This window comes from Adiantum capillus-veneris, chromosome 16, assembly GCF_014529385.1.
Source record: "Adiantum capillus-veneris isolate H3 chromosome 16, ASM1452938v2, whole genome shotgun sequence".
Taxonomy (NCBI): domain Eukaryota; kingdom Viridiplantae; phylum Streptophyta; class Polypodiopsida; order Polypodiales; family Pteridaceae; genus Adiantum; species Adiantum capillus-veneris.
The window spans coordinates 83,687,367-83,759,455 of record NC_140946.1 but is presented as its reverse complement, the minus strand read 5'-3'; the positions used below and the strand labels follow the sequence as shown (position 1 = coordinate 83,759,455).

Below are 72,089 nucleotides of genomic sequence, written 5' to 3'. Positions count from 1 at the left end.
GGTAGACGAAGCACAAGTCAATTGGAATGCAATTCGCACTGTGTTCAATGGTAGTAAAGACAATGTTCTATAAGATTGAGAGTAGTATTGCCTTTTTCATTGGAAGCAAAGCACGGTGGTGCACACAACAAAGTACATTGTTTCTTTATCTCAAGAAACTTGCAAATATATGTGCGAAAAGTGGCATTTAGCCTCCTCTAGAGAGACAATGGCATCAGAGGCTTGTCTCTTTTGTCAATGGTGGCATAATGTGCATTGCATGGATAGGAACCTCCCCGCAATGGACTCCTCGTTGAGTTGGTGGGAGGTGTGTATTGTACATTGAGAGAGCATCATGACATTAGTGGAGAGAAGTAGTGATAGAGCAAACACTCCAAGAACAAACTTGGGTGAGAGTAAGCATGGGAGCTGGCTTGTAGCAGAGGGTTAAGTTCATTATATGATGCATGTACTTCAGATATGCAACTAATGCAGTACTACAAAGCACAAAGGAAATTTTTTACTCTTAAGGTAAACATATTGGAAAGGATCCTTCATTGGAGAGACCCAAGGAGAGAGTTTTCCCTAGTCCAATGCAAGTGATAAGAGACGTAGTCAATGAGGCTACATCTAGAACACCCATGTATAGAGCTTACACACCTCTTTAAGGAGACAAAGAAACCATTCTTTTTCCTTCTTTATAATTCAAAGTAAAGTAATATTGCTTACAAACATTGGCCTCATAAAATAACTGTAGCGGCAAAGATTTGAGAAAATTAGAATGATGAGCTTATAAATGAAGCAAGGAAAGAGAACCTCCTAGCAAGGGAAAAAAATATCCCGATAGTCCAAGTGTGTGTGCGCACATACATAACTGCCATAATATGGTAACAATGTTTGTTTTTCTCAATCTTGAGTTTTCACCATCATATATTTCATTCTAAAAAGAATAGGCCTAGAATGAATATCAAAAAGATGTTTCTAGGGAATGGGAGGTAGAAACTACTAGTTACCTTTTTGTGTTGATAAGGGACATTGTCAGGCCTAAGGTAGGACTAGGGGGGCTAGGCCCCCCCACCTTATCTATGCATGCATGGTCCAGGGGACTCCTAAAATAGGGACCAAGGGTCTATATAGGGATAAGGCTAGGTAGATGCATGTATTTCATGGACTCTCTCTCTCTCTCTCTCTCTCTCTCTCTCTCCCCCCCCCCCCCCCCCCCCCCCCCCCCCCCCCCCCCCCCCCCCCCCCCCCCACACACACACACACACACACACACACACACTAGTATAATGGTTATAACTCACTTTCCTCCCCCCCCCCCCCCCCCCCATTTTGCATAGTAGTGATACCTTTTTGCTATGCCACTAAACCCACCTTATAATGGGGCAATACCCCCGCATAAACAAAGCGTGAAAGAATAGTGTTATCATCATACGCGGTAGGCGGCCCCTGTCTACTCTCTATCGCCCTCCCCAAGTGATGGCACTCGTAGGTTCGCGCAGTTGAGGGCGGCCGAATGCATTCATCCTACCTGCTTTGGAAGCGTGCACACCAACCTATATAAACCGAGGTGAGGGCATACCACCCTAGCCCTCACTTAGCCTTGGATTAGGTTTTTTTCTGCTAATTCTCATTACTATCTGAACTTGCTAAAGAAATGGAGCTCGCAGCTCAAGCAACACAGGTGTTATGTTTTACCTTACTACCAATTCCGGCTTTGGTTTGTTTTTTGTTGTAATGCTATGCATGGTTGATAAAGATTGGAGCCGTCTGTTTTATACATTGTATATTGGTCATGATCATAAGAAGAAAAAACTGTTGCGCCATGGCATGGATAACTTAGGTCTTGAGACCTCGATTTGCATTCAAAATAGGGATGGTCTCTATTGAATACTTTCACGGACGGAGCGTAGTTTGCTGCAGGTGGTTGTACTTGGCTCTGTACTAGCCGCTGAGGGTTGCTTTTTACACTATATAATGATCCTTTTTAAACAACCTGTTGTACAATCGCATGATTGCCTGGGGTCTTGAGACCTCGTTTTGCATTTTGGTAGCGGTTTCTGTTGAAACACTGGCACGGACCGAGTTTTTTTCTTGCAAATAGTTATAGGCTTTGTGCTAGCCGCTGAGGGTTGTTGTTTTCACTAATGGTATCATATCTACCTGGCATATTGCCGCTGCAGGTGTGTCGGGTAATGGGTTGCCCTGTACTAGCCGCTGAGGGCTGTGTTTTTTTACACTATATAATAATTTTTCTAAAAACAAACTGTTGAGCCATCGCATGGTTGGCTTGGGTCTTGAGACCTTGTTTTGCATTTGGTGGCGGTTTTTGTTGAACACAGGCACGGACTGAGTGTTTCTAGCAGGAGGTTATAGGCTTTGTGCTAGCCGCTAAGGGTTGTTGTTTTCACTAACTGGTTATCATATCTACCTAGTATATTGCCGATGTAGGTGTGTTAGCTAATGGGTTGCTCTGTTCGTAACCACTGCAAAAATCTCTTGGGTATTCATTTAAAAAAAAAAGGGGGGGGGGGGGGGGGGGGCATGACTGGCAGGTTTGGAAACTATTGGTCTTTCTCTTTGATAAAATGTTGCCACACTTGGGCTTATGTACAATATCACCATTGGGATTTCATATGAGATGAAGGATTGGGGTGTTTTTAAGTACCTATAGCTGTTGAAACATTAAGGCATCATACTCAAACAAGGCAGGACACTACTGTTCTGTATGGGATACTAATAACTTGGGATTCTGAAGGTAAGTATATGGATGTTACTTTTGGCTTTGGCATAACTACCAAGCTATGGCTCGTGATCTATGAGTCCACTTGGTATAGGTGGATTTTTCGATACTCTGTTGATTGGTCATACTATCATGTTAATTGTTGTAAAAAGGGAGATTATTCATTACCCTCTTCTGGTACCATTGGTTCATGAACAAAAGATTGGGCATCTTACATAGTGAAAGTCGTTCTTGACCTCTCTTTGTGTAAAGGAATGCCAATGACACCTTGAGATTGTTACGCCTGAAGGTAAGTATATGGTTACTACTGCAAAGCATAGCTACCAAGCTATGGTTAAATAAGTAAATCTCACGATGGTTAATTTTTCTAAAAGAAAAACTCTTGATATATGGATTCTTTGTGGGATTCACAGCTCAGTATAAAAGGTAGAAGGTAACACTCATTTTGATGTAATAAGTAAAGACTGCTAACATACAAGTTCTAATAAATAACCTAGCTTGTCTAACGTAATTAAAATCTGTAAGATGGACATGGATAACAACTGATAGGGTCCATTGATACCTGTAAAACACATCCAAGGCTAACTGAGTTGTTGTCTTGTTTAGATGGATGCAGGTAAGGACTCTATCCTATCTTGGAGTGTTTTCTTTTCTTCGGCAAGCAACCGTACTTTAATGAAGCACTCACTGAGGACCAGGGAAGTTCTTTTACTGCTGGTCTAACTGAAAGAGGATCTCTTTCCTACAATCATTGTACCTAAATAATTCGAATACTGAGTTATTTTTGTACTTATCTATTCATTGTTCGTTGGCGAGCTGTCTTTTGAATGTAAAAATTCAATTATGTCTTATTAGTTAAGATTTAAACAGCTACACACACATCCTATACGTAAGGTTTTTCCTTTCTGAGGGAAACCAGGATGCTGGCTTGGGAAATTGTCTTAAGAATTGAGCTCTAATGTGGACCCATAGTCTGTAAATCCTTTATTGGCAGACTGGTGTTAGGTGGCCCCTTTTAGACTCTTTTTTTGGTTCCTGCTCACGGCTACCATAGTCTCTGACTTTGCCGGTTGAAGGTTTGCAGGACCAAGTATACATTACAATTTGAACACTTTGATAATTTTATGTCACCTCTGTTTCAAGATTGCTCACGCTATAGAATGACATCTCGCATGAGTACTAATCACAACCTTGAGAATCATGCAAAGATTCTCGAGCAGAGTAAGCTTTACCTTAAAGACCATAAACCAAAGAATGCCTGGGCAACTAGAACTAGACCTTTCCTTTCTAGGAAGGACAAATTATGTATTACATACTATGGCAAGAAAATGTAAACCTGACCTCACTGTTTTTGCAGACTCTTGCTCTCTCTCAAGGATTGGAACTAGCCCCGGAGCCCCTCTTTGTGGTCTCTTCTCTTGTCCTCAGATGTATTAGCAACTTGGATGCTTCACAACTTATTTATGAATCGGCACTTGCCTCTGATAAAAAACTATCTGTCTTGCATATGTTGTCATTTAATGACTGGGTTAAGATTGTGGCTACCTTGGACAAAGACTCCATAGAAGGAGTTAATTTGTTGTCCCGATTTATTGCCCAACTCCCTGTCCTATCTTCACAGTATCAGCAAGAGCTTGCCCTGTTCTCCTCCTCTGGCGCTGAGTTGTCTAACTTCCTTAGAAAATTATGTGGGCTTAACCCCTCGTTTGTCTACACACCAAATGCCCCCTCCATCCCTCAAACTGGTGGCATCTTCTGTTGAAATAGTGCAGCACTGGAAGTAGTGAAAGAATTTCAAAATAATCTTTGCTCCCTCAATGATTCTAACCTCCTTGAGATGGTACCAAAAATCTCTAAAGTTTTTCCTGTCTTACCAGTAAGACAAATAGAAATTGAGTCCCTTGGAGTTGACCATCAACTGTGGGTTCTTCCTAACAAAGCTTTCTTGGCTCCAATTCTTAGTGAAACCTGGGTGTACCTTGATAACTTTCTTGCCTCGACTGTGGAAGACTGAAAACTCAATATTCTTAAAGGTGGACAGTCCTGGACAAAGGGGAGCTCATTAAAGCACCCTTCAACCTCCATCTCATCGACCACTCCAATCCCCCTTCAAATGCAGGATTATACATACGCACTAAGGATAACATGGAATTTGCTAAGAGTAACGCGGATTTCTACACTAAGTCCATCTGGAATATCTTCCGTCCCTATGTGAAATGTGCCTGTAGATTTCTTGACCCCAAAGCTTCCTGTGAATCAAGCATCATGTGGTTTGATCATGCAATATGGTTTATCCTCAACCATCTGGATCTATTATTCCTAGAGAATCTAGTCGAATTTCATCTGTCCCTCATCTGCTCCTGGTTAGGTGGACAAGCTAAGCAGATTATGATTGCACAAATTGCCTTTAATATCTTTCGTGGTCTTATGCATGATATTCTGAAAGAGCTAAAAGCAGATGAACCCGGTCTATACCTCACCACTTATGCTAACTTTAAAGGGGTCAAGCTCATCACTAGTCTTCTTAAACCTTGTATTGAAGATGATGATTCTCCTACTCTAAAAAGAGCTAACTCCTTGATTACTCCCAACTCTTTCACCTCTTTCTTAACACCTAGCTCTTCGTTTAATTGAGGAAAAACTCGTAGCTTTACAAGAGGAAGAGGTAGGGTTCCTGCCATCAGAAAATTTCCTGAAGTCTAACCCATGAATGTATTGCAGGTCTCTACAAACCCTTGTGGAAGAAGAATTCTATCTACATACACTGTCTCTTTCACAATGTACTCCTCGATTGGATTCAACCAAAAAATCTTTTTTGTGAGTGCTTTGACTTACTTTTTGGGAATCATAAACTGCTTGACAATATTCTCATAGGATGGAAATATCATCATCCTAGAAAAGGATTAGTATTAAATAATGACTTTCTTCGGCAAGAAGCAATTCCTCAATGTAAATGCGTTCATTTTGCCACATTCTGCAGGAATTGGTAACCATGTCTACACCTAGGATCTTAGCATTATTGATAATGCCATAATACATAAGCTATTGGCCAAAGGGCTCAATCATATACCTAACTTTCCAAAAAACCCCTACCTTGCCCTAGCAGCTTTACTTAGCTGCCTCAGCCCTCCTCCAGAAGATCAGAAGGCCGGAGACAAGCAAGAAGAACACCAAGATGAAGAGCAAGAGCACAGGACAGAACCTGAACACAAAGAAGAAGCCAAGCCTGCATCTGAACAAAAAAAGCTCGAGGAAGCATACTATGCATTTTTGGACCTGCTAGCTGCAGGCTATTCAAAGGAAGAATCCGCCACACTCGCATTCGACTTGGCAAGGACACGAAGTGAAGAACAACTGCCAGGCATCCGGCTAGTTGAACTTAAGGAGATTGCTACCGACACGGTAGACCTACACCCGCCCTCGAATGATTGGGATGTGGTGATGACAATGCTAGCTGGAATAAGGGCACAATCTGTGGCATCAGACGAAGAGTTGATAACTCTAAGAGCCACCGAAGTAAAGACCAAAATGGAAAGAGATCTACTGCAGGCAAAAAGCCAAGGACACAAAGAAAGAGAAGCTGACCTCTAGGCCACCTCTAGGCCAGCCTAGCCACTGCTCTACAAAATTGCCAAACAAAGGAAGAAGCAAATGAGGCAGCGACAAAGAAATTGCAAGCAGCTCAAGAAGAGTGCCTGCAACTTAGCAAGTCATTGCGAGATGCAGAAAAAGAAAGGGATAATCTGACACTCCAGCTAGCAGAAGAAACAAAAGAAGTAGAGGCCTTGAGGAATGCTAAGGAGAAGGCGGAAATAGAACAAGAAGCAAGCCTGGATGAAGTCCTTGAGCTCAAGGACCAATTAAAAGTCAAAGATCAAACCATCCAGAGACTGAGAGCAACACCTGTGCGAGTTAGAGCTACAAGCTCAACTCAAATTATTTCGGAGAGTCAAACGTATGAAGAGCAAATGCAAGAACTCCAAAAGTAGTTGACTCTCGAGAAGAAGCAGAGGGTGATCATGGCTGAAGGTTCTATTGCAATGCAAACCAGATTGGAGGACAGCCAAAAGGCCCTACAAGAAGAATTGACGAGCATAAAGATAAAGCTCGAGGAGGCCGAAAAAGTAAATGCTGAACTCAATGACCTCCTCGTGACTATGGGCGGCGAAGCAGAAGCGGAGAAGCACACACTCCTCACGCAAATAGAGGAGTTGAAAAGCCGACAACAAGCAGAACCAGAGAGCTCAGGACCAGCTGCCAATGAGGGGATTGACCTCGACAATGTGTCGGATCCTGTGGACACACCCATGCCAGAGGAAAGCATAGTAGGCTCCTCTCAAGAGCCCCAGGATCTAACACAAGAAGAAGAGGAAAAATTGCGAAAAGCGATAGAGGCAGAGCTCAGAGAGAGCACCAAAGAGGCCTTGGAATGGGAACAGAGAGTTTTCAAATCAATGACAATTCAGAAAATCGACGCCAGCAATCTCAGGCGTGAATGGCTACAACCCTCTCTCCCATATCCATTGCTTAAATATGAAGCGGCAACAATAAACCAGCGGATCAGAGAAGAACCAACGGTCCCTCTCTACAACGCAGACACCTCGAGGCCAGAAGGAGTAAGGCTGATAGTAGATTCTCAACCAAAGTGGAGGAAAGCTTGGCTTACCAAGTACCCGCAGTACCTAATACACTTCGTAGAGGCACCTAAACACATCAGGGACAATCTCAGCTTCTGCCCTCTACCAAGGGTTAGGATGTGGAAAGCACACAAAATCTTACAGAGAAGCCAACCCACTTGGCTGAACTACCCAAAGCTGCCAGGCGTGAAGGCAGGTGAGAGAATAAGTGTACAATACATGGTGAAAACCCTAACGGGCGCCATAAAGTTGTTTAGTGGCTCACCTGACCTTACATGCATCATGATAAGAAAGATCTACAGAACCATCCTAGCAGCGTTTGAAACCTTCAAGCCAGGACAGGTGAGTGACAGCATATTCTTCTTCCAGGACACATACAGATGTGCGTATGATATGTCAGGTCAACCTTCCAAGGAGGTGATACATGCATTATATCAAAGAATCATGTTTCTCCCATCTTATCACCTCCAGGCGTTTGAAGAAGCTTTCTACACGGGGTTCTTTACCATGCATACAGACATCTTTGGGCCAACAATGCTGAATCTACATGCACGGTACGAATCGCTGCTAAAGATGTGGGAGACCATAAGGTGAAGCAAAAAGATCAAGGCCATGTCGGGGACAACATGAACAAGGAAGGGGGGGATGTTAGAAGCTGGACACACCACGGCATCTAACTACTCGACGGATTATTATTTTTTGTAATTAGTCATTCATTGAGGAAAACCCGGTTTTTCACCTTGTAAATATTGGGACTTACAGAAGTTTCCAGATTGTATCCCAGTTTTGATAGTTAGAAGGAGTAGATGGATGATTTTGGAACTTTAGGGTTTGAGAAGTTGTAAGGTATATATATCACTTTTTGACCTTCATGAAGCACCTTTTGTCATTTTAAAACAAGTTTAAGTTTGTGAAAGAGCGTACTGTGTACGGGAGAGAGAGTGTGAGCTTTGTCTTGACGCTACGTGTGCTACGGTGGTCGGAATCGAGTGCGGAGAAGTACAGCGTGTTGCCCCCGACTAGAGCTACGAGCCGATACCAACATTGTGCGCATACGGTCCGGCTTCGGGAGATTCTTCTACGAGCTTCATCGGTTGTTTGGGTGAGCATACGTTGTCTGATTTTGCATTGTAGCATATCCACACGTTCACATTGAGTAGAACCATACATTAGGCACTTCAGATTTCGGAAACGAAGACCTGCAGATTTCGGCCAGACATCCTACGTGTTTCTGCACCGGGTGTTTTGGGTCGTGACTTTGGTTCACAGACCTTAGGGAGAGTGGCCTATAGGTATTCGTAGGGTCTCCTTCAAGTTCTCTGGTGTTTCGGAAGTGTTTGATAGGTGTTCGGCTCTAGCAAGCGTTGTAGGAAGCATCCTCTTTTGTTCTCTTGAAGACTGTGACTTAGACAATTGGTAGGGGCCTCTGTAGGAACTAGTTAGGAGTCGGTCGAGTGCAAGTTGACACCTTATGCTTGCTTCCACGCACCTGCGGGTCAAGCTTCGTCCTTAGCTGACATTACTTGTTAGGTGAGTTCTCGCTGTGCTGACGTCCGTCGCCGCGTATCCGTCTAACAATCACCAAAGATATTACTCTTTGCCTTGACCTTATTCTCACAGAATTTGAGCATATTTGTGCAGATAAGCAGAGAATCTCTCAGGATTTCCTAAATATCCAATATAATCCCTTCTGCTTAACTAAAAACGCTACAGAAGTCACACATAACCTTCCTCAACATTGAAGGAGTACGAGCGGAACTGCGACGCGAGAGAGAGTGCGAAAAGAAGAGCACGACGATATGGTGAACTCACTCTACTGTAATGTGTAGAGCATAGTGAGTTCTTATTAGGTTTTTACAAAAGAACATGTGTACGTACCTGGCGGCTCGCCCACTTACCTGGGCGACCACATTGGGCTTTATACCCCAACAACCTCCCACTTAAAGTCCAATGTGGTACTTTAAATGTGAGAGAAGCTACTATACAAGCTAATATACAAGAGATGTAGAGAAGTGATGTACTACCCTACACCTAACTGCTTGCGAAAATGCGCAAAGCTCTCTGAGGGAAGTCCTTTTGTAAGTAGATCAGCAGGATTTTCTGTGGTGTGAACTTTGATAAGCTGAAGTTGCTTATCCTCGAGCATTTCCCTGATTAAATGATACTTCACATCCACATGCTTTGTCTTTGAGTGATAAACTGGATTGCGAGCCAATTGTATAGCACTTTGACTATCACAATATAACATAGGCATCTCTTCTTTGATTCCCAAATCTGTTACTAGTCGATTAAGCCAAATTGATTCTTTGCATGCCTCTGATGCTGCAACATATTCAGCCTCTATAGTAGACTGAGTAACACAATCTTGTAATCTAGAACGCCATGATACTGCTCCACCAGCCAATGTAAAGACATACCCTGACGTAGACCTTCGGTTGTCTAAGTCACCTGCATAATCCGAGTCTGTAAAACCCTTTACACTTAGCTCCTGACTCCCATAGCATATACGCATACTCTTTGTAGCTTTCAGGTATCTCAATATTCCTTTCACTGCCTCCCAATGTTTCTTGCCTGGGTTTGACATGTATCGACTTACTACTCCCACTGCAAATGCAATGTCTGGGCGAGTAGCAATCATTGCATACATCAAACTACCCACTGTAGACGCATATGGAATCTTATCCATTTCAGCCTGTTCTTTCTCAGACACAGGACAATCTTGTTTGCTAAGTTTCACATATGGTGGCAATGGAACACGCAGTGCCTTGCCCTTCTCCATATTGAAATGTTGCAAAACCTTGTCAATATACTCTGTTTGAGATAACCAAATCAACTTCTTTGATCTGTCTCTCTCAATGCGCATACCAAGTATATGACTTGCCTCACCCATGTCTTTCATGTCAAACGATTTTGCCATCTTTGACTTCAAAGCTGAAATTTCTTCCAAGTGCTTGCCAACAATCAACATGTCATCCACATACAAAATAAGGATCAACCAACTACCATCCTTAGCCTTCTTTGTATATAGACAGTGATCAAACTCACTACGTTTGTAGCCTTGAGAAAGCATAAACTTGTGGAATTTATGGTACCATGCCCTCGGTGATTGTTTTAAGCCATAAAGACTCTTTAACAACTGCCATACCCAATCTTCCTTGCCTTTCCCAGCAAACCCTTCTGGGTGCTGCATGTAAATTTCCACATGTAAATCACCATGCAAGAACGCTGTCTTGACATCCATTTGGTGCAACACCAAATCTAATATGGCAACCAATGCAAGAAAGCATCTCAATGTAGTCATCTTGACCACCGGAGAGAAGACTTCATCAAAGTCAATGCCTTGTCCTTGCTTAAAGCCCTTGGCAACAAGCCTTGCTTTGTACTTTGGCTGACTATCATGAGCGGTGATCTTATACCTGTAAACCCATTTACAAGGTAGAGCCTTTTTGCCCTGTAATAATTTAACTAGCTTCCATGTCTTGTTTTTATGCAGAGCTGTCATCTCTGACTGCATGACCAATTTCCAATTCCTGGAGTCCTTCATTTGCACTGCTTCCTTGTAACATGAAGGCTCATTGCAATCAGTCAACATGACATAGTTCATAGATGGAACAAACCTATCAGGAGGTCGCGTGACACGTCCAGATCTACGCACAATAGGTGGCTCAGGCTCAGCCACAACCTGTGGTTCCACTCTATCCTGTCCTTGCTCCTCTTGAGCCCTGACATTTTGTCTTGCACGTGCAGGTCCATCTTCTTGGAAGACAACTCTTCTAATCCCCTCAACCCTCTCTGGTTTAGAATGATATTTGGATTCATTAAAGTGAACATCATTGCTGCGGAAAACCTTTCTGGATTCAGGATCCCAAAGTCTGTACCCCATCTCACCAGAATTACCATAGCCTAGAAAGATGCACTTTCTACTCTTTGGCTCAAGTTTGTTCCTAAATTCCTTTGGAACGTGAGTATATGCCTCACAGCCAAAGACTCTTAGATGTTTGTATGAGAGCCTTTTGCCTGACCATACCATCTCTGGCACTGAATCCTTCTGCAAAACCTTGCTAGGAGATCTATTTACAAGATGAACAGCTGTTGATACAGCTTCAGCCCAAAACCCATTTGGCAGTTGTGCATTAGACAACATACTTCTGACCTTCTCTTGTATGGTCCTATTCATCCTCTCAGCAACACCATTTTGAGGAGGATTGTAAGGAGTAGTAAGTTCACGTTTTATACCTTTTGACTCACAAAAGCCATGAAAGGACTTTGAAACATACTCTCCACCATTGTCAGTGCGTAAGCATTTAAGCTTCTTGCCACTCTGATTCTCCACAAGTGTCACAAACGTTTTGAAAACACTAAACGCTTCATCCTTGTGCTTGAGAAAGTAAACCCATACTTTCCTCGAGTAATCATATATAAATTTCATAAAGTAAGAAGCTCCCCCTAGAGATAGGTTAGGCATAGGTCCACACAAATCACTATGAACAAGTGCCAACTGTGTATCTCTTCTATTGCTTCTATGCTTATGTGGCTGCTGTGTTTGCTTACCATACAGACAATGTTCACAGAATTCAAAATCATTAAATGAAAAGCCACGCAAATAACCAGAACGAGACAAGATTTCCATTCCCTTCTTGGACATATGTCCTAACCGGCTATGCCACAAAGAAACGTTCGGCTGCTCGGTTACATTGATTACATTTTTAGAGACATTTGATACATAAATCATGTAAAGTCCTCCAGACTTTACTCCATGTGCTACTGTCATAGAACCCTTGGATATCTTCCACATGTTCTGTCCAAAAGTGGTGACGTAGCCAGCATCATCAAGTAAACCTGTACTGATCAGGCTCTTTGTAATTGCGGGAACATGTGTCACATTCTTCAGCGTGAAAGAAGAGCCATTCTGAAACTTCAATTGAACATCTCCAACACCTAAGATCTCACATGTCTGCCCATTGCCTAGCCGAACATGATCTTTAGTGGTCACATAAGAGGTAAACCACTCCTTGTTTGGAGACACATGAAGTGATGCCCTTGAGTCTATAATCCAGTCACTCAGTGCATTTCTATTAGATGCTGTAAGAAGAGCTGAGTCCATTGTATTCTTCAAGAAGTAGATGTCTCCTGACAGTGTTTGTCACATTTATTTCTTGAATCTTCACTGAGGACTTGTTCTTCTCACCATGGTCTTCAGCTTTCTCTTTGCCTTTTTTTGCTTTCCATTCTCTACAGTCTCTTTTCATGTGACCCTTCTTGCCACAATGGTAGCATTCTATGTCACTCTTGCCTTTAGCACTGCGGGACTTGCTACGAGACTGATTCCTCTTTCCACCTTTGTACTTTTCTTTGGTCCTTCCCCTGACAACTAAGGCTATTCCTTTTCCTTTGTCCATTGTCTTTCTATTGGTTTCTTCAGTAAGCAGACTTCCTTCTACACCTGCTATGTTCAAACCATCTGGAGGTGCAGAATTACTCAAAGCTGTGCGAAAAGTGTCCCAACTTTCTGGCAATGTGATCAATTGGAAACATAGCTCTAACAGGTTCATCAAACTTGACACCTTGAGCTGACAACTGACTATAGATTGTGTGGAATTCATTCAGATGATTGGACATAGGTGTCCCTTCTTTCATCTTCAAGTCAACAAGCTTCTTAAGCTAGTATACCTGTGAAGCTACACTCCGCTTCTCATAAAGATCACTCAGCTTTAACCATGCTTGATAAGCCGACATCTCGTCTGCTACATTGAAGTAAACGCTTTCTGCCAAAGTCAGCATAATGGTAGAAAGTGCTAATTCATCCATTTCGCTCCATTCATCTTCGTCCATATCTTCTGGTTTTATCCCCTCGAGCTTTATAGGTTTTATCTGCTTCTTTTGTACCAACACGTGCCAAATTTGCTTCTTCCACAATGGGAATTTGGTTCCATCCAGCTTCTTGATATTGTAAAGAGCAGTGTCCTGTGATCCAGCCATAGCTACGCTTCACAGTAGTTTACTTTTCTTGGAAAAATTCGTGAGAGTTTCCCCTGTAAACTGACCTCTAAACCAATATCAACCTGTCAAATGAACCAAGAAAGCTTCAGATTCTGCAGAAATTTTGGCAGAGTCTCCTTTGTAAAATGGCTCTGGTGTACTAAAAAAACAGAACAAAAAAAAGCTCAAAAAACACTATCTCTTTGACACTGTAAGCTATGGGTAAACCTGTCCTGCACCTGTACTGTCTCTGACTGTCCTGTCACTATCCTCTAAGCATAGACTGTGACAATGCCTCAACGGCAGTAAAGCAAAGATGCAATCCCAACTGTCTAACTCATAGTCAATACATCCTAGCTGCCTATCTAAGGGTGCTCGAGGGATCGCTCCAAGACCTATATCACCGAAAGGATCTCAACATTCGAGAATCCCCCAGCTCAATAAAACCTCACTCGACCCTCAACAAAGGCTGCAGTAAATCTGACAGTACATAGACTTCCCACAAAGTCATACATCCACAAATTTCCCACTATATGCTGTAACCGCTGTGACGGTTGTTTGTTGCGTGACTCACAGCCAGCAAACCCTCAACAGACATACATCATCTCTGACAATACATCCCATGTGGAAGTACCTGCAATGTCAGGATGAAATCTGGAATATCAAGCAGCAAACACAAGCTACCTGATGAACTAGTGGATGTCGCCTACAGTCTGTGTGTAGATGCGCCCGTGTCGTATGTGACACGCCTCCAAGAACTGTGAGCCGTCCTTCGATGTGTAGACAGCCACAAATCAACACTCTGGGAGTGTCGATATCCTCAGCACCTGCAGTCGTAGGCCAAAAACCCCAAACTTGCAGAGTTGGATCTGCACCCGTCGAGACCACGTAGTCGAAATGGCCTGCGCAGACCTTTGTCGAAGCCGAACGGTGGCCGAGATGACCTCAGAATGAAATTCTGACAACACCGAGCCCTTTGGGTGTACCCACGAGATTTGGGGCCGTGTCTTCGCCTGTCGAATTTCACTCCAATCTGAGTTGGTGACTCTAGCCTCCTGCAGTGCTGCCCCGAGCCTCGATCTGAGCTCTGATACCACTTGAAGGAGTACGAGCGGAAGTGCGACGCGAGAGAGAGTGCGAGAAGAAGAGCACGACGATATGGTGAACTCGCTCTACTGTAATGTGTAGAGCATAGTGAGTTCTTATTAGGTTTTTACAAAAGAATATGTGTACATACCTGGCGGCCCGCCCACTTACCTGGGCGACCACATTGGGCTTTATACCCCAACAAACATATCTTCCACATCTTGACCGCTGATATTACACAATGCTACGAAAACATTCCACTTAATGGGGATCTCGACCTTAAGGCTGTTTTGGCCAAGGTTATTAATTTAGCCTTTGCCAATGCTAAAAATAGAAAATATCGTTTCATTTCCCTATCCAAGAAACCTAGATGGATTCAAGCATCTCACTGGAGACACCCTCTACACTTCAATGAATCCAAAACTTTGCTCCTATATTTCTTGGCTGTTGAATAATTGTACTATTATTTCAGGTGTCTGCTGCTTTATCCAATGCCTTGGCATCCCTATGGGTTTCTCTTGCTTACCACTTATGTGCAATATTTACCTTGCTTTCTTTGAATACAGATGGTCTCTTAAGAACATGGAAACTGGCCATAAAAAACTTCCACTATTTAATCATACTTTTAGATACATGGATGACTTGCTTAGTATTAACAATAGGGAGTTCTCTAATGAGATTGGTCTAATTTACCCTCACTGCCTAAAAATTGAGTTCTCTAATGAGATTGGTCTAATTTACCCTCACTGCCTAAAAATTGAGCCCACTTCCCTCCCAGAATCCTCGTCAATTTTTGGGGTTTTTGCAAATCTGTCCAATTTCTTAATCTTTCAATGTCCCTTCACTCCCCGTCTACATGTGGATATGACCTTAGGTTTATATGGAGAAAGGATCTTCTTAAGCTACCCCTCATAGAATTCATTAAAAGAAATAGCAATAGGCCATACAAAGCCTCTATTTTCTCCTGTATTGGCTGTCTTTACTTAATCTGCTACTCTTCATCTACCCCTTCCTTGGCTTGGGAAGAGATATCTGTACTAGTTAAAAAATACTGTTATAACGGATTTAATCAGAATCAGATCCAAAACATCATCATACAAGCTCTCATTTGGCATAACTGGCCTGGACTATTGTTTCAAAAAGAGAATCTCATCTCTCTTATAAGGTAGTAGGCCCATACACAATGGGCCTACTACTGACCCATTGTGTGTGGTGCCTGGGTTAGGGCGGGTACACACACACACACACACACACACACACACACACACACTAGTATACTGGTTATAACTCACTTTCCTCCCCCCCTTGGTTCTTTCCCCCCCCCCCCTTCCCATTTTGCATAATAGTGATAACTTTTTGCTATGCCACTAAAACCCACCTTATAATGGCGCAATACCCCCGCTTAAACAAAGCGTGAAAGGATAGTGTTATCATCATACGGGGTAGGCGGCCCTTGTCTACTCTCTATCACCCTCCCCAGGTGATGGCACTCGCAGGCTCGTGCAGTTGAGGGCGGCCGAATGCATTCATCCTACCTGCTCTGGAAGCGTGCACACCATCCTATATAAACTGAGGTGAGGGCATACCCCCCTGGCCCTCACTTAGCCTTGGATTAGGTTTTTTTCTGCTTATTCTCATCACTGTTTGAACTTGCTAAAGAAATGGAGCTTGCAACTAAAGCAACACAAGTGTTATGTTTTACCTTACTACCAATTTCGGTTTTGGTTTGTTTTTTGTTGTAATGCTATGCATGGTTGATAAAGATTAGAGCCGTCTGTTTTATACATTGTATATTGGTCATGATCATAAGAAGAACAAACTGTTGCACCATGGCATGGATGACTTAGATCTTCAGACCTCGATTTGCATTAAAAATAGGGATGGTCTTTGTTGAATACTTGCACGGACGAAGCGTAGTTTGCTGCAGGTGGTTGTACTTGGCTCTGTACTAGCCGCTGAGGGTTGCTTTTTACACTATATAATGATCCTTTTTAAACAAACTGTTGTGCAATCGCATGATTGGCTGGGGTCTCGAGACCTCGTTTTGCATTTTGGTAGCGGTTTCTGTTGAAACACTGGCACGGACCGAGTTTTTTTCTTGCAAATAGTTATAGGCTCCGTGCTAGCCGCTGAGGGTTGTTGTTTTCACTAATGGGTGTCATATCTACCTGGCATATCGTCGCCTGCACGTGTGTCAGGTAATGGGTTGCCCTGTACTAGCAGTTGAGGACTGTGTTTTTTTACACTATATAATAATTTTTTTAAAAACAAATTGTTGAGCCATCGCATGGTTGGCTTGGGTCTTGAGACCTTGTTTTGCATTTGGTGGCGGTTTTTGTTGAACACAGGCACGGACTGAGTGTTTCTAGGAGGAGGTTATAGGCTCTGTGCTAGCCGCTAAGGGTTGTTGTTTTCACTAACTGGTTATCATATCTACCTAGTATATTGCCGATGCAGGTGTGTTAGCTAATGGGTTGCTCTGTTCGTAACCACTGCAAAAATCTCTTGGGTATTCATTTAAAAAAAAGCGGGGGGGGGGGGGGGGGGGGGGGGGGGGGGGGGGGGGCATGACTGGCAGGTTTGGAAACTATTGGTCTTTCTCTTTGATAAAATGTTGCCACACTTGGGCTTATGTACAATATCACCATTGGGATTTCATATGAGATGAAGGATTGGGGTGTTTTTAAGTACCTATAGCTGTTGAAACATTAAGGCATCATACTCAAACAAGGCCGGACACTACTGTTCTGTATGGAATACTAATAACTTGGGATTCTGAAGGTAAGTATATGGCTGTTACTTTTGGCTTTGGCATAACTACCAAGCTATGGCTCGTGATCTATGAGTCCACTTGGTATAGGTGGAGTTTTCGATACTCTGTTGATTGGTCATACTATCATGTTAATTGTTGTAAAAAGGGAGATTATTCATTACCCTCTTCTGGTACCATTGGTTCATGAACAAAAGATTGGGCATCTTACATAGTTAAAGTCGTTCTTGACCTCTCTTTGTGTAAAGGAATGCCAATGACACCTTGAGATTGTTACGCCTGAAGGTAAGTATATGGTTACTACTGCAAAGCATAGCTACCAAGCTATGGTTAAATAAGTAAATCTCACGATGGTTAATTTTTCTAAAAGAAAAACTCTTGATATATGGGTTCTTGGTGGGCTTCACAGCTCAGTATAAAAGGTAGAAGGTAACACTCATTTTGATGTAATAAGTAAAGACTGCTAACATACAAGTTCTAATAAATAACCTAGCTTGTCTAAAGTAATTAAAATCTGTAAGATGGACATGGATAACAACTGATAGGGTCCATTGATACCTGTAAAACACATCCAAGGCTAACTGAATTGTTGTCTTATTTGGATGGATGCACGTAAGAACTCTATCCTATCTTGGAGGGTTTTCATTTCTTTGGCAAGCAACCTTATTTTAATGAAACACTCACTAAGGACCAGGGAAGTTCTTTTACTAGTGGTCTAACTGAAAGAGGATCTCTTTCCTACAATCATTGTACCTAAATAATTCCAATACTGAGTTATTTTTGTACTTATCTATTCATTTTTCCTTGGCTAGCTGTCTTTTGAATGTAAAAATTCAATTATGTCTTATTAGTTAAGATTTAAACAGCTACACACACAAGGTTCTCCATAATGAGCTCATGGCCGTGGGAAAGGTCCCCTACACATAATCAAGGGCAAGGGTGACAAGTACAAATCAACAGGATTTTTGGCTTGAAGGGAGCACAAGGCCTGCCTCTACAACTTTTGCAATTGCACAAACTCGGAAGGAGGCACCGACATGGAGCTCACGGTTTCTCTCCTCTTCTCTTTGCTACGTTACCACGCCATGTTTTTTCTTCCCTTGTTTTCATATGGGGAGCACCTTTAAGCGCCCTACAGTGACGAAGGGTCACCACAAGGGCCCCTTCTCACATCCCATGCAAGTCGCACAAGGCAATCGAGTCGAGAAGACTCATAATAAAGGTAAGTGTTCAAATTTTAAAGTTAATTCTTGCAATTTTTCATGTTGGCAAAAATTACTAAGCTTTCTTTCCATCGAAGTTGGTCGAATTTGAGCTACACTTTCATTCCCATTGTCTTTGAGCTTTGTCATCTTGGGGTTGGAAGCTATGGCATGCAACGTCCATGCATGATGTCATGGAAGCTTTTCAATGCTTGTGCAATTCAACCCATGTTGCATCAAGGCACAAGCAAGGCTTGTGAAAATCACGATAACAAATTTCAAAAAATCCTCTTATTTGAAAGAGCACAATTCCTTGAGTCAATCAAGCAAGGCTTGTGCACAAAATGTTGCTATCAAATTCTTGTACAAGCACGGATTGGCAAAGGCTACTGGAGGCATTGCAAGGCCATGTAAGCCTAGCATGCGGAGGTGTTGTCCCAAACTTGCTTAGATGTAGCCATGTGTGATGCGACGGCCACCGACACTCTCTGGCACGGCTAATGTCTCTCTCATGCATATGATGCATATCAGAACTGGCATGACCAACTATTTGCTATAGTTCAAGAAGCCAGCATGAGTCTCTCTCTTCCAATCTCGGAGTTTTGGGTTTTGAATTTTCACTAGAGGCATGGCTCCTATGCAAGCTTTTCTTAGCTAGACACAGTCGGAAGAGGCCATGACATAAAAATAATAACGTGAGATCTGAGGTAAGTTTATAATGCTACAATTGCGGTATGATTTGTAGGATACCTGCAACAAGGCACCATTGAACAATGTAAGGTATATTTTGTGAGTGTAATTAAGATATACATCAATTGCACGTACTTTTATGGTTCTAAATATGATTACAACTCGACAAGATTGATTACTTGTAGATAATCAGCAAGGTCTATTTTATATTTCCATGGCATGTGCATATCGAAGGAAGCATCCATTGGCTTTGAGCAATGAAGCCCGATCAAGTTTTATTTTTAACATGTCATCATTATAGCATATCGCATAGTAGCTTCCAAAGTTTGAGATATGCTATAACCATATGAACTTGGGGGGGGACTTTGCAGTGTACGTGGATGGTATCTCACTGGGCGCTAGCATGCACCAAGCGAAGGGGGCTTGCATGGTGCATATGACAACTCTCAATCTATCAATCCATGGCTATGAGCTAGATTCAAGGAAGAACCAGCAAAATCAGACTGAAATTCACTCTCATTGGGCCACAAATGGACACCAATGTTACATAATTTCTGGTTGTTCTCATTTGTTCATGTTTTTAACCTTTGATTTTAAAGGATCTCTTGTCATGCAAAGCAAAGTGCTTTGAAGGCCATTCTAAAAAGCAAGGCTTCTACCCCATGCCAAGGTACTGTACTTGGACTTAGGATCAAGGGCAATGGCACTTTGATTTGGGGAATGAGCACTATTTGAAAATCTCAATTTTAGTTCTTGGACAATGCAAGGCAGTTGAATGCATCCATTGAGACCATCATGTTACGGTAAGCCCAACTTGTGGCACCATATGAGAAATCCCTCTAGCCACATAGGAAAGATGATATGATGACATGGTCCAATAGCAAGAGGGTGCAATCTCTCTAGCCAATGATTGTAAAGCACTAAACTACTTAAGAGGCTATCCTCTAATCAATCAAGTGTGCTTTGTGCTATATCATCGTGTCTATACTCTCTCTGTTTATGCTCTTGCCTTGGCCATAGCCTAACCCTAATCTCCATCTCTCTATCCCTAATACTAACACCATGGTTAAGCTAAGGTTCCATCCTCCATAGCCTAACGCTAAACCATTGGTGATTAAGGGACACACTTTCCAACAAGTGGGTATGTATTGGAAATGGCCTATGAACTTTGAGAGTAGCGAAATTAGGGAATTAGATAAAGCACTTTTGTGAGATTACTTTGTGAGCATAGCAGGTGAACTTAATTGATGGTAGCAACATAAACATGGTACTTAGTTAACTTGTCATGAACATTACTTTTGCAAGAGAGAGAGAGAGTTTAGAGAACATGACAACAGTTGAGGACCGGATTCATACGGAGCCGGCCCCCCCTCCAATAGGCATTTGTATTATAGTTTCTCCCATCACGAGAGACTTGGTACAATACAATCTTTGTGTATCTTGTGACCTAGGTGATGAAATGAAGATGGAAAGCTTCATGCATCACAAGCATAACATAAACTTTGTAGAAAGCATGAACTATCCCAAGCCTGAGTCCCAAGGCCTCAAACACCTTTAAATGTGGAGATGCTAGCAGGGAATGAGGGTAGGGAAGAGGAAGAAGAAACATTTCATAGGAGAAAGAAATAGTCCTTCTCTTATCATCACTCTTCTTGCTAGCATACATAATAGCATAGTAATGCAGATGGAGAAGATGGCAAGATTAAGCATTGAAGCATGGATATTGGTTGGATTTGCATTCCATAGCCAAGAGTGTTGTGTAGGCTCTTATTTCTCACAAGCTCGGAGAAGGAGGTGGAGTTCCTCTACTTTCACCAAGTGAGAATACCTCAAAAAATGAGCATGTGAGAGGTGTATACCTCGCATCAAGCATTTCTTCGAATGTAAGTCCATGGCCGCCCTAGCATCATGGCATGAAGAGAATAAATCTTCGGATTAATGAGCTCTAGAGAAAAATCTTGTGAGACTTAAAAGCTTTAGGTGGGCATTGAAAGCTCAAAATCCACACACACGTGTGCATTGGAAGCTCAAAAGCCGCACACACACACACACACACAATGGTGTGTGACAGCCTATATGGTGAAAACATCAGTATGTGGGGCTAGCAAGGCAAAAAAAATTGAGCTACAGCATGTTGGTCTGCAATTATTAGAGTGCGCTGATCTAAGGCAAATAGCTAGCGACAAGTGGGTGGACTCTAGGGACTTCCATTTGGGGTCCGTTCATGGATCCCTTCATAAAATGCGATTGACCACTTTTGTTGAGATCTGCCCAGTTAGAGCACTGAGCAGTATGTGGGGCCAGCAAGGCAAAAAAAATTGAGCTGCAGCATGTTGATTTGCAATTATTAGAGTGCACTGATCTAAGGCAAATAGCTAGCAGCACGTGGATGGAGTCTGGGGACCTCCATTTTGGGGTCCGTTCACACAGACTCGATCCCTTCATAAAATGCAATTGACCACTTTTGTTGAGATCCGCCCAGTGGGTGTGCAAGTGAGAGCGCCGTAGTCTTTGACCTTGAGCTCCTAAGATAAGGGGGCTCCCATGCCACTTTAAAAGTATGAGCTCTAGAGAAAAATCTCGTGAGACTTAAAAGCTTTAGGTGGGCATTGAAAGCTCAAAATCCACACACACTTGTGCATTGGAAGCTCAAAAGCCGCACACACACACACACACGCACACACACACACAAAATTGAGTTGTCTACAAAAATTCCAAAGAGTGAAGGAGCACTTATCTTTCAAATCAATTAACCAATTACTTGCACATATGAGGCTCAATTAAAACAAGTAGATAGTCACTGTATAGCTCTCAACAATGGCTTTGCAGACACATAATATGAGGCTCAATTAAAACAAGTAGATAGTCACTGTATAGCTCTCAACAATGGCTTTGCAGACACATAAAATGAAAAAAAAAACACAATGAGAGCAATGGTAATGCAAAATGGACTGATAATGAACACAAAAGCACTCTAATTAAAAATCATGCGTGCACACACACACACAATTATTAGAAAGCCACTAATCACAAAAATAAACTTGTTCAAAAGGATAGTGGCTCATTGTACTGCGAAGAGCGTGCCTGAACTTAATTAGTGATCGTAGTGATTAGGGAGTGGATTATTAGCAATGCTAATGCAAATAGGGATTAGTTGATAGATAGGCCTAGTTATGGAACGATCGGGTCTCATACCATGTCATAAAATCTAATACTAACCAACCCAAATGATTTTCTCATATTAAAATGAAGATTTAATATGAGATAATAAACGGGAACAAGGGTTAGAATATAGACATGTGCTTACGGATCTATCTCAACACGGGGCCAATGGTAAAGGGGTCCAAACAAAAGATGGTCTGTCAAAGAGCAAGGCTAGCTAATGGAGATTAAAAGACCTTAAGGTTAGCTTCATTAAAGAAGGCTAGCTAATGGAGCTTAAAAGACCTTAAGGTTAGCTTCATTAAAGACCTCCAATGGTTAGTGTTGAAAGTCCTTTGATGAGCTTGAGGTTGGAACCCGACCTAAGCTTGAGGTGCTTGTCATGCTTGATGACTAAGGTGCTTGTCATGCTTAATGAGGAAGGTGCTTAAGAAGCTTCCCATGCATGGGGGGTAAGGTGCTTGAGTCAAAAAGAGACCCTACAAAGGAGGGGGAAAGCCCCAAAGTTAGGGGAATCTTTGACTTAATCTCCCACTCACCCAAAGGGCACCCCTTTTCTCAAGGGGCACATGGGACACATGTTAGACTCTCCCTATGCTTAGCCACATGGTGTGCTTGAATGCTATTGGATGGGCTAAAGAGGGGTCCAATGAGCTTCTAGTTCCATCCAACAAATATCTAGATATTTTCAAGCTCTCTCTCTCTCTCTCTCTAAGGGGTAAGGAGGACACTTGTCCAAAGACTACCCGTGTACTTGAAATGCATGCTGCATGTGATTGGCTAGGGGGGGAGTGGTCCAATGAGCTTGAGGCATGAGCAAAAAGTAGAACTCGCCCCAAGGAAGCAAGCGGGAATGTACGCCAACACTTCAGATACGGTTGTCTCAAAAAATTTCCATGCTTGGCAAAGCCTTGGTCGAGACATATGCTGAATGTGGTGCACTTCAGAAAGCACAAAACGTGGCTATGGATCTTCCTGTACGGAATGCCATCTCTTGGAGTGCATTGATTGTTGGATACGCACAACAAACTCGGGGGGTTCACTATGTATAAAACTACCATATCACGTGCGTTCAAGACATGTTTGTAAAACCCCTTATCTGTAAATTTTATTAAGAATATAATGTACCCTTTCTTTTAAAATCTGTAAGTTTTTTTCAAATTTGAAAAAACAATGCCCTTATGTATATATATTTTTGTAAGTTTCAAGAACTTTAAATACCCTTTTGTTGAACTCACGTGATAGGTTACATTTTTATTGGGTGACCTCCCCGGGAGAACAGAGCAGGGTCGGAAAGCTCTCAGCTGTTTTCAGCGGATGTAGAGCAAGGGCCTCTCTCTAGATGAAATCACATAAGCGTGCATCTTGAAGGCACACTACACGCTGTTGTGGGCTTAAAAATTCACTCCGATATTGGTAGTAAGGGGCTGTTTGCAAACAATTGCCACGCTTGGCAATGCCTTGGTCGATTGTTAGTAAGGGGTTGTTGCAAACAATTGCCATGCTTGGCAATGCCTTGTTCGATATATATGCCAGATGTGGTGCTCCTGTGCGGGATGTCATCTTTTGGAACGCATTGATTGTAGGATATGCCCAACAGTGGCTAGGCCAGCAAGGTCTGGGCTTTTTTTAGCACATGCAAATCAAGGGCCTTAATTCATGATGAGATTGCTAGCCATCCATGGCTATCGGATCAAGATGCCATGCTTGGCATTGCTTTGATCTATATGTATGCCAAATGTAGTGCTGTCACAATAGCACGAGAAGTTTTTGATGGGGATGCTCTCTAGGCTATCATCTCATGGATTGAGTGGATTGTAGGATATGGTCAACCTCGTCGTGGCAAGGAAGTTGTGGGCTCTTTTTACAAGATGCAAAGGGATGTTCTGTCTCTAATCGCAATCACCTACGCTTCCACCTGGAAGGCTTGTGGCCTTAGACAAGATCTTTGAATGGGTGAAGGAATTCATGATGTGGTTGCAAGTCAAGGGTTGTTGCAGAAACTTTCAGGAAATGCTTTGATCCATATGTATGCCAGATGAGGTGTTCGTATTAAAGGACAAACCGTGAGCTTTCTATGCAAAATGTCGCCTTCATAGTGCGTTGATTGTTGATATGAGATATATGGCTCTAGCAAGGTGGCTTTGGGCTATCATATCCATATGCAAAGATCCGCTTCTTCCTAAAGTTCCGCCACCCAAATAGTCACAAGCCTATCTCCTTTATCCTCCATGGGATGTCATCTCTTGCAGACCAGGTTAAGAGCAGGAGATGTCCAACATCGTTGATGCAAGGTGCATCGATGAGAGACATTCAATCGCACGGTGAGTAAGCATTATCAGTCTGTGATTTTTGACATTTTTGACACTGCGAACGGGCTGCGAACGTAGTTAATGAACACACTGAAAATTGCACGGTGTCGTGGGAATGGCATGTTCCCTCGTATTACACAAATTGGGGAGGATTGTGCAAAATCCCCCATGCAAGGAAACTTGTATGTTTTTTTTTTGAAAACATAAAAATGGAACAACAAACAATCAATAACATTGAAAACTTGTATGATTACGAACATTGAGCTTGACAAACCTCTAACCCTGCTCGTGGTTTCTTGCAAGGTACCCCTCTGAAGCACTACGATCGGTATCTCATTCTTGCGAGGTACACCTCTGAACCACGGCAATCGGTGGCCTCTCTCTCTCTCTCTCTCTCTCTCTCACACACACACACACACACACACACACACACACACACACACACACACACACACACACACACACATCCTTTCGTAAATTTTTGGCCTGCCCAAAGGGCTCAGGCCATAGTGGTGGCTTGCATTTTTTCTTAGGGAAAAATATGAGATGGGTTTTATAAATAAGTGTGGAAAATAAAAATTAAAGTGTGTTGTTTTGAGTGGTTCTTGAGAAGATGGGTGCATTAGATTCCGAATGGTGGACGTTGGGTGCAAGCTGGAACTGCCACTCTTAAAGTGGGGTTGGTGGGAGGGCCTTATAATGAGTGGCTTGCTTATCATTCCTCCCTCTTTTGGAGCGGAGCCTCGTGGAGGTCTCCTTAGGGTTAGGGCTCATGAGCCCCTTAGTAGGGTAGGCGTGCCCTAAGGCGGGTCAATGGCGGTTCTTGGCCGTAGGTTTGCGCTGCGCATGGGGTGTCTCTGCTTGTTGTCTTGGTGCTCTCTATTGTCCTGTTCGTTGGCCTATGGCGCTTCTGGGCCGTGCTCCTGCTCTGTTGTCCTGCTCCGCTCCCGTGGTGCTGTCGTTCGCGCATGACAGCATGGGGGCATGTCGCCCTGCTCGCCGGCCTGTGGCGGTTCTGGGCCGTGCTCCTGCTCTGCTCCTGTGGTGCTACCCTGCTTGCATGGGGTTGTTGAGAACATGCTGGCTTGTGTGGCATGGTTCTTTTCGCTGGTCTATGGCGCTGTTGGGCGTGTTTTAGTGCCTTGCCTTTCCGCAGTCATGCGTTGCTGTGGTTTGTCGTCCTACTCGCCGATCTATGGTGGATTTTGGCCGCGCTTGTGCTCTGCTCTGCTTCTGTGCGGGTGCCTTGTGTTCTTGGTTCACTGGTCTATGGTGGATTGGGGTCGTGCCTTGGTGGTGTGTTGCTCTGTGTCTCAGGGTTGTGCTGCTCTTTTTTCTCGTCTCCTTCGTCGATCTGAAGTGGCACTTGAACATGTGGTGCCGTGCTGCTCTGTGGATTCGGGTCGTGCTGCTCTGTTTGGACGTCGCCTTCGCCGATCTATGGCGGATCTTGGATGCCAATCTGTGGTGCTTCTGCTGTTTCTGGTTATGTCGTGCTGCATTGCCATCCTCTTCGTCGGTCTATGGTGGATTGGGTCGTTTTGTACTGTGCCGTGCTGCTCTATGCATCGAGGTTTTGCTGCTCAGTTAGGACGTCTCCTCCGTCGGCCTGTGATGGACTGGACGCCGATCTGTTCTGCTGTTGCTGTTTCCAGTGTTGTCGTGCTGCATTGTCGTCTTCTCCGTCGGTCTGTGGTGGATCGGGGCGTTCTGCTGTGTTAATTTTGGGTATGTTTTAAATAGATTTTTTGTGTTAATTTTGGGTATGTTTTAAAGAGATTTCTTTGTTTGATCTTGCTCTATACCGGTTGATTGGTTGTTTGACAGTTTGCTGTTTTCTGCAGGGTCGTGCAGAATCGTTGACGGGATTGGATAGATTGGGTTGCTTGATGTATGTCGAGGTCAAGGACACTATGTAATGGGCTAAATAACTTGAATACTATAATAGTCGCCAACTTTTCGGTGTCAATGAAGTTTGATTATGTGTAATGTTTTTGAAGTTAATTATACCTCGAACTTTGTTCGATTGTTGTTGATGGACTCCATGCTTTTTTTGCTATAATTTTTTTTTGGGTGTGGCGAGATGCTTTTAATTAAATATGATTGGCTCCACATTCTATGATGCAATTTTGGTCCATGATTTAATCCTATTAATGGATTATTTGGACTAGCTGAGTATGTGGTTAGGGTTTTGGTATTCGGCGTTGAAAATTTATGGTTGTGAGGTTATTGTTTCAATGTTAAAAAAATGATTTAACTCTCATTATTAAATATGATTGTCTCAAGGTTCATTGTTAATATTGTAAAGTGAGAAAATAAATCCGTTTTGATGTGATGATTTAAGGTCATATTTGTTTTTATCTTTTAGATTTTTTAATTTACTTAGTTGTAGTTCTCATCTCATTTGCAGCCTTGCAGTTTTCTTCTCTCCTTTCTCTAATATTTAGGATGCACCTATCTTTCCTTCTCTCTTCTCTCTAGTAATAGTTGAGTTATTTGTAGCTTTTAATGTTATTGCAAAAATCGAAGTAGAGTTAATTAAAAGAGCCCACTCTTCTCTCTCTCTCTCTCTCTCTCTCTCTCTCTCTCTTGATGGAGTGTATAGGTCGTGACCCACTACAATATAATGATTTATGGGAACAATTGTAAAAATCTGCATTTATTGCCAACGTTTGAGTGGAACTTTTAAACTATCTTTCTTGAAGTACTCAAGATTATCCATCATGTTTCACTCTTTGAGTTGTTAGTATATAAAAGCCAAAGGTATTTTGAAGAGCTATCACATTTTACAAGCCTCTTACTGTGAGATTGCTCTTGTTGAGAGTTTAACCTCCTCTATAGTACAGTCTTTTAATCCTTATAGCCACATCTATTATCAAAGCATAGCATCACTCTCTATACCAAGGCGCCATGGATTCGAATATGGATGGTAATACACCTATGCATTTTGTTCCTCTTTTGGTGCTTAAGAGTCTTGTTGTCTTGCTTATCTTGAAATCTGTCTTGAATTTGCTTTTGATTATAGATGCTTTCACTACAAACTCAAGCAATGATTACTTTGAGACTATGAGCGCATCTTCTAGAACTGAAAACTTGCATGAAGTTGTGTCTGAAAGTGGGGGCCTTGGATCGTCAAGTAGCTTAGTAGGTTCTCCAAACTCAGCATTTAAAAAGCTCAGTCCCAAGGCCAAGTTAAAGAAATCTCCAAAATCTGTTCAAAAAGCCCTTAGTATTGCAAGGGGAATGGCCACTGTGAGAGGTTAGCTTTGTTTAAATTTATATGCCTTACCAATCTGTAATCGATAATAAGAGTATTGTGTGTCATGTGATGTAGGGCGAACATCGCTTAACATTTCCGGGATTGCCACTCCCTCTGTTGGTGTGAGTCGTTCATTGGGCTTAGCATCTATTAAAGAAGAGCCAAAGCCTATTGTTGACTCTTTTGAATCTCAATTGGCATTGAGTCAATTTACGCCCGAGCTTCTTATTTGTGAGCTTGCTGATGCTATTAACTTCCGTTTTGTCTTCATTGGCAAGGTGCTTGCAAAATATGGCACATATAAAATCTAAAAAGCAAACTACAGCAGATTTTTGAAGGCTGATCTTGTGGACAAGGTTGCACATCATACTATCACTTTTGTTGTGGCAGAAAATTATATTGAACAGTTTGTCAACTCATTTGCGATGGGTGATTTTATACGTATTGAGGGCCCTGTTGTGAGGAAAAAGAATCCTAGTGATGGAGGCACTTGCCAACTTGCTCTTTATGCTGATGCAATTACATCTATTGTGAAGGCTCCTTCATTCGACTTTGTGCTAACTCTCTTTCCTGAGCACAAGATTAAAGATCTTGTCTCATCATGGACTTCCTCAATTGAAGATGGTGTGCCTACTGAAGCATTTACTGTTATCAAGGTGGAGAACATGGCGAAAAGTGATGGGAGTAGTGGCACTAGGCTTATTGTTGCTGATGGCCTTGCTGATGTTGATAGAGCAACGATAAGCTTCTATACACAGCTCTAAGTGTTCTTGATCGTGTTTTGATTGTTTGTTATTGCTGCAGCTTTTGTTTGTACCTTCTTGAAAGGCTGATTTTTATAACATATCCAACGAAGTCAAAGAGAATGGATTTTATGATTGTGTGGCCCACAACATAAATGTCTTCAAACAATTCTCTAACACATTGTCTATCGTGGACTACACTATCTTGCTGCCATTGCCCTCTCAATTGAAGTTGGTTTTCAAAGATATCCGTGATAAGCAGATTGCAAGTATGGGATTCGGAAAAACGGTGAGTTCCTCTTGGTAGGTTCATTGTATTCATTGTGCATTGTGTGATCCCTTTATGTTAATTTCAAGTGTTCGGTTCCCTTGAGGTTGTTAACGTCAACAGCGTTGGATTGGAGTATTTATGTGGAGTTTGCAAATCTGCCCAGGTCAACCGCCAAAGCTCTAATCCTCATTGTTTTGCTTGCAACAAAGTTGTTGAAATATGGAAAGTTCTTGCTCTTCAAGCAAAGCTGGTTCCTCGTGACGGCAAAGGCATTTCTCTCACCTTGCACGGAAAGATCGTTGACCAAGTCCTTCGCTTATCCTCTTCTTTTTTGCATTTGTATGAAACTAATCTAGTGAGTTTGAAAGCTTCCTTGGTGGGAATGAAAAGAGCTGGGAATTTCTCAATTGATGCACATGGGTATGTAACAAGCTTTAAGTCCGAATAGGGAGATGCTGTCTATCTGATGTGCCTTGCACTCGTGTAGTAAGCCTATATTCTGCTGAATATCCTTTTGTATCTAGGCATTATGGCGGGATTATCTCTTGATGATAAAACTATTTTTTGTTTAGATGGTTTACAATGTTCAATCGACTCAACTTTTTGGACATCGTCTCCTTGTAATCAAGATGTTTTGAGGGCATTATTGTTTATATGTGGTGTAGATATCTCTGTCAATTCATTAGAGAAAATTTTGTCCAAGCATATTGTTGCAAGATTTCGTTCTCACGACTTGGAGATCACAAGTGTCTGGCTGAAACTGTGGAATGATAAGTGTGTTGCTTGTAATGTCTACGACAAAACTCTTGAATCTCTAGTTTGCCAACGTATGGGCACAAGAGAAAATTCTCCTTTGCTTTTAATCAATTTGATCAATCTAGCTTGCCATGTGTTGCAGTTTCAATGTGTTGTTCATGTCTTTCAAGAACAAATTCATCAACATTCTTTTAACGCTAATCCTTGTGTTGCATCTTCTTCCTCTTCTCATGGCTTGTTCGTCTTTATTTGTCAAGATGGATTGTTTGTTTTTCCACAATCATCTTCCACCAAGAAACGTAAGCGTTACTCCTGGCCTAAAGATCTTGCCGCTAGATTGGTGGACATTGTGAAGAGTTTTCCAAATGAGACAGCACTGCAGATAGCTTCTCGATTTCGAACACAAGTTTGTTCTTCTTACACTTTGAAACAAATTCAAAAGAAAGTTTACTCAATATCAAAAATGTTGCATAAAGACAATGTTGTGCCTCAATCTAATAAAAGATCTAGGAAACAAAAATATCTAGTGGAAATTCAAGACACTCCTGCATATGGATGTTTAAGCTGTGGTAGTCTTTTGTTCAAAAAGAGTTTGCATTGTTTGAGTGTGCTCGAAGCATCTTTTCTCCAGACCTTGATGGGATTGCAAATATTTAACTCTGCTCTAGACAAAAGAGTTTGTTTCTCTTGTAAGCAAAACTTGAAATCTCAAAGGAAGCCACTCTTTTGCATACATCCGCATTCTCTCCTCAATGAAAGTATTGGAAGCATTGCATTGTTAAATGCAATCGAGAAGCGCCTCGTATCACTTCGCATTCCTTTCACCCAAATACGAGAGCTCAATTATGAGGGTCAGTTTGGGCTGCGAGGCAGTGTTGTTAATGTCATGGCAGACTTGACAAGAATTCAAGCAATCTTGCCACGTTTTAGTGATGAGCATGCTACAATCCTTGTGGAGATTAAGCGTAAACTTGAGTATGCCCATGCATACCTTAGTGGTGGTGTACGTCCCTTTTATGTGCTCCAAGCACTGAAAGATTTGATTAGCACCCCTTTATACATAGAGCACAAAGCCTCTATTAATGAAGCTTGGGTTTCTACTTTTCACATGAGTCCATATGTAATGTTGTATGAAGAAGATGAGGTTGATGAGCTAGTGAATGAACATTCCGACACCCTTGTCCATGGTATCTATTCTTCACAACAAGTCATCGATCACAGTGCACATGTCCATAGTGTCACTCCATGTGAAGGATTTTCCCCACTGAGCCTATTTGATGATGCCGATTGTGAGGAATTGTCATTTCCAGCTTTGTTCTTTGGAAAAAGAAGAACCTATGCAAATCTTGCGAAAAAAAATTATTTAAAGATCGCACAATGGGAGCTCAAAAACAAGGATAAACGCTTTGCATTAGACATTGAAAATTTGTTCTTCAAAGTGATGAAGATTATCATTGGCAAGGTGCTTGGTTCTATATGGGTACGTCTGCGCAAGGGAAAATTGCAAGGCATGCAACTATGCGCAAAAGATGTTCAGAACAACACTAACATTGATCGAATGCTATCATCCCAACTAGGATATCATGACTTTGAATCTCTGCGAACATCATCAGATTACAAGGCCAAACTCAAGCGCAATGTCTTCGCCATGATTCGACAAATAGGACAACCTACCTTTTTTGTCACTCTATCATGTGCAGAGCAAAGATGGAAGCCATTGCACGAATGTCTTGCTGCGCTTAATCCACAAATCAATGAATCTAATTTCCAATCCAATTCACATTATATCCGTGCGTTGGTTCGTCCAGATCCTATCACCACAGCTCGGTACTATGTCCATAGATTCAACGCACTTAAGAAAGAGTTGAAACGAAATTCAAAAATACTTGGCCAAATCATGGATTTTTTCTTTGTCACAGAATTTCAGCATGGGGGAAGCCAACATGATCATGGATTAATTTGGATTGACAATTCTCCAAAGCTTGGGATTTCTGATGACAAAGAAGTGATTGCTTTTGTTGATAAATACATCTCAAGTGACAAAGATGAATTACCTGTTGACTTACAAAAAGTACAAATCCATTCCCATCGTAGAACTTGCAAAAAAAGAAAGAAGCATTGTCATTTTGGATTTCCAAGACCGCCTGTACGGCAAACAACTATCCTGCGTCCAATACGACCAAGTGAAAAACGGGAATCCATTCTTCTTGCAAATAAGACACTACTCGAAAGTCAACTTGCAGCTTTTCCACATTGCCCTGAAATGAGTTTTGATGATTGGTTATCCTCTTTAAGCATGGATGAAGACATGTACCTTGAGACACTCTCAATTTCGCTCTCAGAACCAACACTTTTGCTCAAAAGACAACCAAAAGATATATACACAAACAATTTCAACAAAACAATGTGCACATTGTGGGATGGCAATCTTGATATTCAGTTTATTTTCAATCCTCATGGAGCTGTTGCATACTGCACATCATATATGACAAAAACAGATTCGACCACAAGCAAAGCAATCAACAAAATCCTTGAGAAATGCAAGAAGGAGAGTCTTCCCACATTGGAGCGTCTTAAGAAAATTGGAGGTGCCTTGATCAATGCTCAAGAAATCACAGCTCAACAAGCAACATACATTTCACTATCTCTTTCATTGCACAACACAACCAGGCAATTTATCTTCATCAATGCAGACTACCAAACCCAAAGAACACTATTGTTAAAGAGGAAAACTTGCTTGCAAGCACTTCATCCTGATGACACAGACATATTCTTTGATGATCTCGTAATTGTTAAGTATGGAGCCTGATTTACCCTTGTAATTTTCTGTGGTAAAAGCGCACATTTGTAAGGCCCCCATTATGAGGAGAAGCCATTGTGCGTGAAGGAAAATCACTCACCGGAAACCAAAATTTTCACGGACAAGAATCAGGGGCAACTTTAAAGGCCTTGGGGGCGGAGGCCCCCGAGACTTTTTTTTCGCCGGAATATTCTTTTTTGCCGGAATATTATGGCCGGACGGCGGCCGAAAAGTGGTCGGAAAACAAACGGTCGGTTGGCCGGTGGCCGGTAGTCAATGGCCGGTGGTCGGAAGTCAATGGTCGGTGGCCGGTGGTCGGAAGTCAATGGCCGGTGGCCGGTGGCCGAATACAATGGCCGGTGGCCGAATTCAAAAGCGGACTTGTCTTCTCAAGGGCGGCCACACATGGGTGGATTGGAGGGTCCGATTTGGACTTATTCGCACAAGGGCGGCTACACATGGCTGTCTCTCATAAGAGAGGGCAACCCTTTTGGCCTATAATAGGAGGCCATTTCTACACACATTTCATAGTGTGAAGTTGATGCAACAAGGTGAGTGTGAGGTGGTGAGAGTGAAGCAAGGCGGGAGCTCCATTAAGGGTATAATCCCTTTGTAAACTACTTCTTGTTTTGAAGTACTAAAGCCATTGAGTGGCAGCTTTTCCGTGGACGTAGCCCACATTGGGTGAACCACGTATATCGTGTGTACTCTCTCTCTCTCTACTCTATAATCTCGTGTATATAAATCTGTCTCTCTCGATTAAGTAATCTACTCAATTATCTATTTAGCTACGTCTTATTTCCTAACAACTGGTATCAGAGCAAGGTTTGCTCGTAGCTAAATTATCTCAAGGAAAGGATTCCTTGAATTGAGTGGGAGTTATGGCGGAGGAAGGGAAGCTCAAGATTGAGAAGTTCAACGGCAAAAACTACCAACATTGGAAGATGCAGATTGAAGACTATCTTTACCAGAAGGACCTCTATTTGCCACTAGGCGGTCTTGCAAAGAAGCCCGCAACAATGGCAGATGAAGCATGGATGTCCTTGATCGAAAGGCACTGGGAACAATCCGGTTAAGCTTGGCGTCAACGGTAGCCTTCAATGTTTCGGAGATGAAGACCACGGAGGACTTGATGAAGTCACTTGACGACTTCTACGAGAAACCATCGGCATCCAATAAGGTATTTCTTATGAAGCGCTTGTTCAATCTAAAGATGGCAGAGAATGGTTCAGTTGCAGAACACCTAAATGACTTTAACACAAACATAAGTCAACTTCGATCAGTGAAAATCAATTTCGATGACGAAGTGCGAGCTCTCCTTATACTATCATCTCTACCAGATAGTTGGGACAGCCTTGTGATAGCTGTAAGTAATTCTATCTCTGGCACAAATACTCTTAAGTTTGATGATGTTGTGGGTGTTCTCCTAAGCGAGGAAATGCGAAGGAGAAGCACAGGAGAATCATCAAGTGCTGCACTATCAGTGGAAACAAGAGGAAGGCTTAAGGAGAGGTTCAAAAACCAAAAGGGTCGTGATCGCTCAAGGCCGAGCAAGTCACGCACAAAGTCAGTTCTTGAATGTTGGAGCTGCGACAAGAAGGGCCACGTCAAGAAGGATTGCTGGTCCAAGAAGAAGAAGGAGACAGAGTCTCAAGACAACAAGCCAACATCGGAGGCCAATGTGGCAGGTAAAGTAGAGCAAGATGCTCTAATTCTCTCATTAGACAATGTGTCTAATTCCTGGATAGTAGATTCCGGGGCTTCATTCCATGCGACACCACACAAGCAACATTTCCAAGACTACACTAAAGGTAATTTTGGGTATGTATACTTGGGAGATGATGAAGCTTGTGAGATTGTCGGCAAAGGTACAGTTTCTGTCAAAACTGCTAACGGAAATGAATGGAAGCTTAAAGATGTTAGGCATGTTCCTTCTCTTTGCAAAAATTTGATCTCTACAGGACAATTGGACGATGAAGGTCACAACATTGCATTCGGAAACAAACGGTGGAAGATCTCAAAGGGATCTTTGGTGGTTGCCAAGGGTGAAAAAGTTGGTACACTTTACTTGTGTGCTGTTAGCACGCAACCTTCAGCTTGTGCAGTAACTACAGAAGTTGACAGTGCGGTGTGGCACTACCGACTTGGGCATATGAGTGCCAAAGGAATGCAAATCCTTCAAACAAAGAAGCTTCTACCAGGTTTGAAAGAAGTGGACTTAGAGTTCTGTGAAGATTGTATTTATGGTAAACAAAAGAGGGTAAAATTTCAAAAATCAGGAAATGAAAGAAAAAATAAAAAACTTGAGTTGGTTCATTCTGATGTTTGGGGTCCTGCAAGTACACCATCACTTGGTGGCTCATTGTACTATGTAACATTCATAGACGATGCGACTAGAAAAACATGGGTTTATGTCATGAAGAATAAATCCGATGTATTTTCCATATTTCAAAGGTGGAAAGCCTTTGTGGAGAATGAAACAGGTACCAAGGTTAAATGCCTCAGATCCGACAATGGAGGCGAATATTGCAGCCAAGCTTTTGAAAGCTTTTGTGCTAGCAATGGCATTCGGAGGCAAAGGACAACCCCAAGGACACCTCAACAAAATGGGATTTCGGAAAGGATGAACAGGACAATCATGGAACGAGCACGAAGCATGCGGCTACATGCAGGCCTACCGCTTGAGCTTTGGGCAGAAGCTGTAAGTACGTCTGTGTACTTAATCAATCGGTCACCCTCAACGGCATTGGATGGGGGAGTTCCAGAAGAGGCATGGACAAGTAAACCGGTGAATTATGCATTTCTCAAAGTGTTTGGGTGTGAGGCTTTCATGCACATAGATAGAAGCCTAAGATCAAAGTTAGATGCAAAGTCCAAAAAGTGTTTCTTCATTGGCTATGGAGAAGGAGACTTTGGGTATCGCCTATGGAATCCTGAAGATGGTAAAATCTTAAGGAGTAGAGATGTAATTTTTAACGAACAAAATATGTACAAAGATTACTTGGAAAGAAAACAAACAAAAGAAACAGGTGATGAGTACATGGAGCTTGAGGACGGTGAAGACTCAAGGACTGCAAACGGTGACAATGTGCAACAACGTCAACCAAATGAGGAGCCTCAACCTATTCCCCGAAGATCTACAAGAGCAAGTAGACCTCCAGAAAGGTTTGTTCCTTCCTTCAACCATCTCTTGATCTCAGATTCTGGAGAGCCGGAATCATATGAAGAAGCTATGCAACATGAATCCAAAGAAGAATGGACGAAGAGCATGCAAGTGGAGATGGACTCACTACATCGCAACCAAACATGGGAGTTGGTTGAGTTGCCTAAAGGTAAGCGGGCACTTCAAAACAAATGGGTGTACAAGATAAAGGAAGAAGAAGGTGGGAAGAAAAGGTACAAGTCTAGGCTTGTGGTAAAAGGTTTTTCTCAAAAGAAAGGTATTGACTTTAATGAAATATTTTCTCCTGTTGTAAAAATGAACTCAATTAGGCTTGTCTTAAGCCTTGTGGCTGCTCATGATCTAAATCTCGAGCAAATGGATGTAAATACGGCATTCCCTCACGGTGACTTAGAGGAGGAAATCTACATGCTTCAACCAAAGGGGTATGAAGTAAAAGGTAAGGAGAAAATGGTTTGCAGATTAAAGAAGAGCTTGTATGGTTTAAAGCAAGCATCAAGACAATGGTACTTGAAGTTTGATCGATGGATGTTGGATCATGGATTCACAAGATGCAACTCGGATCACTGCGTCTACACGAAGAATTTGGGAGATGGGAAATTCATCATCCTAATGTTGTATGTTGATGACATGTTGATTGCAAGTGCTAACATGCACGACATCAAAGACCTAAAAGAGGAGTTGTCCAAATCTTTTTCAATGAAAGATTTAGGTGCTGCAAAGAGGATACTTGGTATGAAAATATCAAGGGACAGGACGAAGAAAACAATAAAGCTATCTCAAGAAGATTACATCAAGAAGGTACTAGAAAGGTTTGCAATGCAAAATGCAAAACCAGTTTCTACACCTTTGGCTGGTCATTTTAAACTAACGAAGGATATGTGTCCAAAGACACAAGAGGAGATAGCCTATATGTCTAAAGTTCCATATGCTGCAGTGGTAGGTTCTCTAATGTATGCTATGGTCTGGACAAGGCCAGACATTGCACATGCAGTGGGAGTTGTGAGTAGGTTCATGGACAACCCAGGTAAAGAGCATTGGCAAGCTGTGAAGTGGATACTTAGGTATCTAAAAGGGACAACAACAAATGGTTTGTATTTTGGAGGAACTGATATTTTTCTAGAAGGGTATGCTGATGCAGATATGGCAGGTGACAAAGATACTCGAAGGAGCACTACTGGCTATGTGTTCACGGTTGGAGGCACAACAGTAAGCTGGGCTTCAAAGCTGCAGAAAGTGGTTTCACTTTCTACCACGGAAGCAGAGTATGTAGCAATGACGGAGGCAAGCAAAGAAATTCTGTGGCTTCACAAATTCTTAGAAGAGCTTGGATTCAAACAAGACAATTGTGTCTTGTACAGTGATAGCCAAAGCGCTATCCATCTTGCAAAGAACTCAGCCTTTCATTCAAGGACAAAGCACATTGAGGTGAGATATCACTTCATACGCACTCTTTTGGAAGAGGGACAACTAAAGCTAGGAAAGGTGCATACAAGTGAAAATCCTGCAGACATGTTTACAAAGGTGGTCAACAAGGAGAAGTTGAGCTTTTGCTCATCTTCAATCGGCATTCAAGGATAAGAAGCCAGAATGGAAAGCAGTCACAGGTTTGGTTTGGAGATCAGTCTCCAAGTGGGAGATTGTTAAGTATGGAGCCTGATTTACCCTTGTAATTTTCTGTGGTAAAAGCGCACATTTGTAAGGCCCCCATTATGAGGAGAAGCCATTGTGCGTGAAGGAAAATCACTCACCGGAAACCAAAATTTTCACGGACAAGAATCAGGGGCAACTTTAAAGGCCTTGGGGGCGGAGGCCCCCGAGACTTTTTTTTCGCTGGAATATTCTTTTTTGCCGGAATATTATGGCCGGACGGCGGCCGGAAAGTGGTCGGAAAACAACCGGTCGGTTGGCCGATGGCCGGTAGTCAATGGCCGGTGGTCGGAAGTCAATGGTTGGTGGCCGGTGGTCGGAAGTCAATGGCCGGTGGCCGGTGGCCGAATACAATGGCCGGTGGCTGAATTCAAAAGCGGACTTGTCTTCTCAAGGGCGGCCACACATGGGCGGATTGGAGGGTCCGATTTGGACTTATTCGCACAAGGGCGGCTACACATGGCTGTCTCTCATAAGAGAGGGCAACCCTTTTGGCCTATAAAAGGAGGCCATTTCTACACACATTTCATAGTGTGAAGTTGATGCAACAAGGTGAGTGTGAGGTGGTGAGAGTGAAGCAAGGCGGGAGCTCCATTAAGGGTATAATCCTTTTGTAAACTACTTCTTGTTTTGAAGTACTAAAGCCATTGAGTGGCAGCTTTTCCGTGGACGTAGCCCACATTGGGTGAACCACGTATATCGTGTGTACTCTCTCTCTCTCTACTCTATAATCTCGTGTATATAAATCTGTCTCTCTCCATTAAGTAATCTACTCAATTATCTATTTAGCTACGTCTTATTTCCTAACAGTAACAAAGTATACAAAAAGACCAACTAGCATACAAAATCTTTGTTTGGCAGAGTATGCAAGCAAATACATTATCTCACAAGGGACACACCACAAGTGCAAAAAGCCTCAGATCATCAGATATACAGGCTTCAACAAGGAGATTGACAGCGAGAGACATTACCACCAACTATGTTTGTTGTTTCTACAGTTCACAAGCAATGAATCCACGTTCGATGCTTTGACATCAACTTGGAGAGAGAGATATGAGTCTAATATTGCTATAATTGCACAAAACATGGAGCCTTTCACAAAATTAGAAATCAACAATCAAGAATCATCAACATCTTGCTCAATCTCCTCACAAGAAACTCAACAAGAACAATTTACTTATGAGCTTGATCTCTACCTACCAACCACAAGGCATCATACCACTCAACTACCAACATCATCCATATTCCTTGGAATGCCAAATGAAGAATATCACTCAATTGTCATGAGTTTGAATATACAGCAAAGACATCTTTACGATGATATTATGACACGAAAGAGAGTATGCCCAAATGACAAAATCCACCTTTTTTTAACAGGAGGTGCCGGCACAGGGAAAACGTTTACTTTGCGTGCAATCATCCAAGGCTTGGTTCGACACTATGCACCTTCGATAGAAGGAAATATTGAGCTTCCAACAGCATTGTTGATGGCATATACACGCAAAGCAGCATTCAACCTTGGTGGCACAACAATACACTCTGCGTTGCGCCTTCCATTGATGCTAACTGAGATGGTTCCTCTTTCCAACGACACCCTCAATGACCTATCCCACGCAAACGCAAACCTCAAACTAGTTGTTTTTGACGAGGCTTTCTTGATAGGCAACAGGCTGCTGCGTATTATTGACACAAGACTCCGATCTATAAAGCACAAACACAATGAACCCTTCGGTGGCCTGGACGTTATCTTTTGTGGCGATCTTTGCCAGGCAAGCCCTGTCCGTGATCGCTGGATATTCAGTGACACAAGCAATACACTTGACATCCTCACACCATCGAGCTGGAACACACATATCACATGCGCTAAGCTAACAACACCAATGCGTCAATCAAATGAATTGTTTATAGAGGTCTTAAATAGGGTACGTGTTGCAGAGCAAACACAAAGAGACTTGGCATTTATCAATGACACATTTGCAAACAACAACTTCGACATTTTTACAACACCTCATCTTTTCTTCACAAATAAACTAAAGTCCAAGCACAACCAAACGGTCTTTGAGAACTTGCAAGAGACACCATACATCATCAAGGCTCATGACAAATTCCACAAAACATGCTCAAAGAACCTAGTCATTCCAAACAACTCTCAAGTAACTGTTGGATTATCCTCCATCCTTGAGCTAAAGCCACGAATGATAGTCGAACTTTGTGCTAGCAATATCAATGTGCTTGATGGTTTGGTCAATGGTGCAGATGGAATCTTCCAAACAACAAACAACAGAGCACAATCATTAATAGCTTGGGTGGAGTTCTTCGATACCTCAATTGGGAGAAGACATCGATCCCAAAATGCACATCTCCATGCAAACATAAACAAACAATGGACACCAATACTTCAAGTCACAAAAGATTTTCAAGTAGGAAAGAACCCACTCAACCTAGTCTCAAGAACACAACTCCCAATTCAAGCAGCGAACGCACGCACAATCCATAGATCCCAAGTCTTGACAATGACAACAGTCGCATTCGACCCTACTGGGATCTAATCCCATGGCTTGGTCTACACAGCTCTATCACGTATCAAAGACCCTGCAAATCTACATATTCTTAGTCCCATTCTCAAGAGCCACATCAAAACTGACCCCATAGTCCTTAAAGAAATCAAACGTCTCCGGACAAATGCTAGATGGTCCTACTTGAACGAGCCCCTAGTTGCACTTGCACAAACACACCATATTGTTGCATCATTAAACATCGTCTCAATCAACAAACACATTGACCACATAAAGGGCGACCCAAACTTCATGTCATCCAGCATCTTGTGCTTCCAAGAAACGAAACAGAAAAAAAGTATGAACCCCCTGACACCAAACTTTGAGCATATTCAACATTATAATGGTTATGGTGTATCTATATTCCACCATCCAAGCATTCAATCCATATGTCAAAAAACTGTCTCAAGAGTAGGACTTGAAATAATTGATGCAACTTTCTCTTTCGAAAATCAAACTACAACTCATATCCATGTCATGAATGTATACAAATCACCAAACACACCAATAAAAACACTTCTTTTAGAACTCCAACACTTGATACAAGAAAACAATAAAAAAAACTTGAGCATCATACTAGGGGACTTCAACATCGACATCAGCACCACAAAAACCCAATACCAACAGTTGGAATCTCTACTTCATTCACAGAGCTATCGGCAACAAATCAAAGATACAACAACCATCTATAATTCAATGCTAGACCATATTTGGGTGAGAAGCCAACAACCTCACTACATTTGTAGCACAAGATTTTGCTTTTGGTCAGATCATTCAATCACATATATGCTGATCCCAAAATAAATAACCCAAAGATCATTGGAGGGGAGACCTCCCCTCCCTTCCCACTTCCCCCACCCTTCCTACCCACCAAACCATCGAAGCAAAGGGAATCTACATTCATACCATCCAAACACCTGTTTTGACGTATATCAACTCATCTCACCATATGTATCAAACACAATTTTTGTAACCTACAACCATTTGGTCAACACAGTTTTTCTCCCTACTCGATCTGCAGGCTCAACATGCGTGTACGACAATTACCTCATCTCTAAAATGTGTGTCTCCCAAAGCAACTATGCTAAATTCAATGGATTTCCACCTGCCTCTCTCTCTCGATTAATTTTTCGGTTTCCATTTTTCTATTACCAAGGCAAATTTCTATGGCAGGCCTCGTGATTTTATCACATTTTTTCATCTTGTTTCACTTGAGAAGTATTGAAATGGCATATATAGTTTCCAATATTTTGCTCAATCTTAATTCGATCCGAGCATTGCTAACGAATCACTCTAGTTACACATGAGTATCTCTATAAAATGTACTAGAGCCAAACCTTCCCCCCCCCCCCCCCCCCCCCCCCCACCCCCCCCAACTCTCTCACTCAATTCCTTCAAGTTTAAAGCCGGTCCTAACTTATCCACATAGAAGTCTGCCATGGCCGCTGCTGCTGCATTCAGCTTGACGTCGCTCGCCAAGGCTCTGGTGGGTAGCGTCTCTGTGTATTTTTTTCGTGCTTTGCGCAAGATTGCTGTCCACACACGCGCGCTTGTGTTGTATCCAAGCACTGGCTTGCTGAAAATCTTACGCTTGTGTCAATGTTTCTCCTATATGCAGCCGAGCAGCAATGTGGGCAGCGGTCATTGCTCTTTCAAGGGAACCAGGGTTTCAATCCGTACCACCACACTGGCTCCATGTGTCAGGTACAGACCATTACAACCTTCAATGATGGCAAAGCGAGAGCAGGAGTTGGAGGAGCTAAGGAAGATGAGCGACCAGGAGCTGAAAGACAGTGTTGTGGAGCTCAAAAGTGAACTGCTTGTCTTGCGCATGAAAAAGACAGCCAGGCAAGAATTTAAGAGCAGCGACTTTGACAGAATGCGAAAGCGGGTAATGTCTTGTGTGACACAGCTATAAGTTTGTGACAGCTGAATGAAATGTTGGGTTTCTCAAATTTCACGACAAGAACTCAAAGCACATGCATGTATTTGCTCTGTGTAATCTTGTTGCTGAATTTTTGTCAAGAATCAGTGAGCACAGCCTTTGATTTACTTGTTGAAATGGCACTGCTTGTTTACTCCTTGGTAGAGGGATTAGTTAGTGCAGACATCTGAGCCTAGGTATCATAAAATTACATATTAAGGGCTTTTCAAGTCCTGAGCCCGAGGGCTCTATATTTAAAATATCCCTACCAGATTTACAGACAAGTTTCATTTTTGAATGCTGGTGCAACTATGCTCTTTAGAACTGTGAGTTGTGGCTACCTGAAGGTCCATTTACCAAAAAGAACCACGGGTTATTTTGAATTAGCTTATGATTTACATTAAGATATTTTTTTATGCAACAATGTTTTTGTTTTTCTCTGAGGTTGGTTCTATCTTTGTATGACTCAAATCTTGAAAACTTAGTTAAATTTTTGTCTATCAATTTATTTGGTCAAATCGAGCAGTCGGTGATAAAAAGAAAGGATGCATGGCCCAATAATGGCTAATCCAAGCTCCATGATATTGGCTTACGGGGAAATTGTCAAAAGACACCCTCAATTCGTTGTGCATGACATGTAGAGTCAGCAGTATTTGTGTTTCATTTCTCATTATGCAAGAAGATTTATGGTCATGTCCAATCCCCCTGCCTCTTCTTTTCATTTTTACCCTTGTTCCACCTCTCCAATTTGCTGTTCCCTAAATTTAGCTGTGATTGCTCTTGGTATGAATCCACGACCAATGTAGATATGATTTTTTGTCGATATGATCAAACAATAGGCAAGTTTGTGTCTCTTGTCGCAATATTACTATCAATTACTCTCCCTACTTAGTAAGTGTCTTAATCTTCCATCATTCACACCAATCTAGCATTGCATACGTTCTTGTTATCTATGTCTATGTGTGTGGTCTTACAACCCGGGCTTCTACATCAAGCTTGAATGCATCATATGGATTTTCAAGCAATATGAAGAAGATTGAAATAGACTTTCAATGTTTGATTGCGCAAGCTAGTGCATGGTTGCATGTCAGCACATGCTAATTGATGGTTACAACATGATTGTGGCCATAGTCAAGTAAGGCATCTTATTGTCCACACTTGAGGAAATCATTAACTTTGTGATTTGTGTGAATGTGGCAATGCTTCAATGTTCTTTGTGGATGAGAGGATTTTAAATAGCAGATGCTTGACTTATGTGGGAACAAGACCTTGTAGTAATACAAGATGCCAAGTTGGGAGATTATTTCAAGTTTTACCTCTTTAATGCATCTTTAGCGACACTATATACTCATTAGGCACTTTGTGTGGCCTGCTTGAATTACTATGATTTGGGTTGCTCATGGATTAGAAACTCATCCTAGATTTACATCACTCTGTTGCTTCACTCAAGTCTAGGGCATGCATGTACGGCTAGTGTGCCTCCGAGCTTGGTCACCCATGCTTGCATATGCATATAGGCTGCATTGTTCTGCCGCCCACCGTGTATGGGCGCCCTACATGTATTATTTTTTATGCTGGGTTGTGGGGCCTTCATTGGCACTGCTCGACCTCTCCCTTGGGCACCGATATATGGGGCCAGGGGAGTACCCACTTCTCAGATATAGATCATTTGATCATTGTACGGGTCTTTTGCTTTGGTAGTCATGGGGGGCTGATCAGCAATCGCCCCCTCTTCCACCTACACCAACGCTTGTGTTGTCTATTCTCTCTCTCTCTCTCTCTCTCTCTCTCACACACACACACACACACACACACACACACACACACACACATGCACTCTTACATGGTATCAAAGCTCAGGCTCTCCATGGTCTGGGTGCTTCCGCATCAGGTTCTATTCCCAAGGGATCAGATCAGCCAGCGTTTTCTGCAGATCTGCCTGTGTTTTGCACAAACTCAGGCACGCAATGGAATTTGGCGTTTTCTGTCGAGAAGGACCCCACCTCCACGTGTGGTGTTGCTCCCACACTTGGCGATCACCTTTCGACAGCCAGCGCTGGCCCTTTTGGGCTTTTTCGTGGCCGGTAAAACCCTCCCTACAACCTGCGTCCAGATCTGCATTTTTTGGCAAACAACAGCGTTTTCAACAAAGGGGGGCAGCGCTAGCCTTGGGCCCACCATGGATCACCCGGCTTAGCATCTGGTGCTTTGCCGGCAACATTCCTCTACATATCATCAGATTTCAGTCATATATTCACTGCTATTTTCTCTGTTTATAGCCCATTAGGGGCAGTGACATCAGGTGCCCCTTTCGTACTTCTTTTTATATTCATAATTACATATGACAACTATTAGAAAGTCCCTTTGTGCAGTCGTGCTCTCTGCAATCTTGCAAGGTGGAACCAAATGTAAAATGCTGTACGTATTCGGTACGTAAGGTACACATTCTTGTATGCATTGAGGTTTAAGGTACGTAAAAATACGCACTATTGGTAAAAAAACCTTTAAAAATTAGAATTTTTTTTTTAATTTCACAAGAGAAGCCTACAAATATATAAACTATCACTCTATATGGCTAAATGAAAAGGCCTACTTGCATAAAACATCAATCAAGTGACCTACCATGGTCCATGATACGAACATGGACACAAATTTCGTGCCACCATGTATCGATCTTCTGCCTCGTATATTTTTGCATTGATTCCTGTAAGGTGCAGCGGAAGTGAATGTTTGAACTTTGCTCAAGATGAGTGCTACGAACTGTGCTCAAGGTTCCTTTGTACTTAGGGAAGGGAGAGCCTTCCGTTCTTTATGAGAGAGTGCAAGTGATCACAAACAAAGTGAATGGACACTGCGAATGAAGGTGCATGAGACTAAGAGATAGAGAGAGAAGAGAATACGACACCAAAGACGTAAACCCTCCTCCAAGGGCCCCACTCTCTATGGCGAGAGCGGTCTACTTATGATTGCACAAATCTCTACAATGCTTGGACTTGCCGACGATGTCGACGACGATGAGGACGACGACGAGACGGGCTGAAATCTGAAAATGCTGGCTGAAATCTGTAAATCTTTATCTGCTGAATTTTGACTCTATGTCGGGGATGATGTCGATGACGACGATGCGACGACAATGCGCCGAAACGCAGATGCTGAAATCTGCGTTTTCCGGGCTGAATCTGCAAACTTCACGGGATCTGATCGTGCGGCGAGGGCCTGCTGCGGGAAGGTGAGATCTGCGAGGATCGGGACTTGTTCTGCGATGTCTAAGTGCTGAAAACTGAAAACGCTGGTGCTTATGTTGGTTCCGTCGTGGTAGATCTGCAAAACGTTGAAATGCTTGGCAGATGCAAAAACGTCAGGGCTGAAAATGGTCTGGCTGTGGGTAATCTGCTAACGTTGGGAGTCTTCTGCTTCTTGCTGTTGCGAATGCAAAAACATTGGCTGATTTGGTCCAAAAACGCCAGACTTCTACTGTGATGCAAAAACGCTAGGCCTCTTGGGGGTTCTCTTGAGAAGTTGCCTGTTGAGCGTGTGCTCTTGTTGCCTCTTCTGCCAGAAAGTGCTAGCGCCAGGTTTCTATATATACAAACTTAGCAAAATTGCCCTACATAGTTCTAACAAAAGTCACTTAAAAATTATAAGTGAAAAATATCAAAAATAGGGAAAATAGGTCTGTGCATTGTAAAAATGCTCCTGATTGGTTATGATGGAAATCTAATGATCATGCTGTGTGCAACCAGAGGATATGCATCTAATCTAAGTGTTTGGACATGCACGGTCTGCGAACAGACTCACAAAAGTGTCAGATCACTTCCTATCCTAGACTGACTTGACTGAACTAAACCTTGGTCATGCTGTAGCTTGTCCACGAACACATAGGGTTGAATGTGTCACTTGACAATTCCTCTTCGAAATTAGACCAATGGATATGCTGGCGCTTTCTAGATTTTCTGAAATGGTGGTAGTCTCTGCATCATGTAATATGGACGTGGGCTATTTAGTACGTGTTGCTACAGTTTGTCACCCCTTTGGCTGGTCCTTGGCGGAGCTGTTTGTACAGACTTGGACACTCCAAGTCGAGAATCTATTGTGCACATGAGAGAAAAGTGAGAGAAATGGACAAAACTGAGAGAAAGACGACACCGCACGGTGTAGTTGCATGCCCAGAGAGATTGGCCCCAAAGATTGGCGCCCCTTTCGGTATTTCTTTATTATTAATGCTTCTCAAAGTACAATATCCGAGGGACCCGAAATTTGTGGAAATTCCCCAAAATACCCTTTATCTTTTTTTGTAAGGTGCAGCAGAATGAATGTTGTATTTTCTCAAGATTAGTGATCTTTATTGCTCAAGGTTCCTTTTAGTTCTTTAGGGAAAGAGAGAGCTTTCTGTCTTGTAGAGTGCTGTGGTCACGAACAAAGTGAGTGGATGTTGTGCGTGCAAATGAATGAGACTGAGAGAAGGAGAAGAAGAGATACGACACCGAGAGGTTTGTAAAACCCTCCTCCAAAGGCCCCACTCTCGTCGGCGAGAGTGGTCTACTTGATTGCACAAATGCGTACAATGCAGATGCAATGGACTATGCCGATGACGACGACGGTGATGACGACGGCGACTTGGGCTGAAATCTGAGATCTTCTAGATGCTGAATTTCTGGGAGTGTTTCAAGGCTGAAAATGGACTGTTTTGGCTGCGTTTCTTTGGTTGAAGATGGGGAAACAATCCGCAACCGGGTTGGGCTAATCGGCTACTGAGTCATGGCTGAATTCTGCATTTTCTTCATGGCTGAAAACCCTGCTGTAAAATGCTGGGACTGAAATCAAAAAACGCTGGTGGTTCGTGCTAGCGTTAGTGAAATTGATGAGGTTTCTGGGGAATGCTGACAATGACTGCAAGCGCTAGGGATCTGCTACTGATGCAATCTGCAAGGGCTGAAAAACGCTGCAGATCTGCACTAGATGCTAGCGTTGGTGATCTTCTATTGCTGCTGCCAATGGGTAATGGAAACGCTAGGTATGAGGAGCATAGGATGGCGATGGCAGAGGAAAGCAAAAACGCTAATGCTGCTGGGTTCTGTCGCGGGAAAACACCGGGGGGTGATGGGAGGTATGTCGATGGGTCATGAGGGGGGGTACTGCTGAGAAGTTGCCTGTTGAGCGGGAAGCTCCTGTTGCCTCTTCTGCCAGAAAGTGCTAACTTGGGTTTGCTTCTATATTAACTTAGCAAAATTGCCCTACCTACTTTTGTAGGAAAGTCACTTAAAAATAATAAGTGAAATAACCAAAAATAGAAAAATAGGCTAAATGCACTCGAAAATTCCCCTAACTGATGCTAATGGATTCTGATGGGAATTCCAATGATCATGCTGTGTGCAACCGGAGGATATGCATCTATGCTAAGTGACTGGACATGCACGGTCTACGAATAGATTCACAAAAGTGTCAGATCACTGCTAATCTAGACTTGACTGAACTGACTGAACCTTGCTGTGGTGTAGCTTGTCCACAAACACATAGGGTTGGGATGTGTCACGTGATATCCCCTCCTTTTCAAAGTGAGGTACTGGTACCGAACTGTATGGCGTCAAGGGAGACTGCCGACAACATCCGGAATCCTGGAAGGGACTCTTCGCCGGCCCACTCTGCTGTGTGGGTCGAGCGGTACTTGAACTTCATAAAGGTCTGCAATGCTTGCTTCTTTGGGCCGCGCCGAAAGCGACTCAAAGTCTTCTGTGGCTCTTGTGATGCTTCAACTTCGTCTAGAGTCCTGCTTCTTTCGTCTTCAAGAATCTCCATGGCTGAAAATTCCTGAAACCATCTCCAACACAAAACCATGAACATACCCATTCCATGTAAAGTGAAGGAAAAAAATATTTTCTTCTCTAAAGACTGTGCGTGCAATGTAGATGAACATAGAGACGGAGTGACAACCCGTTCATCAAACACATGCAAACAATGCGCTCGAATCTTTTCTGTTTGATCAAAATTAATCAACTGTGGCAAATCACAATGGAAATGCCCATGCTTGGTGCTCATACAATCATGTGCTCGTTCGGAAATTGTGTCATGCCACGGAAGAAATGGAATGTGACTTCCTAACATACAAACTTTTCAGCTTTTCATGAACAATTCGCATACATTCGTGCTTATCCATGAGAGAAACGTGCTCAACATACAGTATGTCATGCCTAGCAAAAGGGATCACATAACGATGCTGACTAAAATACAGGAAACGATCACGAATGAAACATTCGAATAATGCGTACGTATCAATTATGCGAACACATAATACTTCCTGTGAGGGTTCTTTGGACCAAGGCTCAAGAGCCAAGATCGATTCGTCGTGAATGATCGAATCGTCCTGTGGGGGTCTTTGGACCTCGACTCAAAAGCAAAGATCGGTTCTTTGTGATTGATCGAATCTACAACGAGGTTAGCTTCGCTAGAAAAAGCATCCACTAACACATCATCCTTGTGAACAATCACATCATCTTCATGCAACTCATCATGCTTGTGAGAAATCACATCTTGATCATGCAAAGCATCATGCTTGTCATTGTCATCATCATTCAAATCATCATGCTTCTTATAATCATGCAAATCTTGTGTGTCATGATCTGGAGAAAAAGAGACTGAAAGAGTCTTCTTATCTCAAATCCTTTCAACCTTGTGCTGCATAGTAGCAATGAGAGATGGAGAAGGAGAAGTATCCACTCCATGAAAGACAGTAGGAGAATCACTTTTGGCATTGAGAGTTAAAGTGCTAGCCTCCCAATCAACGAGAGGGTTAATTTCACGAAACCATTTCATGCCTAAAATCATATCACATCCTGAGAGAGGAGAAACAACAAATCTTCTAGTGAAGGCAGTCTGTTGAATTGCAAACAACACATCAAGGCACTCCTTCGTGATGAGAGCGTCCATACCAGGACGAAAGCTAGAGACCTCAATAGGAAATCTCGGACTAACTTCAAGGCGGGCTCTCTCAACAAGAGAGGGGTTGATCACATCATTCATACTACCTGGGTCAAACAATATGACAAAACGGTGCCCCGACGTACGACCATAACATTCAATGAGAGAATCATCAATGGGAGGGTCCTGAGAAACTTTGGGTACAATCGTGTTATCATTCATTGCATTGACAGATGTAGTGGGTGTTGTGAGTTCTTTAGATTCATTCGAGTCAAGCTTAGGACATGTTCGTTTTATGTGACCCTTAATGTGACAATGAAAACGACGACCTTCCTTAGAATACGTGCTTTGTTCTTCCGAAGTGATGTAACCTCCTACAATTCCTTGTGCTACCTTTTCCTCTGGAGTAAGCTTAGGTTTAGCAGTTGTGTTAGCCTTACCCTTAGATTCATTGGAAGAATTCTATGATGAGAGACTGTTGGTAGATTGGTTAGAAGAGTTATCATTTTTACCATTCTTACCGTTCTTACCGTTCTGAGGAGTCGGCGAGGTACTTGTGGAAGTTTTGTTCTCCTTAGGCTTTCCCTTGTTGTGCTTCATCTCTTGTGCGAGAGCAATCGCTACTGCCTTGTTGAGATCGATTGGATCGAATACCTCGACATCGTACTTGATATACTCGTCCAATCCAAAGAGAAAAGCCTCTTTGCGTTCCATCTTCCGACATGTAAAGTTGGGTACCTAGCTGCAAAACACGATTAGAAAAAGACATGACCGGCATACCATTTTGCTTGAGAGCTTGCCAATCGTCCTTCAATTGTGCAAGGTACTGAGGTGGTATAAACCGCGCCTTGAGCTTGTCTTGGAAATCAGCCCAACTAAAAGGGAAGGGCGTGAAATCGTCGACTGCCTCTAGGTGCGCGGCTAGCTGTGCCTCTTGCCATGCGTGATACCAATTAATGGCATCACCGGCAAGGTACATAGCTGTCGTCAAAACTTTGCTATTGCTTGTCTTCTTAGTTGTCGCAAAGTAAGCATTAAATTGATGCAACCAAGAATGAATAACAGTAGCGTCCATCTTACTGTCATACTTACTGAAAATCAACTTTTCTGTGACTGGATGGTTGGAATCCGTGTCGTGGCTTGCGCCACTTGACGAACTTCCACGATCTTTGGGTGGATCGGTCTTCGAGGCTAGGATGTGGGAAAGAAATTCTTGATGGCGAATCTCCCTTTGAGCTTCTCGTTCATCGCGCTCGCGTTCGAAAGCAAGCCAATTTTCTTCTTGTTTTGCGGCAAGAGCAATGCGCTCATGCTCCTGAGCAAGGCGGTTGTCATCGCGTTCGCGGTTCTTGGCTTCTTGTGCTTCTGCTTTGCTTGCGAGTTGTGCCAATGCAACTCGATTCGTTTCTTGTTGTTGTGCCATCATGTCCAACATCGATTTGACCATCAACTCCATAGGAGTGAGTGCACCTCGTGGCGTAGATGGCGAAGGGAGAGAGTCGAAAAAGTCTCCTGGTGGAGAAAAATCTTCGCCGCCTCTCTCATGCTCATCACTTGTATTCGAAGTATCCATTCCGCTTCAGGTGACAACCATGCACTATAATCTTGGGTTCTGAAGTTCGCGAGGAACTTGGGTTCTTGAGGGTCTTGAGGTTCTTGAGGTCCTTGATTCGTGAGAATCTAGGGTTCTTGAGGTTCGTGAGTCTTGAGGGTCTTGGGTTCTTGGGGTTCTTGAGGTTTTCTTTCGCTTGCAAATCGCGTTGGAGAAGGATCTTCTCTTCATCCGAGTTCTACCCTTTTCTGGGGGCGCACCCCTTGGCGGCCTTGCGCTCACACCAAGGTTGCTATTTCCCACCTCATGTTGATTGGCCGGCCGCTAAGTGCACGGTCCGCTCTCAATGAGTGAAAAGAGACACAAGGGGAGGTTGGCCAAACCCTTCTTTCTTGGGATTCCTGTCACTCTTCAACAAAACACGATTAGGAATCGCCACGCCCAAGTAAACTGGGGTTCGTGCGATCGCAACAAGCAAAAAAAATTCTTGTGGTTCTTTCCTTGAGTAATGCAGAACACTTCCAAAGCTCTGATACCAATGTTAGGTGCAGCGGAATGAATGTTGTATTTTCTCAAGATTAGCGATCTTTATTGCTCAAGGTTCCTTTTAGTTCTTTAGGGAAAGAGAGAGCTTTCCGTCTTGTAGAGTGCTGTGGTCACGAACAAAGTGAGTGGATGTTGTGCATGCAAATGAATGAGACTGAGAGAAGGAGAAGAAGAGATACGACACCGAGAGGTTTGTAAAACCCTCCTCCAAAGGCCCCACTCTCGTCGGCGAGAGTGGTCTACTTGATTGCACAAATGCGTACAATGCAGATGCAATGGACTATGCCGATGACGACGACGGTGATGACGACGGCGACTTGGGCTGAAATCTGAGATCTTCTAGATGCTGAATTTCTGGGAGTGTTTCAAGGCTGGAAATGGACTGTTTTGGCTGCGTTTTCTTCATGGCTGAAAACCCTGCTGTAAAATGCTAGGACTGAAATCAAAAAACGATGGTGGTTCCTGCTAGCGTTAGTGAAATTGATGAGGTTTCTGGGGAATGCTGACAATGACTGCAAGCGCTATGGATCTGCTACTGATGCAATCTGCAAGGGCTGAAAACGCTGCAGATCTGCACTAGATGCTACACTAGATGCTAGCGTTAGTGATCTTCTACTGCTGCTGCCAATGGGTAATGGAAACGCCAGGTATGAGGAGCATAGGATGGCGATGGCAGAGGAAAGCAAAAACGCTAATGCCGCTGGGTTCTGTCGCGGGAAAACACCGGGGGGTGATGGGAGGTAGGTCGATGGGTCAGGAGGGGGGTACTGTTGAGAAGTTGCCTGTTGAGCGGGAAGCTCCTGTTGCCTCTTCTGCCAGAAAGTGCTAACTTGGGTTTGCTTATATATTAACTTAGCAAAATTTCCCTACCTACTTTTGTAGGAAAGTCACTTAAAAATAATAAGTGAAAATAACCAAAAATAGGAAAATAGGCTAAATGCACTGGAAAATTCCCCTAACTGATGCTAATGGATTCTGATGGGAATACCGATGATCATGCTGTGTGCAACCGGAGGATATGCATCTATGCTAAGTGACTGGACATGCACGGTCTACGAATAGACTCACAAAAGTGTCAGATCACTGCTTATCTAGACTTGACTGAACTGACTGAACCATGCTGTGGTGTAGCTTGTCCACGGACACATAGGGTTGGGATGTGTCACGTGACATTTTTGGTTGGATTTCTCAAGATTTTTTAATCTTTATGAGATCCGTGTTTGAGTGCTTAAAATTACCTCTCCAAAAAAGGCATTTATGTTTAAGAATAATGAAGCAATTCATCTCCAAAGCCTACATAACCAACTCAAATTCTAATTTTAGCATCTTGTATTGATACACACTTAGTCTTCTTATAAAAAGCTAGAAATTCTTTCATATTTGGAGAAATTTAATCTCACAACTTTTGGGAATTTTGGAAAATTTGAAGGCCATTTTGGAAATTTATGATAAAATATTGGGGGTATTTGAAATTTGAGGAGTATTTTGGAAATTTCCACAAATTAGAGTGGTATTTTGGTGATTTTCTTATTTTTCTTTATTATTAATGCTTCTCAAAGGACAATGTTGTCTCAGCAGTGCTCCCAAGCGTATCTGTCTGAAACTGAGGCCCTGGCACTTCATTTATAGGCGGGGCCTTCCAAAAGCAGTATACATGAAAAGCTTCAAGTCTAAAAGCATATGGGTCCCAAAAGCTATCGATAGGGCTGTCAGCACGTTTTGCAAAAATCCGTACATGTGTCACGTTAGGAGTGCAAATCAGGGGTTTCATACGGTCTCCCACGTCAGCAACGCAAATCGCGGGTCCCCTGTATAGTTGCCACATCATCAGCCCTTCCACGCTTCATTTAGCCTTTTTGTCCCTTGGGCCCCATCGGACTGGACTCCACAAGTTGATACAACTTTAAAAAATTGGTGTCCTTTCATTTTTGGCCTCTCGGATTGGTTCTGCAACTTGATACAACTCCTTCTGTATCTTTTAGTAGGGCTCCGACCCTTCTGTGTCTGGAGTTTGTCCTTTAGGTCATGCCATTCATCACTTTGTGACAGACCCCACTCTTGAAAGAAATGTAATCGCCCTCGATTACGCTTGCAAAACCAACGTAAGCAAGAAACCAGTTCAGTAGACATTGATTTCAAGTAAACGCACTAGACAACACATATCTAGTACTTGCACGAAGACGACAGTCACTAAACATTCACATGACTATGCCCGTCGAGATCTTTGATGAGAATCATGATCATCTAACGTATTTAGCAATCACATCAAATCTCACCGATCTCTAGCGGATGTCGGGATTGACCAAGACCGAAATGCTGCAGTCATTTCGTCTTTCAAACATGCACTCAAACACAAAACACATGAGAGAGCACATATATTAAATTCATTCAAGGAATAGGTACCATATTAGCTAGTTGCTAATCCCCCGCAAGTACAGGTTGATTTGGAAAGATTTCACACGAGAAATCTTGTCTAAATCAATGGGCAAGTATCCCTACAGGTGCAGGAGCTCGAGGGCTTGCTACGGATACGACCGGCATGCGAAACGGAGCCCGAAACAAGAAATTACAGCCTGTAGGTTTAGGGTTTTGACCCTTTTTGATCCCTAATAGCCCCAGGAGCTTCGCGGAAGCTAGGGGATCGCCATACAGGTGTTCTGGTGCATTTTTGAGGCCGAAAACAGAGAATTCAGTGTGCTGTAATTTCTTGCCGGGTTCGTTTACATTTATTCCTATCAGATCTTAAAAGCTCCTTGACAAAAGGCAGTTTCTGAGGTAGTAAATTGTTTGGTGTTTGAGGAGCTATCTTCATCTCTGCACTCTGATATCTTACATACTGCTACTCTGGCCTTAAATAAGAAGAATTGGTTCTCTTTCTGCATTTTTATCATGTGCTGTTAAGGAAAACCAACTTGCTTGAGTTTGTCTTTGTGTGCTGCTGATGTTCCTCAGCTGGCTCGAATTCTTTTATGCTTGCGTGCGTGCGTGCACCAGTATTAACACAGTGTATGTGTGTTGTTTTTTGGCAGATAGCACGCATGCTGACTATTCATAGAGAGAGAGAGCTTGTAAAGGGGATCAAAAAAAGGGCATCACGCAAGCTGGACAAAGCTTGGAAAAGGAGCATCATTCCAAAGCCTCCTCCATCACTGGTAGCCATAATCGAGGAAGAGAAGAAAGCAAGAGCTTGAGGGTGGGTGATTGTTAAGCCCATAGGATGGCTCTCTCAATTTGTCGAATCATGATTGAAGGGATCCTTTCCACATCCTAATTGATGTCCGCGATTTTGGTTCGCACTCTGTCATGACAAAAGGATGATGTAATATACAATCTGCCTGTGAAGAGATTAATGCTGTGAAGTGCTATCAACTGTTCTCTTTGGCTTTGCAATGGAACTCTGTCGTATCTATCAATGTAATGGTAGGGCAGCTATATTGACAATTTGTTTTAACAAGTTATTGAGTAATTCTGTCAGACAAATAGTGATTTCTGACGGTTGTCACAAGGAGCCAGTTATTGAGTAATTCTGTCAGACAAATAGTGATTTCTGACGGTTGTCACAAGGAGCCAGTTTGCTCAGAATCTCTTATTTTTGGCCTCTGTAGACTGTCTTAGTTGGATATGTGCACATTAATCTTGATGATAGGGAAAGGAGAAGGGGGCTGTAAAGTAAAAAGTATATATGGGTTTGATGCCTATGTTATTTGAGCTTCATTCAAATCTCTTCAAAAAAGGCTGTGTGTTCAGAGTCTCACTTTTGACCACTCAAAAGGAGAGTTGATGGAATGGCCTAAGGTATGTGATCCAAAAAGGGACTAGACGAGGTTGAGTTAAGCCAAAGAATTTCACACTCATCACAAATGTATTAGCCATAGACTGCTGGCTTTAACTATCTGTGGGATTAGTCTACCATGTCCAATTATAGCACTCAATCTAGTGTACCTGGAATTATAACCTGAAGTGTCATAAGCTTCAATTGATAAGAAGCTAGTGAAAATGGCATTGCTGGGCTCTTGAATTGATGTAACATTTCTCAAATGTATAAAAGATTTTCTACAATATTAGAAGGACTCTAACATTTTGTTAAAGAATGACAATGACGTAGAAATGAGAGGAAAGTGGGATGTGTTTTAGAGCTATTATGAAGTGTTGGATTAGGAAGTCTGCCCTTCTCAATATTTAGAGATATTATGAAGTATAGATCTGTACACTACTATTGTTTAAATTATTAGGGTGTGCGGGTGCGCACGTATGCGTGTATGTGTGGAGGTAGCCAAATGGAAATTGGAATTTTAGATCTTGGAGAAAGGGAGGGTAACCATGGAAATGTTTCCACTAGTTGCTGATAGTTGGTATCTGAATTGGCTCTCTCTCTCTCTCTCTCTCTCTCTCTCTCTCTCTCTCTCCAAGGCATGGACATGCCAATGCTACAATTGCACCACAAATGCATCACAACATTAACTGTGGAGGCGTGGTAACATCACAATGAGGAGTGAAAGAGCTTAGATGTAAGTAAATAATCAATGTTATTCTTTGTACCTCTCTATGCATTTAATGAATTCTCATGTGCACTAGGGAGAGAAGGTTCACAACAAACAAAAAGTATTGGAATGGATAATTGCTAAAGGTTCACACTTAACATAGTCTAGGCATGGGTAGTTTTGAGAACTTTAAGTATTTCCTTTGCATGTATGTGCCTCTATGCATAAACATGGTTGTAGTGGAACTTCATATTATTTTATGCCCAAAGAGAGCACACATAGCAAGATCTTTCTACAGCAAGTACATGAAATTGCAAAAGTGATGTGTAGAAGTTCATTGACAGACATAAAAGTGCAGAAAGGTGCAAATGATTGAAGCATGAGGAAGGTGATTCTATGGGCATTTACCAATAAGGAAAGGGAAGGAATGAGTTCATGTCATACAAAGAGCTTCTGAAGATGTCTCAAGAGCTTCTGCTGAAAGGACTTTGGGTACTACCGCATGCTCATCTCCACCCAATTTTACCCCTATATAGACTCTTTATCCCTATTTTAGAAGTCCCCTTGACCATGCATGCGTAGATTAGGGCATGGCTCCCCAGTCCTGCCTTAGACGCTACTCCCCCCTTGGAAAAGCGTTTTTGTCCTCAAAAACAAAAATGGTGATGTCTTCTTAAGGACACTAATGTTTTCCATAGTGTCCACTTGATCGATACACGGGGTAGTAGGAGGTTCAATGAAACCAACAAGAATATCTTTATCATCTACATTGTTGTCCCTTTGTAAGTGGTTTTTGTAAATGGTCTGTATCCAAAACAACCGGATGGATACAATAGTGTGTAGACTTCATTGATAACTTATTTGAGTATTTTAAACGAGGTACCTTAACTAAGAGGTAATTAAATGAATGATCATGTTTCAAAAAATTTGAAATTACTGGAACATGTAAGAATATCCCTTCATAACTATAACTTTCCTTGAAAGTGACTTGCAGACATATCTCCTCAACATTGATTAAGTCCTTCACTTGCCGCCATTCCTCATAAGTAACCAAACCCACCATAACTGTTGATCAAGGCTGAAAACTTGACATAAGCATGAAAGGACTAAACCTAGTCGTAACATGCTTTGCATCATGATAAACAAACTCCAAACTAGAGAGTTAATCTTTCCAATTGAATTACTGCTCACCAACATGCACTCTTAGAATATCCTTTACCAGTGAATTAATACTTGCAAGTTGTCTCTCCGTCTTTGAATGATTCTCAACACTAATATTGAGTTGTGTTCCCCAACCGTTTACAGATAGTCTTCTAAAAGTGACTGGTAAACATGGGTTTACTATTACAAAATTGCAAGGAAATTCATATAGTCTACAAATGAGGTTAACAACCAGTTTGGTTAAAGAGTTGACTAAATTGGAGTAAACTTACAGAGTTTAGGCAATCTATCTACAAGCACCCATACCAAGCCATCCCTTGAATGGTGGTTGGTAGACCCATAATAAATCCCATAGAGGTATTGCACTTGTGGTACTAAAAGCTTCAGAAGTGATCATATTCATGAAGTTGCATGTCGCTATGATTATGTCTTTGCTAAACACTAGGGCTCATAACACCTAGCGTGCATGCATTTAGCAAAAACATATATGAACCTGCATTTCCATGACTAATAATTTGTAGTTGCCAATGCATATGGAGGATGTTAAAGAATTCATGAAAGAAGAGGAAATAAAATGTGTGAATAGCTCTACAAAAAGAAACTAAATACTTCCCACTACAATTAATCAATAGCCTTGCTTAAACATTTGGACAATAACAGAATGTGAAGATCAATCACATCTAGGTATAAGCAATGAAAGATTTTCATTAACAAAAGGACATAGCCTTGCTATATGTGTAGTATATATGAAAATTTGTAGCCTAAAATATCTTCAAACAACCATTTATTAATTGTTTTTAATAGTACCTATTGCATTAACAAGTCTTACTGGATATTCAATAATATTTGGCTAATTGAAGACACAGGTGCTAGTGTGAGTCTCCCACATGTGAAAAATTCTCGTATAATGATGCCAAGAAATATGACATCCATCAAGTACGAGATGTAATTGCATGTGGAGGTAACTGAAAACACTCAAAGATATTACTCGAATTCTCCACACGTGGAATATGTCGCATATATTGATGTCAAGAAATATGACATTCTTCAAGTACGAGATGTACTTGTGTGTGGAGGTAACTAGAAACACCTAGCAATATGAGATATGAGTGAGAGGGACCCTCATAAACCTTGCTCCACATTGGCTAAACTGAACTCCATGAGTTCCTAGACCATGTTTCACACCTTGTGACTAATAACATGTGCCAAATGAAACCCTACCTTGTAGATCTATGATCGTTACAATAGGGAAAGTAACAAACCCAAACCCTACCTCGTAGATCTATGATCGTTACAATAGGGAAAGTAACAAACCCAAACCCTACCTCGTAGATCTATGACCATTTCAATAGGGAAAGTAACAAGTTGCAAAGGTGGTACGTGGTACACTACCTTCTTTTGATCACGCATGACCTTGTCATGAGTTTAAAGATTCAAGTGGATTAAAGCATTGCAACACATGCATCCAACTTGTAAAGCTCAATCAAAGCATATTCAAAAAAGAATTAAACCAAATTATATGCTTATTATGAGTTGAAAAATTACCGCATACTTATCCGAAGGTCAAGGGCAATTGTCAAGCCTCAAAGGTATATTACCATATTTTTAGTATTTCTTTGATTTGCTGAACATTAATAGTAGAGATTAGTGAAGATAACTATATTTGATTGAGAACCCTTGGTGTTGTCTTTGTAATTTGAACCCCTCGGTCAAATTTTGAAAGGAAACTACTTGAACTATTAGGTAGTTGAGACTAGCATAGGCTATCGTGCTATGAATAATGATCGTAAGACCCAAAAAAATGTGCTCCTATACACACACTTGATGCTATAGATGAAACAAGAGATCCCTTCAAGTTGGAATCTTATTCACAATTTGATCCTTGAAACAATCATATATCCTCATTGAAAGAAGAGAAAGATTCCCAAAACCAAAAAGAAGGTAGTTATACTAGGTATTCTTTGGTTTTTGAAATAAAAGATTGCCTACCTTGAGGTTGTCTTGAAAGAGTCATGTTATCATATGAACTAGTTTCTTGATAGTGAGGCCATGCCTGGCTGCCTACAGAAGAAAATGTTACCATATACATGTGGTAGTGATGTGTGTGAACACACTAGGACCGCCGGGGCATTTTTTTCCTCTTTAGGAGGTTTTTTCCCTCGTGCATTGTATATATGCCCATCACTCTAGGGCTATCTATCTTTCCATTGCACACTAAGTAACACACTCTCTATTGTGTGCCTTGAGCTTCCTTCGTCTTCTCCAAGCTGAGTGTGTTTCTCTACAACCCTAATTCCAACAATTGGTATCAGAGCAGGTCACGTCCTCTCGGGCTTAGTCGCCAGCTGCTCCAGCACACGCCTGCTCACTTTCTCTGATTTCAGTGAGCTTTGGCGAGCGTTCACAGGTTGAAATTTTTTTTGGTAAGCTCGAAGAGCTTGGTCTACTCAGAATTTTGATTTGGGCTCATTTCGGCCTCCGTTTCCACTACAGGCAGTACTGCACAGGCTATTTCGTCATTTTGTGCAGAATTTTTGTCAGTGCCGTTTTCTGCATAACATGTGCCTTATAGTCTTCTACAGTTTGTGCTATATAGCACAGGTTGTTCCCGCTCCGTTTCTCTTATTTTCGGGCAGTTTTCACATCAGGTGCAACATTTACCATGGCTGACAACAACAACACAGATGTGTTCAAGATGTTTGCTGCTGAGGACAGGTTGGATGGGGACAACTACCCTATGTGGGCTTATATGATGCAACATGTTCTTGTGTCAAAGGGTGTCTGGAACATTGTGCAGGGCATTGATGTAGGTCCTGGTTCTGAGGATGTAGGCGATGTTGAGGATGTTGCAGGTCTTGCTGCAAGGATTGCAGTTGTTAGAGTTGTTTTGCCTATGGTAGAACAAGCTCATTGGGATGTTAAGGATGTGCAGGCTCATGCATTGATTACGTTGTCTGTGAAGCGCACCATTGTTCCTCACATCCGTTCAGCAAAGTCTACAAAATAGGCTTGGGATATTTTAGCAGGTCTTTATGCAAGCCGCAATGAGGCTAAAATCACTTTGCTGCGTAAAGAGCTGGAGTCGAAGATTATGCATGAGGAAGATGATATGGACACTTTCCTTGCTAGTGTCAAGGATATCAATGAGCGGCTTATTTCTGCAGGTGAAGTCATTTCAGACAGTTCCCTTGTGCAGACTGTTCTTGATGCCTTACCAGATTCCTACCAGACTTTTGCTAGTACTTGGAGACTGATGACCCAAGGAAATCCTGAAGTTGTCAAGTTTGATGCATTATGCACATTGCTGTTGCAAGAGTCACTTTCTAGAAAAAACAGGACTAGGCAGCGTGCAGTTGAATAGGCTTTTATTGCTTCTCAAAGAAAGGGTGGTAACAGTAATGCAGCCACTTCTTATGGTTCTGCTGCGAGTGGCAAAAATTCTGTTCCTAATGCTTCTGCTGGTAGCACTTCGTCTGGCAATTCTGGTGATAAGGGCAAAACAAAGATGCATTGCCATTATTGTAAAGCCAATGATCACTTGATCAAGTCGTGTCCTAAGTTGAAGGCCAAAGAGGCTAAGAAGAAAGAGGGTGGTTTCATTGCAAATGCTGGTTCCACTACAAATGCAGCCATTGTTGAGTCTTGTGTGAAAGGAGACTATGTTGCTGATGTTGATGCAGAATGGGCTTTTAGCGCAGAGTGCACTTACAATCCTGTTGTCCATGATGCATGCTTGTCAATTGTTGTTGCAGATTCACATGTGTGGTATTTCGACAGTGGTGCTACAAAGCACATTAACTCACATCGTGAATTGTTTACCTCTCTCGAGTCAGTCCCTCATGGGAATTCAGTCACTTGTGCCAACAACGCCTCTTATCCAGTTCAAGGAGTTGGAAAGATTGTGCTCATTGCTGCTAATGGCAGTTCCTTCACACTTGTTGATGCACTTTATGTACCTGGGATCAAGAAGAATCTCTTGTCTGTATCCGCACTTGCTAGACTTGGACTTGTAGTCAAATTTGTGGATGACAGATGTACAGTTCATGATCTCAGTTTTGGTGATGAAATTGTTGCATTTGGGCTTTTGTGCCGTGGGTAGTATAAGCTCAGTTTGTATGACAAGTGTGGACAAAATTTTGCAAATGTTGTTGCAGATTCAAGGGCTATTTCAGATGCAAAACTTTGGCATGCACGTTTTGGTCATCTGAATTTTGCCAGTTTGCTGCGTTTGCAGAAATCTGATATGGTTGTTTCTTTGCCACCTCTTGAAGCACCTGTCAAACATGTTTGTGAAGGATGTATTTTGGGTAAGATGCAGCATTCTAAGTTTCCAAAGGATGGTTCAGTTCGGGCCACATGCAGGTTGCAGCTTGTGCATAGTGATGTTTGTGGGCCCATGCAAACTCCGTCCTTGGGCAACGTCCTTGGGCAATTACCTGTACTTTGTTACTTTCATTGATGATTACTCCAGGCATGCATGGGTATTTCCGCTTAAAGCGAAGTCCGAAGTTTTTATGTGCTTCAAACAATTTCTGGCTATGGCTAAAAATGTCTTGAAATGTACTATGGGCACCCTCCGTTCTGATCGAGGGGGGGAGTATATGTCTCATGAATTTAATGCATTTCTGGCTAGTCGTGGGATAAAACACCAATGTACACTGCCTTATACACCTCAGCAAAATGGTGTTGCTGAGAGGAAAAACAGGTCACTGACGGAAATGGCACGATGTATGGTCAAAAGTCAAGCTTTGCCGCATTCTTTTTGGCTTGAGGCCATTATGTGTGCCACGTATGTACTTAACAGGTGTCCTACAAAAGCTTTGCAGTCTATTACTCCATATGAAGCATGGCATGATAGAAAGCCTTCTATTGAGCACATGCGTGTTTTTGGCTGTTTGGCATATGCTTTGGTGCCACAAGTGCAGCGCAGAAAATTGGATGATAAGGCTGTCAAATGTATTTTTGTTGGTTATAGTGCTGAAAGTAAAGGTTACAGGTTGTATCATCCGCAAAAAAAACGTATTCTGGTTTCACGGGATGTAGTGTTTGTGGAAGATTCTGTTCAGCCCTTGCTGTCATGTACTAGAGACAGTAATGTAAGCTCACAGGACATTTATGACACTTTGTTGCCTCTTTTCAGTGGTGGAAATGCGAATGTAAGTTTTAATGAGGCAAATGTACAGCCTATGGTGGAAATGCGAATGTAAGTTTTAATGAGGCAAATGTACAGCCTATGGGGGTTTCTGAAAATGTTCTAGATCAGCCTATTATTGATGCAGATGTACATGATGAGGAAAGGGCTGAAAATGAGCAGGCTAGAGCTATGCCAAAATGGCTAGTGCACACTTAGTGTGAGAGTAAATTGGATGCACCTTTGTCTAGTCGTACTCGTTCAGGCTCTCGCCATGCATCTTATGCATCAGATTGTTATGCTTTGGCTGTGTCTAGCTTACATGATGTTGAGGAGCCTCTGACTTTTGATGAAGCACAAAATTCAGAAAATTGGATGGCTGCCATGCAATCAGAATATGATGCACTTATAGAAAATGACACATGGACTTTATGTGATTTGCCTCCTGGCAAAAAGGCCATTGGTATGAAGTGGGTTTACAAGTTGAAACGCAAGCCGGATGGTGAGATCGATCGCCATAAGGCTCGACTTGTTGCAAAGGGTTATGCACAGCAAAAAGGCATAGATTATGAAGAGACTTTTTCTCCCACTTGTCGTATGACTACTGTGCGTTTTCTATGTGCATTGGCAGCTCATTTTGGTTGGGATGTACATCAATCAGACATTGTTACTGCTTTCTTGAATGGTGACATATTTGAGGAAGTTTATGTAACGCAGCCTCGCGGTTTTGTCATAAAAGGACAAGAGGACAAAGTGTGCAAATGTAACAAGGCTTTGTATGGGTTGAAGCAATCTCCTCGTGCTTGGTATGAGAAAGCTCACACTCATTTGGTCAAACAAGGCTTTCGTAACAGTCCAACAGAAAGCACATTGTACGTAAAGCGTGAGGGTGATGTACCTCTCATTGTGGTTCTTTATGTTGATGATTTGCTGATCACTGGACCAAATGAGAAGAAACATATTGCTGAATTTAAGGCTGATTTGAATGCTACTTTCAAGATGAAAGATTTGGGGCTGTTGCATCATTATTTGGGTATACAGTTTAAGCAGTGTGATGGTGGTATTGCCTTGTGTCAGAAAAGTTACATAGAGACATTGCTATGTAAGTTTGGACTTGAGGATTGCAAACCTATTGCCGCTCCCATGGAAACAGGTTTGAAGTTGAGTCTACATGATGCTGGCGATCCTTCTAATGTCACTCTTTACCAAACTGCTGTTGGCTGCCTCATTTATGTATGCAACACGAGGCCGGATATTCAGTTTGCAGTCTCACAGGTCAGTAGATTTATGCATAGCCCAGGGTCTAAGCATTGGCAGGCTGTCAAGAGGATTTTCCACTACCTTAGTGGCACTTTACATCTTGGCTTATTTTATCCCAAGGGGGGATCATTGCCGCCACACTTACATGCTTTTTCGGACTCAGATTGGGCTGGTTGTTTTGACACACGAGTGTCCACAAGTAGTTTTTGTTTCATGCTTGGCAGTTCATGTATATCATGGTTGAGCAAGAAGCAACCTACTGTGGCCACTTCGAGTTGTGAGGTTGAGTACAGGGCAGTCTTCACAGCTACGGTTGATTTGGGTGTTGGACAGGACACTGCCAACACTATCTACACTGACCGTCAGAGCGCATTGGCAGTTGCGAGGAACCCAGTTTTTCATGCTCGCACAAAGCACATTGAGGTGCATTACCACTATGTCAGGGAGAGGCTCTTAGCAGGAGAGATCAGTTTGGCTTATGTGCCAACACAGGACAACCTTGCAGATATTTTCACAAAGGCATTGTCTCGTGAGAAGCTTGAAGCTTTCCGCAAAGCTTTGGGCTTACTCCCCTTTGTGGACTGATCCTGTCCTCAGGGCATGGCACTTCCCTTTACTCATGTGCCATCTCTCGTTCACCGCATCACTCCAGGGGGATTTGTTACCATATACATGTGGTAGTGATGTGTGTGAACACACTAGGACCATCGGGGCATTTTTTCCCGCTTTAGGAGGTTTTTTCCCCCGTGCATTGTATATATGCCCATCACTCTAGGGCTATCCATCTTTCCATTGCACACTAAGTAACACACTCTCTATTGTGTGCCTTGAGCTTCCTTCATCTTCTCCAAGCTGTGTGTGTTTCTCTGCAACCCTAATTCCAACAGAAATACGAATGTAAGTTCCAATGAGGCAAATGTACAGCCTATAGGGGTTTCTGAAAATGTTCTAGATCAGCCTATTACTAATGCAGATGTATATGATGTACTTGATGAGGAAAGGGCTGAAAATGAGACGGCTAGAGGTATGCCAAAATGGCTGCTGCACACTTTGCGTGAGAGTAAATTGGATGCACCTTTGTCTAGTCGTACTCGTTCAGGCTCTTGCCATGCATCTTATGCATCAGATTGTTATGCTTTAGCTTTTTCTAGCTTACATGATGTTGAGGAGCCTCTGAATTTTGATGAAGCACAAAATTCAGAAAATTGGATGGTTGACATGCAATCAGAATAGAGGCTCTCAGCAGGAGAGATCAGCTTGGCTTATGTGCCAACACAGGACAACCTTGCAGATCTTTTCACAAAGGCATTATCTCGTGAGAAGCTTGAAGCTTTCCGCAAAGCTTTGGGCTTACTCCCCTTTGTGGACTGATCCTGTCCTCAGGGCACGGCACTTCCCTTTACTCATGTGCCAGCTCTCGTTCACCGCATCACTCCAAGGGGATTTGTTACCATATACATGTGGTAGTGATGTGTGTGAACACACTAGGACCGCCGGGGCATTTTTTCCCTCTTTAAGAGGTTTTTTCCCCCGTGCATTGTATATACACCCATCACTCTAGGTCTATCTATCTTTCCATTGCACACTAAGTAACACACTCTCTATTGTATGCCTTGAGCTTCCTTCGTCTTCTCCAAGCTGTGTGTGTTTCTCTGCAACCCTAATTCCAACAGAAAATCATCATTTGTAGTGCATGCACCTTGTGCATATAACCAATGATAGATAATGCATGTTGATGCATTGAGATGCAACAAACACAAGAAAAGATGCTAGCTTCAATTGCTATTGAGTAGAAGGTCACATATGTGGGTAACTCCTACAACAACGTCAATAGGATAATCATGATTCAATAAAAATAATTGAAAACAAACAAGATCTTACCTTGTGTTAAATAAGCATGCGAGTCTAGTACATGTGGACACCACATCGAGTGGAATCCACCGTGATCGCTGTATGGATAATGATGTCCTTGACAGAGTATCTGGTGTTGTAGCAGAAACGTAAACACTGATTAAGGGAAAATAATGCCACTAGATTGGCATGTCGTGCATGCACTCAGAAAAATAAAGTGATAAGCCCTTTGTGACAATGATGTGTGGGGAAGCGTGTTCCCTAATTACCAATCGTTTAGCATTAGACAATGGGGGATGGATCCTTAGCTTAAGCATGGCGTTAGGGTTAGGGTTAGAGAGATGGAGACTAGGGTTAGACTATGTCAAGGGCAAGGGCATAAAGAGAGAGAGAGAGAGAGTATAGAAACAATGATGATATCTCAAAGTGAAATTGATTGGTTAGAGAAAAGCCTCTTAAGTAGGCTTAATGCTCTTTAATCATTAGCTAGAGAGGTTGCACCCTCTTGATATTGGACCATCCTATCATCTTTCCTAGGTGGCTGGAGGGCTTTCCCATATGGTGCCACAAATTGGGCTTACCCTAACAATCACCCCCTTAAGCCAAACTTGGGGTTTTACAAAGAGTTCATGTGTTTTGGTTTATGTATTCATAATGGTGTACTCCTTGGCTAACATGATTCATCTACGTGATACATCATGGTGGTCCTCATTAGATTTAACACTTCAGGATTCATCTACCTGATACATCATGGTGGTCCTCACTAGATTTAACACTTCAGGATTCTCAATTGGATACATCATGGCAATTCTCATTGGAGTCAGCAACCATGGTTCAATGTCCCATGACACATCATAGTGGTTCTTTATCGGATTCATCGCTATGGTTCACAATTGAAACTTAGTAGGTTTTTGTACTATGTAGTAGTCCTAGATAGTACAAAAACTATTCATTCATGGGATTTTTAATTCGTTAATGAAGAAGGACGGTCAATGTCGTCCCCTATATTGTTGATCTTGTTGTTGTTGTCATTTATTGTTGTTATTGTCGGCATCTTCATCTTCATTTTGTTGGCTTCATGTGTTGTTGAATTCATTTTCATGTTTTCATCATTTGTCTTCATCATTTCATTGGTCCAAAATGTCTAGGGTCCAATCTTTTTGACCGATGGTGCATAGCACGCATACATTTCGTTGTGTATGCATATCATGTGTGTGATACTTGTTAGGAAGGTCTCACCGTGTATGGTAGTGTCTAGTCATGTGTTCATGTGTGCAATGCCTCTATGCACATGCGTTGTGTATGAAAACAAGCTCGACAAGGTCTACATGACTTAGAGCTTTGATAATCTTGGGATTGGGTCTTACATACATTGTTACTTCTTGGACAATGTGTTGCATTTTTGCGGAGTGAAAGCTCCGATAAAGCTTGCAAAGATGCCTCTTGGAAAGAGGGTGAAGGTATGAGACCTTTTGTTTGAGATTCCTCTTTGAAACTTTTGAGGATGATGGTTTTATCTTCTTCTCGGCTTTTTGAAGGAAGTGGGACATGCATAAGAAATATCTCATAAGGGTTTAGGCTATGGAAAATAATGGAGATCAAAACTGCCGCAGGAAACAAATCTAAATGAGAATGACTTCTTGGCAGCGTGGGAGGTGACCCTTAGGGGGTGACTGGGAAAAGGGCACTTGGTGCCTCGAAAGGGATTCAAGGGATTCTAAGTGTGTGTGAAAGGCTACTTCAATGTAGATTCCAAAATAAAACGCCCCCAAAAAAGAAATGTGTTGCACATGAACATCGAGTGCAATAGGCCGAGAGCACTGCGGCATTGTTGGTTGTCAAGTAGTTGTTGACAGCTTTTATATCCAGCTCACTAACTATGCAACAGGGCTAGGTAATCCTACAATTGGCTGCAGCAAGAGTCGAGACCTCAAGTTTTGTGGCTAGTGGACAACGGTGTGCGACAGCCTATATGGTGAAAACGTCAGTATGTGGGGCTAGCAAGGCAAAAAAAATTGAGCTGCAGCATGTTGGTCTGCAATTATTAGAGTGTGCTGATCTAAGGCAAATAGCTAGCGACAAGTGGAAGGCGGTGCCAAGCACGCCATCTTGTTTACAGAGCATCTTGCATCGAGCCACATGCCTGCAAGATGCATACGTAGGTAATAGCATCTGGAGAAAGGCCCTTGCTTCGCACCTGTTCAAAAAAACGCATAGCTTCCTGGCCTTGTCGAGCATATCCTGCGGTCAGTGCATTCCAAAAGATGACATCCCTCACAAGAGCACCAGATTTGGTGTACATATCAACCAAGGCATGCCAGGCCCGGGATGTTTCTGCTGCAACCCTTTACTAACAATATCAGAGCAAAATTTTAAGCCCATATTGGCATCTTGCATACACACACATGGCTTGAAGGCGCACGCGTTTGTGATTGCTTCCGGAGAGAGGCCCTCACTTCGGATCCTTTGAAAAGAGCCGAGAGATTTCTGGCCCGGTTAACTACTGATGTGCTTATCTCGCAATCAATGCGCTAGGGCAATAAGCTCCTCAAGCTCATTTTGTGCTTTCTAAAGTGTACCACATTCAGCATACATATCGACCAAGGAATTCCCGAGCATGACAAGTTCTATAAACAACCCTTGCTGAAGTGTCCCACATTTTTCATACATATTGACCAAGGCAGTGCCAAGCACACAATCTCTTTTTGAGAGCAATTTGCATAGATTGAGATGCCTGCAAGATGCACAGGTAGGTGATGGCGACTGGACAAAGGCCTTCACTTTGCACATGCTGAAAACAGTTCAGAGCTTGCTGGCCCGGCCGTTGTTGGGCATATCTTGCAATCAGTATGTTCCAAAAGACGTCATCCCGCACAGGAGCACCACATCTGGCATACATATCAACCAAGGCATTGCCAAGCATGGCATTTTTTTGCAACAGCCCCTTACTAACAATATCAGAGTAAATTTTCAAGCCCAAACCAGCGTCTTGTGTTCTTTCAAGATGCACTCTTACGTGGTTGCATTTGGAGGGAGGCCTTTGCTTTGCACCTGCTGAAACAGTCGAGAGCTTGGTGGCTCGATGGTTGTTGGGCATATCCCTCAATCAGTGCATTCCAAGAGACGACATTCCGGACAGGAAGCTTCTCAAGTAGTTTTCTTGCTTTCTCAAGCACACACAATTGGCATACATATTGCCCAAGACAATGCCAGGCATTGTATCTTGAACTTTTTGAACAACCCTTGACTATAGCGCTCTCATCATGAATTATCTCATCCAAGGGAGGCTTTCAAAGTTCTTGCAGGTCTTTGCTTCGAATCTTGTGAAAAGAACCCAAAGCTTCCTTGCCACAACCATGTTCAGTATACCTTGCAATCAAAGCACTACAAGAGACATCCCAGAAAGGATGCCCATCAAGAACTTACGTGATTTGGTGAGGGCATCACATTCGACATACATATCGAGCATACATACTCTCATCCATGTCAACATCTTGTGGAAGTGTATAGGCCTTCAAGGTGCAAGATGCATCTGGAGACTTGCCTTCGCATCCGGTTGCGTAGACCTTCAAGATGGATGCATAGGTGATTGCATCTGGAGAGAGGACTGAAAACACAATAGAGCTTTCTGGCCCATGAGGATGTAGGAGGAGTTGCTTACCCATCAGTTGCTAGTACTGCATCGTTATTGCTTCCACTAGAGAGAGGTTCTTGGATTAAGGGAGGCGTTGTTTAGCACACTCTGAGTACGAAAAGCGTGTGACACGGTGTGAGCTATATTAAACGATTAAATGAATCCTGCCGTTTCAAAAGCTCTGCCAAGTGGCTTACGAAGAGGCCAGTTTGAAATTGGCTTGTACGCTAACGAAGTAACCAGAGAGAGAGAGAGAGAGAGAGAGAGAGAGAGAGAGGAGAGCGATGCAAAGCGAGGAATCGCTTCAGATGGAATCGCCCATGCTTTCATCTTTAAGGCATGTTGCACTACGCAAGAAGTTGATAGGGGCAAAAAAATTCATGAGAATATTGTTAGTTAGGGACTGCTGACAAAAGGAGTTGTGCATTCCTTGGCCTCTGCTGTCTGCATCGCCAACAACCTAATAGCATCAACTAAAAAATGTGTTGAACGGTCAGTGCTCATCATGTCGGCAAGCATCTGAAGTACCCTCCAGCTTGATCTGCAGAATATAACCAGGGTTTAAAAGGTCTCCGGTATTCCGTAGTGGTTATGCCCGGCTTGCTGCTGCAAGGGCGAACTACGCGGAAAAGACTTAATCCCGACCTGCTCATGGCCCTCGACCCTTGCTGCATCGCGTTTCCCTACGTGTCTGAAAATGTCTCGCTCTTTAAATTGCTGCTTTTCTAGGAAGTAACCAGATTTTGATTATCGGATGGTTGAGCTTGATGCCATGTGGACGAACGTGGAGCCAGAATTGATATTTTTCCCTCTACGCTGACGAAGTAATAAACTATTGCCCATGGCAGTAGCCACTTGACAATCACAAGAAGTTTTGGACAGATTCTCACAATAATTCCCATATTGTGACTTACCTCAACATCATGAGCTTCTGTGAGAGAGGCATTGCATACCTAGCTAGGTACGATTGGGGGTAGGGGACCGCCGTCCCGGTGGGAGGGGCCGGTGGTCTTCTGCCCCCAATCGTACCGAGCTAGGTATGCGGTGCCTCTCGAGCAGAAGCTCATGATGTTATGCATTGTATGAAAAACACTGAAAAAGACTCCGTTTTCCTATATGAGAAAATTTCTAAATCTTCTTGTGAATGAAACATGCTTTATACTCCAAGACATAGCATTAAGTATAAAGAGAAAGATGGTAAGAGTGCATCTTGGCAATGTGCCTTTGTGAATAGTGGAGAGAGAGCAAGAGGGAAGGGGGCGATGGAAAAACAAGATGAAGAAGGATACGCGTAATTATGTTTTGAACATAATCGAGTTAATCGTTGCTAGAAAGTGGACATTGAACCCCCAAGTAAAAACAAGCAACAATCACTCACTTAGACATTGTGTATTTGATCATTGAAATAAAGTAATAATTGAACCTTAAGGAAAAAGAAGGAATCACTACATTCGTCCAACTCAGTTGTACCTAACGTAGATTGTGTAACAGTTGTACCTAACTTAAATTGTGTAACAGGCAAACCAAAAAAGGTCACTTGACATGGGAGTTTGCTTTTGATCTAATGAGAGCACCAAGGCTATTAAAATGTGAATATTGGCTATGTAGATTTAGACCAAAATAAAGTGCACGTCAAGTATTACACAAAAAGTCTTTAGTGAAGTGCATATATCATAGGGAAAAGTGATGATAGAATTGTTTGATTAAAGTAAGAACCCTTCCTAGAGCCTTCTCCATGCAGAAATAAGTAGGGAATCCCAACACTCATAAGCAAAAGCTATCAATCTAAAGAACTTCGAGAAGAAACCCAAAAAGAATACAAAAATATATTGAATTGCTCGCATGCCAATCAATCAAATAGTACCAAGAGAAAAGAGCTTCATAGTTTTTTAATGGGTTGTGCTATATAGGCCACGTCAGTTTGGTGCAACTTTTCTCTACATAGGCAACTTTTGCATTGGGTGCAATGACCAACTATGGCTAACAACAACAATGTTTTCCACATGTTTTCTTTTGATAACAATTAGAGGGGGACAACTACCCTATATGATATATAATGTTCTTGTTGCAAAGGGCATATGGAAGCATTGTGCGGAGTCATGATGTGCAAACACCTTTTGTGCAAAAAATTTGTTGATGATAGTGTAGATTCTCGCAACATGCTACGAGAATTGTTTTGCCCATCACTAAGAGCACGTTGGAATGGGAATAATATGCAAGCTCATGCATTGATTGTGCTCTCTATTGAATATTCCATTATTCCACATGCTTGTTCAACAAAAGCAGCAAAATAGGCATGATATTCTATTGTCTTTGTATGTAGGCAACAATGAGGTAAATTTTTCTTGCTTGCCTAAAGATGTAATCTTAATTGTATACCTTGTAGTTTTTGAAGTACTCAAGGAGAATTTAATTTATGTGGGTGAGGCCATTCTTGACAATTGCCTTATGCAAACAGTTTTTTATGCATTACAAAATCCTTATCAGACTTTTGTCTTCACTTTGAGACTTCTAACAGACAACAAACGCGATGCTATAAAGTACGATGCTCTTGTTTTTGTATTGTTGTAAAAGGCCCAGTCCACAAAAAACAAGGATACACAATGTGTTGTTGTTGATAAAGCCTTTGTGACTACTCACAGAAGAGGAGTGCTAATGTGACCACCATATAAGCTTGGAAACTTTACTGATAAAGGAAAGAAAAAATAGGGGAATGTAATTAGTGTAAGGCCAATGATCATCTCACTAGGCAATGTCCTAACCTCGATGCTAAGGACGCTTATACGAAAGAGATGCTTCATTAAATGAAAATATGAATGTGTTTTGTATGTATGACGCTTTTGTTCATGTATGACAATGACTACATATTTACATGTATGTCACAAAAATATTTGTGTGCCAATAATGAATCTTATCCACATAAGGGACTTGGTAGTACGTGCTTACTGCTCTACAATTTCTAACTCTTTCACACTTCTTGATGCATTGTATGTATCTAGCATCCAAAAGAATCTATTGTCTATCTCTACCCTTGCAAGGCTTGGCCTTGTAGATTTGTGGATGGTAGATATATTGCTCATGATCTCAATTTAGGTGATACAATTGTGGCATAGGCATCTTGTTGTGCTGGTTATATAAGCTCGACTCATGTGACAAATGTGTGCATGATTCATCATGCATAGTTCTACATTCAAAGGCTATTTTGGATGCAAAGCTTTGGCATGCACATTTTGGTCATTGAATGTTGCTAATTTGCTGCATTTATAGAGAGAGCATCTAGATGTGTATTAGAAGGCTATATTTTGAGCCAAGTGCAGTATTCTAAGCTTCCAACGGATGAGTCTATTTGGGATACTTGTAGACATAGGTTGTCCATAGTGCATGAGTGGTCTAATACATATTCCATTCTTTTAACCATTTGCATTTTGTGACTTTCATCAATGATTACTCAAGACACACATGGGTATATTCATGTAAGGTAAGATTGAAGTGTTACGTGCTTCAAGTACTTTTTGTTCATGGTTGAAAATGTATCTAATTGTATTGTAGGCACCTCTACTTTGGCCAAGGAGGGAGTATCCGTGAAAAGAGTTTGATGCATTTTTTGGCTAGTCATGCAATGAAACACAAATATACAATGTCATATAACCCACATCAATATTGTGTTGTTGAGAGGAAAACTAGCGAAACTATGGAGAGGCCATGATGTATGGTCAAAATCCAAGCTTTGACTAGAGTCTATCATATGTGCTGCATATTTCCTTAACATATGTCCTTCAAAAGCCTTGCAATCTATCACTTCATATGAAGTTTGCCATTGCAAGATTCACTGTATTGGTCATTTGCATGTCTTAAA

The 72,089-nt window shown here is 42.3% G+C and overlaps 2 protein-coding genes and 2 pseudogenes across 2 annotated transcripts; all 4 read left to right on the top strand.

The window, feature by feature from the left end:
• The first annotated feature begins 25,464 nt into the window (after positions 1-25,464).
• Positions 25,465-26,439, top strand: LOC147439369 (uncharacterized; annotated as a pseudogene).
• A 1,034-nt stretch (positions 26,440-27,473) lies between these two features.
• On the top strand, positions 27,474-29,385 carry LOC147439368 (uncharacterized; annotated as a pseudogene).
• Positions 29,386-29,665: 280 nt separating this feature from the next.
• Positions 29,666-39,772, top strand: LOC147439367 (uncharacterized). The gene is made up of 2 exons (XM_086484011.1): positions 29,666-32,377; positions 38,222-39,772. The coding sequence occupies exons 1-2, from the start codon at positions 29,666-29,668 to the stop codon at positions 39,770-39,772; spliced, it is 4,263 nt and encodes a 1,420-aa protein (XP_086340137.1).
• A 1,367-nt stretch (positions 39,773-41,139) lies between these two features.
• LOC147439366 (Ribosomal L29 family protein) lies at positions 41,140-54,047 on the top strand. The gene is made up of 3 exons (XM_086485203.1): positions 41,140-41,264; positions 41,397-41,669; positions 53,745-54,047. The coding sequence occupies exons 1-3, from the start codon at positions 41,217-41,219 to the stop codon at positions 53,904-53,906; spliced, it is 483 nt and encodes a 160-aa protein (XP_086341329.1). The 5' UTR covers positions 41,140-41,216; the 3' UTR covers positions 53,907-54,047.
• Positions 54,048-72,089: the final 18,042 nt, after the last annotated feature.

Bases quoted from the DNA above. Each gene is read 5' to 3' on its own strand.
- LOC147439367 (XM_086484011.1), top strand. From the start codon at position 29,666: ATGGGCACAAGAGAAAATTCTCCTTTGCTTTTAATCAATTTGATCAAT. The intron at 32,378-38,221 runs GTAATTGTTAAG...TTGTTTCTACAG, and splicing joins ACATATTCTTTGATGATCTC to TTCACAAGCAATGAATCCAC.
- LOC147439366 (XM_086485203.1), top strand. From the start codon at position 41,217: ATGGCCGCTGCTGCTGCATTCAGCTTGACGTCGCTCGCCAAGGCTCTG. The intron at 41,265-41,396 runs GTGGGTAGCGTC...TCCTATATGCAG, and splicing joins CGTCGCTCGCCAAGGCTCTG to CCGAGCAGCAATGTGGGCAG. The intron at 41,670-53,744 runs GTAATGTCTTGT...GTTTTTTGGCAG, and splicing joins TTGACAGAATGCGAAAGCGG to ATAGCACGCATGCTGACTAT.